The sequence below is a fragment of the Lycium barbarum genome, chromosome 2 (assembly GCF_019175385.1).
Source record: "Lycium barbarum isolate Lr01 chromosome 2, ASM1917538v2, whole genome shotgun sequence".
Lineage (NCBI taxonomy): Eukaryota > Viridiplantae > Streptophyta > Magnoliopsida > Solanales > Solanaceae > Lycium > Lycium barbarum.
In genome coordinates, this window is record NC_083338.1 from 115,140,806 (window position 1) to 115,212,894 (window position 72,089).

At 35.3% G+C, this 72,089-nt stretch overlaps 4 protein-coding genes across 8 annotated transcripts; 3 read left to right on the forward strand and 1 right to left on the reverse strand.

Annotated features, from left to right (window-relative positions):
• The first annotated feature begins 8,701 nt into the window (after window positions 1–8,701).
• LOC132626842 (GTP-binding protein OBGC, chloroplastic) lies at window positions 8,702–14,371 on the forward strand. 4 transcript variants are annotated; one of them, XR_009577654.1, is made up of 7 exons: window positions 8,702–10,029; window positions 10,296–10,569; window positions 11,244–11,532; window positions 12,540–12,699; window positions 13,093–13,201; window positions 13,542–13,762; window positions 13,867–14,371. XR_009577654.1 is itself a non-coding variant. In XM_060341851.1 (6 exons), exons 1-6 carry the CDS (start codon window positions 8,822–8,824, stop codon window positions 13,617–13,619), a joined length of 2,118 nt encoding a protein of 705 aa, XP_060197834.1. In that variant the 5' UTR covers window positions 8,702–8,821; the 3' UTR covers window positions 13,620–14,371. The 4 variants fall into 4 exon arrangements, 1 of the variants encoding a protein (XP_060197834.1); XR_009577655.1 differs by having other exon boundaries at window positions 13,988–14,371; XR_009577653.1 differs by having other exon boundaries at window positions 14,033–14,371.
• A 5,297-nt stretch (window positions 14,372–19,668) lies between these two features.
• Window positions 19,669–25,280, forward strand: LOC132621518 (uncharacterized). Its single transcript, XM_060335820.1, has 4 exons — window positions 19,669–22,016; window positions 22,099–24,168; window positions 24,247–24,524; window positions 24,626–25,280. The coding sequence occupies exons 1-2, from the start codon at window positions 21,175–21,177 to the stop codon at window positions 22,412–22,414; spliced, it is 1,158 nt and encodes a 385-aa protein (XP_060191803.1). The 5' UTR covers window positions 19,669–21,174; the 3' UTR covers window positions 22,415–24,168; window positions 24,247–24,524; window positions 24,626–25,280.
• Window positions 25,281–34,866: 9,586 nt separating this feature from the next.
• LOC132621522 (ethylene-responsive transcription factor ERF086) lies at window positions 34,867–36,402 on the forward strand. The gene has a single exon (XM_060335830.1). The coding sequence runs from the start codon at window positions 35,288–35,290 to the stop codon at window positions 36,320–36,322; it is 1,035 nt and encodes a 344-aa protein (XP_060191813.1). The 5' UTR covers window positions 34,867–35,287; the 3' UTR covers window positions 36,323–36,402.
• Window positions 36,403–37,709: 1,307 nt separating this feature from the next.
• Window positions 37,710–46,809, reverse strand: LOC132626843 (zinc finger CCCH domain-containing protein 58). Of its 2 annotated transcripts, none has more exons than XM_060341853.1 (7): window positions 46,208–46,809; window positions 45,922–46,067; window positions 45,061–45,126; window positions 41,834–41,953; window positions 41,361–41,687; window positions 40,950–41,267; window positions 37,710–38,855 (listed from the first exon to the last, which is right to left on the reverse strand). In XM_060341853.1, exons 1-7 carry the CDS (start codon window positions 46,242–46,244, stop codon window positions 38,445–38,447), a joined length of 1,425 nt encoding a protein of 474 aa, XP_060197836.1. In that variant the 5' UTR covers window positions 46,245–46,809; the 3' UTR covers window positions 37,710–38,444. The 2 variants fall into 2 exon arrangements, with proteins under 2 accessions (XP_060197836.1, XP_060197835.1); XM_060341852.1 differs by having other exon boundaries at window positions 46,148–46,806.
• Window positions 46,810–72,089: the final 25,280 nt, after the last annotated feature.

Genomic DNA, 72,089 nt, shown 5'->3' on the forward strand with positions numbered 1-72,089 from the left:
CACACCACAACTATTTATTCTTTCAGTTAGTTTTACATACGAGTACTATTCCACAATATTCACGTTCCTTGTCCCGGGGCCTGCATTTCACGATGCAGGTACATATATATAGGGTGACATGACTTCTCGATAGGATTCACTTCGTATCAGCTGTTGTTGAGCCCCACTTCCTTTGGGGTGTTATCGTTTACTTCATGTCATGTTAGACAGTTAAGGCATGTCAATTAGTTTTCTTATTCATATCAGAGGCTTCATAGACTAGATTAACAGTTCAGTCGGTGTTTTCAAATATTGTTGTAGTCACGGTGGCTACATTTTAAGACTATTTCAGTATTTCTATTTAAAAGACAGTATTAAGATATTTTCAATAATATTTGTTACACTTATTCAAATTTTCAGTATTCAAACATGTTTTAAATTATATTCTGCACAGTTCAGTTTTCACGTTATTTTGATCGGTAAGGTGGTTCACTCGATCCAGCAGCTCAGGCACCGGGTGCCGTGTTACGTCCAGGCTCAGGTTCGGGACGTGACATAGACATTTGTGTGGATATAAATCATTTTAGAAAGGGTAAACTAAGTATTTTAAAGTTAAATTTTTACTAAAAAAATGTATCATTTTATTTTGTGACTGACTAAAAAGGAAAGAGTATAATATAAATTGGGATGGAGAGAGTAATTATTTTTACTTTAACGAGAGACTAATAATTGGACAAACTCTTACGATTATTTGCCCCGAAAATATGAGAATTGTTATAAATATTATTTATTATTATGGATGTCTATCTTTAGGAGAAATATTAGGGTTAGTGACTTTGGAATCAAGTCACTTTTCCCCTATAAATATAGAGGTTCTCCTTCATTGTAAATTAATTTCATCAAGAGAAATAAGAACTCTTCCCTCTTCTCTCTTTCTCCACAATATTCTTCTTGCTTTCTTTATTATTTTATAACACGTTATCAGCACGAGTCTCTAATTATTTGTTTGGCCACGTTATAGAACCGTTTTCTAAGAGATTGATGGAGCCAAATTGCTTCCTTACTGTAAGTACGTATCACATATATCCATATTGATATATTTATTGAGAAGTTATTTTGTTAACTGTTGTGGCTACAGTGGGAAACAAATAATCCTTTTTGTACGTAGAGGAAAGGTTCTGTTTGTATGCTTTTAGATATATTTACACTTCATGCAGGTGTTGACTTGTTCAATTAACACATAGAAACATGGTACAATCTATTCACTTTGTATAGCCTAAATACGTGTATATCATACAATGTGTATTATCGAAAAAAAAAAAACTCATAAACTCCGATAGAGTTGACAAGAAAATATATAACCACCAGAAGTGGTAATATTTTCATATACTTATTGTGATTATAAAGGAAGATATGTTAGAGAACAATTCTCTATATTTATGCCTCGATTTGCTCCTGAAGTAGCAATATCTTAAGAGAGGTTCTAAACTATCATAATTTGATATGCTTAAGGCGCGATAAGATATGTTTCATTCCTGAAGAATGAGTACTTTCGATAAATGTTACAAATACGGATCCGTTCCCTGAAGTGAATGTGATGATATTTAGTAAAGATTATAAATAAGGACGTGCGATTGGTTGTGAAGTTATCACGAGTCACCTCCAGAAGAGGTAGAATAATTGAAGGAAAAAAAAAATTCTAAATATTCTATGCTTTACTCCCCAAGTAGTAAACTCAGAAATTTACTCATGAAGTAGCGAACTTTGAACTCTATTTCCGAAATAGTAAACTTTGAGCTCTATTCCCGAAATAGTAAGACTCTGAATTCTACTCCCGAAGTAGTAGGACTCTGAAATCTACTTCTAGGATCCTGAAATCTACTCCCGAAGAAGTTTACTCTTGAAGTAGTAAATATTCTGAAATCTACTCGTGAAGTAGTAACTTTGAAATTTACTTCTGATGTAGTAAGACTTTGAAAGCAGAGGACGTTTTTTTTTCCAGACCATTTGAATTATTATGTGTAAACCTCTTTTATGTATTTTGTACTGACCATGTCTGAGGTAAATATTCTACGAGTAAATGCCGTTGGCAATTAATCAAGAAATCACATGTATGTTGTACTGTTAGTTTTATTTGGCAACGAAAAAAAATAAAAAACGTTTAGTGAAAATAATTAAAGTTTCATACAACAATATTATATTGACCATTTTTGAATTCCTTCAGGAGACGTCAAAGCTATGCTCGTTTTTATAGTGCTAAATACATAACCCAAATCATCGTTATCTCATTTATCTTGTAAGTTGCTATTTCATACTGTTTGATATTGACAGGAATATTTGAAAATTTATGGTGTCATCTTGTTTAGGATCTTTATTAGTGAGAAGTCCCTCTTCCTTGTTTGTCTTCTTTGATTATTCAAGCAGAAGAGGATTGGGGCCTGTTACTCCATTTATCAATAGATTAAAGGAATATCTGATATTCAACCTAAAAATGCCTGGGAATCACAATTCTACCTTTACTATGAGTGTAACATTAATGCTTTTTCTTTTTCAGTTTGCTCGGTTCTTACTATAGACTATAACTAGGACCAGATGTAACAGTGTTGTGAGTAGGCAATTAAGAGATGTTAAACCTCATAAATAATCATCAACCTTCTATATTACAGCATTATTCAAAATTGTCGACATCAGTCTCACTCATCATTGTAACACGAGTACTGGAGGTGGTTGAGTTGGATTAGAAGTCAACTATGCTTTTCACCATATATTTTACATTGTTCCGTCATTCATTGGATTCCTACTAAATAGTCCCACTATCCCACATATTTTGTTAAGAGCAAACAACAAAGAAAAATAATCTTATGTGTACGAAAAAGAAAAAAAAATCTCATGTGATTCAGGAATGCTGCATGTCTAATACTTATTTTATGTATCTTACTTGCTTTACAATTTGTAAGTCTTTGTTTTTTTGTAATTAAAGTAAAGCAGATAAGGGTACAGTACTCTGTATGGCAATTGTTTACAGCAGCTCTATAAATGATTTGATACAAAATATTCGGGTATTAATGGGTATTCTCCCTGAAGGAGATATTTACCATAGAAGTTGGATAGAATTATTAAAGACTATATAACTTAATGTTTACTTTTCGTTATGAATTTACAATTATTTTAAATGTTCATTTGATTACTGTTTATTTCATGACACCAGCAGTGTCTGACTAAAATTTCTTTTATGATACCAGCAGTATCTAAGATATGTTTGGTAGTACAAATTAAATTAATAATTAAGAGCTCCAGAAGAGCTAAATATTTATCTAGAAGATCGTGGCACTAGTAGTGTCCAAACAATATGTGATTATGGAAAATAAATTAAAGGCTCCTGAAGAGCTTATATACTTTTTTCGTAATTCGTTCTAGATTGTAATATATGAAGTTGTTATGACCGAAACAGAAGTTGTAGTAAACCCGAAGTTTACTCAAATAAATGGCTATCATATTGAAGTTATAAATGATAGGAGGATCAAGTATCTTCAAAGTCATGGTTGGTAAGAAATATCTATGTGAAAGGTTACACGCCTTATTCTCCAAATTGTACTACAAATATAAGCATGATGAAATCACATGTCACGGTAAACCAGAAGTTTATTGGTACAAAAAAAAAATCATGTCATAGTAAACCAGAAGTTGACTAAAACATATAACACATGGTATGGTAAACCTGAAGTTTACTAGTATAAATAATTTTATTAGTCGGCATGAGCGGTTGGCCATCCCGATTCAAATATGATGTGAAAATTGAGTATTTGGCATATATTGAAGAACTAGAAGATTCTTCAAGAATTTATTGTCGTTACTTGTTCTCATGATAAGTTGATTATACTGGCTAAAGTTGGGATTGAGTTCCCTAAATTTTGAAAAAATATAAAAAGTGAATATGGGCCCGTTCACCTGTTATGTGATGTCTTAAATAGATGCATCGATAAGACGGTCACATGTGCTTTTATTGTCAACCCGCAGTTTGACATATGCAAAGTTACTTGCTCAAAATAATTGAGTTGAGAGCACAATTTTCAGATTATGTAATCAAGATAATTCATCTCGTTAATGCTGGTTTATATCCGAGCTGGTTTGGCGTTAAATGCCTCTACTAAATAGCTAAACCATTGTTTATGAGAACAAAGCTTCATGTGTTGATCTGAAATATGATATATTGCATACAACAACACTTATATGCTTCAGACCAAAGAATTATGATAAATTCTCCCCTCACAATTGGTTCAAGGTCAGGAACCAGATATTTCCATCTAACAATTTTTATGCGTGGTATACGATTAATTAATCTACCGTGATGCACAAAGATGGATTCCCCTAAAGAAGATGGGATATATGTTAGTTTTTCTAAAATAAAGGGGAGAGAAGAAGCAGCTGAGAAATATGTTATGAATTATCATGATCCTCATTCAAAAGATAATTCAACTCAAATGCTAGAAGCATTTGTTGACCCAAAATTAATTTCTAATTTCAGCTGCAAAATGCTCCTATTAAATTCATGTCCCTAAAGGACAGAGTCTACAGCATGCATGAAGCGTGGTAGACTAATCGGTTCCAAACGCAATAATCATTGAAAAGAAAGAGGAGCAAAATGATCAATGATCATTATAAGGAGACAATGATCATTATAAGGAGACAGCGTGCTCTTGAAGAGCCTACGACATAACACTTCATGAAACCTTATGAGAGGTTAGGTACCTAAAAATAATGGAAGTGATGAGATCTCAATAAGTTATGTCCTATTGCAAACCGATACAAGATAATATATCGTCGACGATATCTTTGGTACAATATAGCGCAATATTGTAAAAGATTATGAGGATCTGAATTCTACGTATATAAAGCATGCTAACGTAGACATTATTACCAAGTGAAATGACGCATCTCGGTAAGCATAAAGCTTATTTGACCTGCTGTCCAGACACCAGAAGATGTCATATCATTTAAATAGAAATAGATGTTGTCACATCCTATATGAATTACTTGACAAAATTCCTGAAGAATTTTAAATGCCTGAAGCATATACAAGTTGTAGAAATTTGTTCATAATTCTTATATGAATTAAGTTAAGTAAGGTGAACGCGATTTTATCACCTTAATGAATATTTACTGACTAAGGGCACAAATGACTATATTTATCCTTACGTCTTTGTGAAAATCAAAATATGTCATATTGTTGGTGCAAGTTGATTACTTGAATATTATTGAAACTCTTGAAGAGTTCTCAAAAGCAATTTATTATCTGTTGAAAGAAGTTGAAATGAGAAACTTGCAGAATTTTTTGGTCCTGAAGTGTCATATCTTTATGCAATTGATGTATTTATATATTTTGCTATAACTATGAAGGATTATGGTCATACGATGTTGTTTTACATGACAATCAAATCATATAAAGATAACATCTGTTTATAAAGCAAGTTAGGAATGCACTTGGAGTGATTTCAATAATATTATATGCTGATGCAACTCTATCCGGAGACTGAAGATGCAACAACATACATAGTCCAACTAAAGAGTGGATTCATAAAAGGACAAAGCTCATTTCACCAGAGTTGTTCTTCAAAAACGAGCTCCAAAAGAATGGTGATACCAAGGTGCAACAAATTGTTCGAGTGATAATATGACTGATTTATTCACCAAGTCTATACAACTGCAACTCTCGAGTGAAGATGTGAAGATTCAAATTTTTAGATTGAAGTTCTCATCAGGGGGAGTTAATACGCGTTGTATTCTTTTTCCCTTTCAAGATTTTTGTCCCACTGGGTTTTTCTAGTAAGGTTTTAACGAGGCACGTTATCTATCAAATAGACTTCCAAGGGGGAGTGTTATAAATATTATTTATTATTATGGATGTCTATCTTTAGGAGAAATAGAGTTAGTGATTTTGGGATCAAGTCATTTTTCCCCTATAAATATAGAGGTTCTCCTTCATTGTAAATTAATTTCATCAAGAGAAATAAGAACTCTCCCCTCTTCTCTCTTTCTCCACAATATTCTTCTTGCTTGCTTTATTATTTTATAACAAGAATATTGAATTTATAAAATGATGTTACTTCATATCTCGAATTATGAGTAATGCTGAGATAAGAAAAATAAAAAAGGGTATCCTGCACTACATGCCTGTGCGATATGACTCGATTGTTTAGATACATTTTATGTGATTTAAAATCAAATATATATACCCCTAAAACTATGAAAATATTACGCCAATATATGATGTTATCTCTATTTAAATATCCAATGTAATAAAAATTCTACACAAAGGAATATTCACCTAAGTAAGTGAATTTTAAGATAATTTGAATGAAACAATAAATAAGTAGTTATGAACTAGTTTTTAAGATCAATTTTCAATTTTTAATATAATATCATTAATGATATTATAAGAGTTATGAACTGACGCAATCAAATAATTAATGAGTTAAAGGTTGTCTACTCATTTGTTTGCGCACGTGCATAATGGTTAAGACCTTAAATCATTAAGTACATCTCTTTACATTAAGATTTAAACACTTGTTTGGTCTGAATAAATCTTACTCCCTCGTTCATTTTTACTTGTCAGTATTCTAAAAATAGATTTTCACTTTTACTTGTCACTTGTAGCATATCAAGAAAAGACAATTTATTTTTTCCTGTTTTACTCATAGTATTAATTACTCACTTCAAATCATTTTTCAAATCCAATAAAAATATGCATAGTTAATATGGTACGTTGGTAAATTATGTACTCCATTTATTATTTCTTAAACAGCGTGAAAAGTCCAAAGTGGACAAGTAAAAGTGAATGGAAGGAGTATTCATTATGATATTGAACAAAATCTTAATATCATTAACAGGTACTTTTGTGTCGATAATCTTCACCACTATTCTATCTACAACCACCAGTCATCACTACTAACCACATATGCCATCAAAACTATCGTTATCGTCACTAATCACCAACCACCTTAGCCATCACAATAACCAGTGCCAACCACTGTCAGTCGCTACCACACCTACCACCTCATTCATTATAATTATATCGACTGTTATCACCGCCACCACAACCACCATCACTATCAATCACTGCCACGACTGTGACCGATTTCTACTACCAACCACCTCCACCATCACAACTAGCAACGCTGCTAACTACCATCAACACATCGACAATCACCACACATTCTTCAGCCACCACCACCATGCAAACTACAAATATCAACTAACTCTACCATCACAACCACCACTATCAACCGCCACCATCACGCCAGTAACTGTAACACCAACCACATCCACCATCACAACTATCACCACCGCTAACTACCATCAACACATCATCAATCACCACACATTCTTCAGCCACCACCACCACCACGCCGACTACAAACATCAACCAACTCTACCATCACAACCACCACTATCAACGGCCACCATCACGCCAGTAACTGCAACACCAACCATCTCCACCATCATAACTATCACCACATTCATTACTAGTCACTAACACAAACCATCACAATCACCACCACCACCGCCACCAGTACAAACCATCACTAGAGAATGTACATGTTTCTATTGTTTATTATCAAAGAGCACCTGACTGAACTCAAAAGATTCTTTAATATTTTGAAATCTGAAGTTGAAGTCTGCCAGACGCCCATAAATAAGAGCATTTGGGGAGAAGTAAAGACATCATCAACAACACCTCCCAAGAAAAAAACTCCATATTCCCCTTCTCTTTCATCAAATGCCTCAATCTCTTTCTCAGTCCAAAACCCCCGTAATATAAACTTCTATTGTAAAATAGTATTAAGTTTTCACTACTTCTCTCCTAGTGTGAAGTAGTTTTTGGGGTTCCCCGAAAGGGAAACCTTCCTCCATCTTCAAGTCATGTAAGTTTTATTAACTATGTTTCTGTACTATTCTCCCTATTATGTAAATTATGTCCATGTTTATATAAATACTATATTTTAAGTAATTGCTTGTTATTATGAATCTGTTACTCTTAGTATATGGTTATTCTCTTAACTTCTTAATAAACTCGATGGATTAGCCTGTAAGTTTCTAGGTGCTAAGAGGCCGTTAAAATGTCCAAAAATGATGAAGGACTAACTGTTGGCCATGACCGGGGTGTGGGTAAAGCAGAAGGTTATTAAGAACAACGGTTAAGAGAAAGAGATGAACAGTGAAACAAGATTTATAATTGGACAAAGTCCAGATTATTATTAAAAAAAAAGCGAGATAAACAGAAACTTAGAAATATAACTATATGATAAGAGGACATTTAGGAGTGAGGAAGTACTAAATATGATTGTTTAACAAACCACCTTATTTTCTTTTAAATATATATATATATATATATATATATATATATATATATATATATATATATATTCTAATATCATTATTTTTTATTTGAATTATATATCTATTATGTTTACATGTAAATAAATTGTATATTCAGATATTGAAAAACAAACCATCTTAATCATTCAATGTTCAGATAATAGAGACCACATCTTAATCATTCCGACATATACTTAAATGTCTTAATCTTAATAAAAATAAATGAGGCCTAAAAAGTCCAAACCTTAGGGACAAGAAGAATATAAACATTACTCTTATCATACATTAAATACTATACAAAGCAATGGAAGGAGAAAAACAAAAACTTACTGAAAATAGTTAACATCTCAAATTTAACAATAGAGAACTTCCAATTCCCTATTCACCAATTATTATCTAAAAAAATACTATATCAATTTCTAAAAAACGGATAATTTCTTGAACTCTGGTGGAACCATAGCCATCCATGGCTTTCTCTTTGTTCACAACTACAACTACATCATCAAGCTTGTCTCCTCAATGCCAAGCTCGACTCAATACCAGTCGCAATAGAACCAACCCAAAGCGCGTGTCTACAAACACAAACAGAAGAAAGCAACAAAAACCCAATCCCCCTCAACTCAAATCCGGTGAGTTTAGACCACCACCACCAATTACCACCGCCACTGGTGACACTGCCACTACCTTCACGCGCTTACCCCCAAAAGATGACTTTTTTATTCCAAAACTTCAAGATTCAACTGAAATTACTCTCTTTGAGTCAACTAAACCAACCCCATCTAAGAATCTTGAAAAACAATTGGATTTGTTGGATGATGACAATGTGGAGAATTTAAGGTTTGATTATGGAAAGTTCGAGTTGTACGAGGTTAATGATGATTCTGAGGATGAAAATGATGAAGACGATGGTGCAATGGAAGGTACTAAAAGTAGGGTATTTGAGGGTAGTGGGAAGTTTGAGTTGTACGAGGTTGACGATGATTTTGATGAAAATGATGATGAGGGGGACAGTGAAATGGAAGGTTCTAAAAGTGGGGTTTTTGAGGGTAGTGGAAAATTCAAGTTGTACGAGGTTAACGATGATTTTGAGGATGATGATGATGTGGGGGGCAGTGAAATGGAAGGTTCTAGAATTGGGGTTTTTGAGGGTGGTGATGTGTTTGAAGGGGAAGGTAGTGATATAAAGGAGAAGGAGAAAGGGGTTCCAGCAGTAATGAGGTGTTTCGATAGGGCGAAAATATATGTAAAAGCAGGTGATGGAGGGAATGGGGTGGTGGCATTTAGAAGGGAGAAGTTTGTTCCATTAGGTGGACCATCAGGTGGTGATGGAGGGAGGGGAGGGAATGTGTATTTGGAGGTAGACGGGTCGATGAATTCGTTGTTGCCTTTTAGGCAAAGCGTGCATATTAAAGCTGGAAGAGGAGGGCATGGTCATGGAAAGAAGCAATTCGGGGCAAAAGGCGAAGATGTAGTGGTAAAGGTTCCACCAGGTACTGTCGTTAGGGAGGCTCAGGAGGGTGGAATTCGAGGGAATGTACTTTTCGAGTTGTTGCATCCAGGACAGAGGGCATTGCTGTTGCCTGGTGGAAGAGGTGGGAGAGGGAATGCCTCTTTTAAGACAGGGATGAATAGGGTGCCCAAAATCGCCGAGAATGGAGAAGAAGGTCCGGAGATGTGAGTATCTCTAATGAATATCGTTTATGCTCTTTACACTTCGGAATTTTTCATTGTATCTTTTAGGTACATTCAGCAGCTAACTATATAGCAGTATGATATTAGATTGTCATGAGTTGGAAAAATGAACAAAACCTATCATTTGTGGGTCTATTAAGCTGTCATCCTTAATTTTGAATTCCAATTAAGCTAGGACTATATCCTAGTCAGATTTCTTTCATATTCCATCATTTATGTATCTTGCAAGTAACAGTCCTATTGATCAGGTGGTTAGAGTTGGAGCTTAAGTTGGTTGCTGATGTCGGTATAGTTGGAGCGCCAAATGCTGGGAAAAGTACATTTCTCAGTGTTATAAGTGCTGCTCAGCCAGCTATTGCTAATTATCCCTTTACCACTTTGCTCCCAAATTTGGGCGTAGTTTCATTTGATTATGATGCTACTGTGGTCGTCGCTGATCTGCCTGGTCTACTCGAAGGGGCACACCGAGGTTTTGGTTTAGGCCATGAGTTTCTTCGGCACTCAGAAAGATGTTCAGTCCTGGTACAAGCTTTTCTAAAGTGTTCTTTCTTTGCATAAATAATTCGAATGTGTTCCAATTCTGCATAACTGGAACTATTAGTGAGTTGTTGGATCAGATAAAGATTTTGGCATATTACCATATTCTTATATAGTGTGCATTTTGTAATTTGAATATGCTTGCTATGTTATAGCTAATTCGTGATGAAACTTAATGTGAGAGCTTTTAATCTAGAAATATTTATTTGGAAAGGTTAAATTGATTGCCAACTGTAAAGGGAAGCCCAGCACCAAGCATTCCTCGTTCACACAGGGTTGGGGGAAGGGCTGCACCCCAAAACTTGCAAACTGTATTTTGATTATTCTTTTCTTGTTTCAAGTTTGTAGTAGCTTTGTGGTTTTCTTATTGCAAAGGGAAAAAAACATAGGGCTTCATATTTAGCTACCCTTTCCTTTTCCGCAACATGGAATCACTGTACTATGTCCTTAGGCCCATTGACATGAGCGACAGACAAAATTGAAGAGGTGTTTTCTGGGTAAAGATGTCTTCCCTCCCCCAATTACTCCGTGCATCCGATACATTTCATAGTTTACTTAAAAATTCCAATTATTTCACTAGAGCCTTTCTTTACCCTTTTATTATTCTGATATTGAGCTAATATGTTTGACTAATTGATGGAACTTTTATTTGGAGAAAGGTGCATGTGGTTGATGGTTCATCTCCACAACCGGAATATGAATTTGAAGCTGTTCGTCTTGAACTGGAAATGTTTAGTCCTGAACTTGCTGAAAAGCCTTATTTAGTGGTTTACAACAAAATGGATCTCCCAGATGCATATGAGAACTGGAAGACATTCAGGGACAGTCTGAGATCTCGTGCAATTGAACCCTTTTGCATGAGTGCAGTGAAAAGTGAGGGTACACATGAAGTTATTTGTGCTGCTTATGAGCTTGTTCGTAGAAGAAAAGAAGCTGCTAAAGAAGAAGGTAAGCGTTTCTTATGTCTGTATTGTTACGATTTTACCCGTGGGCATGATTATGCTAAAATGCTTTTCATGTTCAGTTAATTTGTTTTGACAAGTGCAATTAAATTGCACAGGTGTCTGTTCTAGCTAAATAAATATTCCTATAAATTTTTTTCCTACTTTTGGGTTGTCCTAAAATGTTGTCCATTTCATAATTAGCACATTTTAAATACACAGAAGTTTCAAATGCCCCCACTTTACCTTTCTCCTTACTTTATCCTCTCTTCTACCTTTCCACAATGCAAAAGTAAAAAATGGCATCCATGTTTCTCAAGAAATAATGAACAATTCATGTATTCACTATTCTCTTACTACTTGAGCTTAATTAAAAAAGTGGAGTATCAAATTAGGATGGATGGTGAAGTGGGTTAAGAATCATGAGGTCTCAGGTTCAAATCCTAGTAGAGGCAAAAGCACTAGATGATTTCTATCCATTTGTCTATGTCTTGGTGGACAGAGTTACCCTATACCTATGCTGGTGGGAGGAAGCAGGTACCCTTGTGGAATTAGTCGAGATGTGTGCAAGCTGAACGGACAACGTGGTTATAAAGAACATAAAAAATTAGGAACGGATGAAGTAACATATATTAAATTTTGAATGAACACCTTTCTGTATCCTCGTAAAGGGAGTGACCAAGTTGTATGTCAGTCATCGAGAATTGCTCCATAGCAATTGGATTGCTTCGTTCTTTGTGAATGTGACATATGAAATGAGAGTTTTTCTGCCTCCTTCCCCCAGGGTAAACTCCTATAGAGTCTTTTTGGAGGAAATAAAACAAGTGTTTATCAAGAAATAAATAAAAAAATAATAAGAGGAAGAATTTGAGGGTTCCCGTGAGGTTTTTCTGTTCAGTATATTCAGCACTGAGTTTCATCTATTGTTGTTAACTGCATGTCAAAAATTTAAAAGGGGCGGAGGGGGAATAGTGCCCAGTTCTTTGATAGTATTGGTTTTAATTTCTTGTACAGTGAGAACAGACACAGTAAACTTGAACTATGTTGCTGACTTGGTGAAAAAGAAGCGAAATGCTCCCATAAACGAGTTTGAGATCACCCATGATAGTTCTTCCAAAACTTGGTATGTTCAAGGATCAGGCCTGCAACGTTTTGTCCAAATGACAAACTGGAGGTATGGATCTTGCCGTTCTCTGATTGTGTCTTCTTTTACCTTCTTGTTTATTGCCTTTTACCAAGCGCTTTTCCCCCCTATTTCATTTGGATTAGCATCTCTATGGAAATACGTTTTGGTTGTAGCATGCTGGCTCTGAAGTTAATTGCATTTTCTTGTATCATAGCTGAGACTAGTCAACATTTTCAGGTTGAGTTGAACTTTTTCTAGTGGTCTCACATATCATCCTAAATTTAGATGTACGGAGATTTTACATTGGTAGATGATATATAGTCCTGAAGCCCGGTCCCGTCCATTTCCTTGCTTCAAGGCTCCTGTTTTAAATCAAGTTTTATTAAGCTTATCAAAATTACATTGAGTTCCATTAAAAAGGAATCTTGTTCTCTGTGGCAGATATATGGATTCAGACAGAAGATTTCAACACGTTTTGGAGGCATGTGGTGTGAATAAATCTCTGCTCAAGCTTGGTGTGAAAGAGGGTGACACCGTCGTCGTTGGAGATGTATGCCTATGCTACTTTGCTTCCTTATTCCTAGCTCATCTTAGCCACTAGACTGCATAATTGCTTCTTTTACCGTAATTTGCATTGAACTTAATTGCTGATAGCTTCGTATTCTTTAACTTAGGTTCGTATATTCAAGGCTTACCAGTACTTCACATAGCTTTTTTAGCATGTCATGATAAAAAATCGTTGACATCCTCGGTGATATGTTGACTTAACTGAGTGAATAGGATTCTTGCTATGCTTTTTCTCATTTAGCAGCATATTTTCAGTTTTTGCTGATAATATATGTGCAAGTGTTGGGGATAATATGACTGAGTTTTGCGTCATTCTTTCACAGATGGAGTTGGAGTGGCATGATTATGATAATGCAGGCTCTATAAGTAGGAGGAAGTGGGCTGTAGAACCAAGTCGATAATTTCATGGTTGCTCTTTCAAATGTGCTGCTGATCAAAAAATCGTACAAAAGACTAAACATCCTTCATGTGGCATTTCCCAGAACTTAAACCAGAGCTGCTGACAATCTTCTTATATTATACATCTGCACCACGGTCAAGACATGTAAGTACTATAATTTTGTTCAAGACATTGCATAAAAAATCGTTTCCTTTGTGCTAATGTGAATTATAGGGATCGTCATAAGCTTATACTCGCTTTCTGAATAGGTTCATACTCTCAAGTTGTGAATAATCTAATCAAGACATTACATAAAGAAATTCTTCCCTTTGTGCTAATGTGAATTATAAATTTGGGATCGTCATAAACTTATATCCGCTTTCTGCGTAGCTTCACACTCTAGTTTTGAATAATATAATCATGCCTCCAATTTAGCGGAGCATTTTCGATCAAAACACCTTACCGATCTGCAAGAGGAGTGGGGCCAGAAGATATGGGACCACCTCGGAACATCTTCGTCTCATGCCGGAATAATGCAGCTTCTTCTTTCTGGTGCAATGATATGCATCATTATCCTCATTTGTTAATTTATGACAGTGACAGTGGAGTTATGTGATATTATATTTTTTGTCCATTTAGAAACATGATCATGGTCAGTGAGGTCATATAGCCGCCTTACCTATTTAGGACTGAGACATAATTGTAATATCTTAAAGTTTCAAATGACCATATATAAGCAAGTTGATTATAGTTGTAGTAATTGTTTTTGGTGAAGTTCCTCTTCTAATTTTTATTCTTCCAACATTACTAGAGGATTATGAATCTTATAACAATCTTCCATCATTATTCAACACATAAGTATGTGTTATATTCTTGCATAACTAGTTTTTTTTTAAAAAAAAAAATCTATTCTTGCATAACTAGTTTGTGATCCAAACAATACCTTAATGTCTCAGAAGTACTTTGCTCCCCCGCCCTCCAAAATCTTACCACTACCCCTGCCTTTTTTTTCCCTCTGCCCTGTTTCAGGCCTTTTCACAATGTTCCTTCAGTTTTATAATTTGATAGCTTTGGTTTATTAATTACTACAGACGTCTCCTTCGGAACCCAAGATAGTTGAAATGGGAAAATACAAGTTGGTTTTTGCAGTTTGATAGAGGGCCTAGTGCTGGTAAAGTAGTTAAAAAAAAAAAAAAAAGGAAGATTCCCTATAATCATAATTTTTTAAAAACAATTAATATATACCACATTGCAATGCACATGCGGGGATACATATATGAACTACTTTCGTAGGATAAGGCCCAAGGAAGACTAATAACTTACACTAGAAATGTGGAGAAATGAAACATATAAAGTATGTCAGGCTAAGTTTATTGGAGTTGAGACTAAATTTGAAACGAGGACTTGGATGAATCTATTATTATATCTACTGTGAGTCTGTGACCACCGCCATCACATATGATTTGCTTTTTTCTCGAATGATATATGCATGTGTAATTTTGAAGTTTATGAGTTTTTATAATAATCTCAATTTAACGTAAAATACTAATTGGATTCACAATCAACTACTTATAATTTTTTTTTTAAATTTTTTTAATACAAATACAAGGTAGGAACAAAAGTCATTGGGCTCCCTTGAAGCCACGCGTCAAGGACTAGATCCGCCGGTACACTAAAGTCCAACATATTCACGAGATGAATATTGTAGAGATACGAATGCTAAGATGGATATATTATCATAAAAAATTGCATGAGATTAAAAATAATCATATATTCGCGAGGAAGTGCAAATAGCATACTTTGAGCTTTATTTTTAGGGTAAAGGGTCAAAAATGCCCCTCTACTTTGGGAAAGGGCTAAAATTATCTTCCGAACTAATTTTGGGTCAAAAATACCTCTCCCGTTAATAAAGTTTTCAAATATACCCCTGTCTTAACGGAAATCTACAACATAACCCGATTTCATTTTTAAACCCGCTCCATTTAAAACCGATCCAACTAAATAAAAAACGCATATGAGTTGCTCGCTCCTGTGCCTAGTGACTCCAAATGTAAGACTCGGGAACAAGTTGGTCGCATATGGTTTTTTATGTAGTTGAGTCGGTTTTAAATGAAGCGGGTTTGAAAATCGGGTTATGTTGCGGATTTCAGTTAAGACAGGAGTATATTTGAAAACTTTAATGACAGGAGGGGTATTTTTGACCCAAAATTAATTTGAAAGATATTTTTAGCCCTTTTTTAAAGTAAAGGAGCATTTTTTACCCTTTTCCCTTATTCTTATATATAGTATCGATGAAGTGGAAAATCAAAGGTAAACTCATTGTGGAGAGGATCATGCGGATCCAAAGCTTTAGCTACGAGTTCACAGAAACTCAATAGTTTTACTAAGCCCCCGTTTGGCCATAAGAATTATTCACTTTATTGTGGATTTTTTTTTTATTTTTTTTCGGAATCAGCGTTTGGCCATGAGAATTCCGAATACAATTTGAAGTTGTATTCCGAAATACCAAAAACTCAAAAAACTTGTTTTTTAAAAAAAAACCACTTTTTCACTTTTTTCACTTTTTTACAATTACATTTTAAAAACTATGGCCAAACACAACTCCAACTCCAACTCCAAAATTCTAAAAAAAAGTGTTTTTTTTTTTTTTTGGTATCTATGGACTAACGGGGCCTAAATATTTATACCATTTGATTGTAAATGCATGCAATTAGTATTATAAATTAATTTGCAATTACTTTGGAAACCCATAACTTCAAATCCCGGATGGAAATGCTGCTCACGCTTCTATGTCACGGGCCTTTGTTTGCTAGAGCTTTATTTCTCAGTTCCGTCAAGGGTTATTGTCTACCACACTATTCTAAAGTTTTTTTTTTCAAGAAGATATATTTAACATTTATTAATTAGTCGAACTATAATTAATTTGCATTACTAATAAATAGTCTAAATTGTCACAAAGACATTAAACTAAAATAAGAGAGACAAGTAAGTGTATATATATATATATATATATATATATATATATTGCACTTATTTTCATATTTATTTTGCTTTATCATGATGATGACATGAATTGAGTTTAAATGAAAAAATATGATCTGTGCGAATTCAATATACATATAGATAACCTTAACTCATTTGTAGACAGTGGTTTATAATTTATGTAGTTCATAATTTGGGTTAAAAAATATGCCAATTCTATATAAGAATTGTATGTACATGTTAATTGACTTAATTCCCCCTACATAATCTAATATTCACGTGAAGCCCGGCGAGCATCAGAGAAAATGGACACTTTTTCATTCACAAATTTAAAAGTTATATCTGTATCTTTTGACTGCCAAACACACTTCTTCATTCACAAATTTAAAAGTTATATCTGTATCTTTTGACTGCCAAACTGAGTGTTGTTCATTTTCTTTTTACTATTTAAAGTAAGGGAAACCCTTAAGCCTTTTAGGTAAAAGATACTATTACAGCCTATTTCCACACGTACGTACTCATTCAACCTCGTATATAACTTTACTTGTTTTCCTGATGACCCAGAATCTGTTGATGACTTGGTCTTGACACATGCAAAAGAGTACGGGACCCACATGATGACATGGTAATAGTGTCCACGTGTCACTGTTCACTGTACTTCAGCTTACATAGAAAATGCTTGATTACAGGACAGGAAAGCGGGAAGGTCATGGTCGTATTTGGGGAAAAAGCAAACGGAGTTTGGTCACATAATCCGATTTTTGTTTCCTCGGATTGGACCCCCTTTCTATTCCTCATATCTTCCCTAGATCTTCGACTCCCGTTTGGCCATAGATTTTGAGCATATTTTGAAGATTTATTTTTAAATGTTTATTTTATCATAAAATTTTGATAGATTTTGAAAATAAATTTTAAATTGTGGTTCAAACCTGTTTTTGGGCTAAGATTTATGTTTTGATCTTTTCAAAACTTTTAAAAACTATTTACGACCATTGTTTTTTTTTTCTTGCACGGATGGATCTTTGTATTGTAATTTGAATTGTAGTAGTTAGTAAGTGTATTATTAGCAATTATTATTAAAATATCATGTTCTGTTTAATTTGGGATTAATAAGCATGTATGTTTTGTATGATTGGGTATTCTTGATAGTTTTTTAGAACTTATGGGTATAAGTAATGTTTCATGTTTTTTAAAACAAAAAAGTGAAATATGTTTGAAAAATTATGGCTAAACACATTTTCAAAACTTGAAAAACTCCATCCAAATTAAGTTTTTCAAAATATTTTTGGGAATCTATGGCCAAACGCTAGCTCAATTTTTTCTTCCTTTTACCCTTTTAAATCTAACTTCATGCAATAGTTTTCATAACTTTATGAAGTCTTTTAGATAATATTACTAGTAATAGATCCTTCCTTACTAGTAAGAGTAGCACTTTGCTGGTAGCTTATTGCCTTTCGATTTCTGTCACTCTCTGTTGTCTCTTGTGCCTTGATTATCGTTGTAGTTTGCCACTACTAAAAAACTGCAAAAAATCGATGGACAAAAAACCGACGCAGTGACGGAAAACCGACTCACTGCGTCGGTTTTTTGCATTTCTATTTTTTTTTAAATTATTTTAATTAAAAAATCGACGGACGACGTTGGTTTTTTTGGCAGAATTTTGAAAATATATTTCCTCCAACGTCGGTTTTATTAAAAAAATAAATAATAATAATTAATATAAAACCGACGGACGACTTCGGTTTTATTTTTAAAAATATTTTAAATAATTTGCAATTCATTTTGTTTTTTAAAAAAATAATAAACATCTTTTTTTTAAGAAACCGACGGACAGGATCGGTTTTTTTTTTTTTGGGTCAAAATCTGGTCAACAGGCTGAAAAAACCGACGGACAGGGTCGGTTTTGTCCGTCGATTTTTTTTAACAAAATGGGCAGACCGGTTTTATTCCCATTTCTTCTCTTCTTCCCAAATAAAACTCCTCATTCCCCTAAAACCCTACCCCCCTCCCCACAGCCCCGCCACCTGCGCAGCCCGCCCCCACCTACCCCAGACTCGTTTTTAACTTAATAAATTGAGGTTAGTTTCTTTTAAATTAGGGCTTTTAAAATTCTTTCAATTTTAATTTTATTTGTAGATTTTAGGCCTAATGTTAGTCTATTTAGCTTTGTTAAACATCATTTGCAATGTTATTAATGTTGAATTTGTGAAAAAAATGTTAACTTTATTTGACTAGTTTACTTGTCATTTTTTTTTGTGCTTGAGATTGTGCTATATTTCATGTTCTTTGTCAATATATTTGTGTTAGCTTAGTTATCATTCTTTGTAATATTATTGATGTTGAATATGCGAAAAAATGTATACTTTAATTATTTGACTAGTTTGTTGTTTTTTTTTTTTTTTTTTTTTTTTGTTGGATTGTGCTTTTTGTTAGAATCCATAAGTTATTAGAATTGTTATTGATCATTCCAAATTAGAATTGGTTGAGATTGTGTTTTTCAAAGTTAGAATTGTTAAGTTATAGTATTTCTATAACCTCAATACCAAAATGTAGACTTTATTTCTCTGGATTTACTTTTCAATTTTTAGAATTGGTTGGGATTGTGCTTTTCAAAGTTAGAATTATTAAGTTATGTTAGAATTATTAAGTTATAATATTTTTATAACCTCAAAACTAAAATGTAGACTTTATTTGACTGGATTTACTTTTCAATTTTTAGAATTAAAGTTAGAATCCATAAGTTATTAAAGTTAGAATTGTTATTGAAAATTCAAAGTTAGAATTGGTTGGGACTGTGCTTTTCAAAGTTATATTAAAGTTAGAATCCATAAGTTATTAAAGTTAGAATTGTTATTGAGAATTCAAAGTTAGAATTGGTAGGTATTGTGCTTTCTTAAATTATTGATATTCAATTTGTGAAAATATGTAAACTTTATTTGTCTAGTTTACTTTATATATATATGTATATATTTTCCTGTGATTGTGCTATTTTTTATGTTCACTGTCAATGTATTTGTGTTAAAGTTAGAATCCATAAATTATTGGAGTTAGAATTGTTATTGAGAATTCAAAGCTAGAAGTGGTTGGGATTGTGTTTTCTTAAGTTATATTTTAAGTTAGAATTCTTAAGTTATAATATATTTCTATAACCTCAATAATTTGTGGGTATATTTTTGTAGATGGATCGTATGTGGATGTATAATATGAATAATAGTAATCGTGTGGGTGTACATGATGAATTTGTTGAAGGTGTTGATGGGTTTATCACACCTGCAATGTCACTTCACCCTTTTCAAAATGAAGAGGTAATTAGGTGTCCTTGTTCTCATTGCCGGTGTATAAAGTATTTGAAACTGGAAGCGGTTAGGGTTCATTTATATAGTCATGGGTTTAAGCAAAAATATTATGTTTGGACTGATCATGGAGAGACTGATGGGGTCAATGGTATATTTTATAATATGGTTGTCGGTGAAAGTACTGTGTCGCGGGAATATAGTCATGTCCAATATGATAGAGTTAATGATATGGTTAATGATGCTTTTGGCGTACAGTCTGAGTTTGAACCTGAACAAAATTTTGAGGAACCTCCTAATGAAGAAGCAATGCGCTTCTATCAAGAATTAGAAGAGGCTAATCGTCTACTTTGGGTAGGGAGTCAGCATTCTAAGTTGTCTGTTGCAGTTAGAATGATTAACATCAAATCAGTTTGGACTGTTGCTGAAGTTGCTATGGAATCAATGATTAAGCTTGTAGGGGAACTAGTTAGTCCGAAATTCGACATACCTAAGAGTTACTATGAAGCAAAGAGATTGGTTTCCAAATTAGGATTGTCGTATGATAGAATCCATTGTTGTCCAAACGGTTGTATGTTGTTCTATAAGCAAGATGCTGATTTAAATGAATGTAAAATATGTGGACATGCGCGTTATAAGCAGACACCTAGTGGGAAGATTGTTCCAATTAAGACGATGCATTATTTACCTATTATACATAGGTTAAAGAGGTTGTTTGCATCGTCGAGTTCTGCTCCTCACATGAGATGGCACAGCGAAAATAGAAGGCCACCTGGTGTTATGTGTCATCCATCGGATGGAGAAGCGTGAAAATATTTTGATAGAACTTATCCTGATTTTGCTAGTGAACCAAAAAACATTCGTTTGGGTTTGTGTGCGGATGGTTTCACACCATACTCTGTTTCAGTTGCACCCTATTCTTGTTGGCCTGTATTTCTTACTCCATATAATCTATTGCCTGAGATGTGTATGACAAGTCCCTATATATTCCTAAATTGTGTTATCCCTGGTCCTCGTAATCCAAAAATTTTGATTAATGTCTATCTACAACCTTTGATTGATGAGTTAAAACAATTGTGGTATGAAGGTGTAGTGACATATGATATATCAACTAAGAGCAATTTCAATATGCGTGCTTCTTTGATGTGGACTATTAACGATTTTCCTGCATATGGGATGTTGTCTGGTTGGATGACTGCTGGAAAGCTTGCTTGTCCTCATTGCATGGAAAATAGTAAAGTTTTCACTTTAAAATATGGCCACAAAAATTCATGATTTGATTGTCATCGTCAGTTCTTGCCTATGGATCACCAATTTATGAAAATGAAACAAGCATTTAGAAAGAATAAAACTGAAAATGATCCCCCACCTCGAACATTGTCAGGAGAAGAAATTTGGGGGAGGGTTTATCACTTGCCTAAGGTCACAGAAGTTGCCCCTTATAGACTACCTGGTTATGGTGTTGAACATAATTGGACTAAACTGAGCATATTCTGGGAGTTACCGTATTGGAAGGATAATCTTCTACGACATAATCTTGATGTGATGCATATTGAAAAAAATTACTTTGATAATTTGTTCAACACTGTTATGGATGTTAAAGGCAAGACAAAAGATAATCCAAAAGCTAGATTGGACCTAAAGGAATATTGTAGGCGCCCTGAATTGAACTTGCAAGAGTTAGCGAATAATAAAGTGTTCAAGCCCAAGGCTAGTTTTTCATTCACTTTGGAGGAGAAACGAGAGATTTGTCAATGGGTTAAGAATTTGCGGATGCCAGAGGGGCATGCGTCTAATTTTGACAAGCGTGCTGATATGAATGACGGAAAATTGATTGGTATGAAAAGTCATGATTGCTATGTTTTCATGGAAACTTCGATTCCTATTGCATTTAGCCGCCTACCGGAAAGAATATGGAAACCAATCATAGAGATAAGTTTGTTCTTCAAGGATTTATGTTCTAACACTTTGACGGTAGAAAACCTTCAAAGAATGGAACAGAATATACCAATCATTACAACTAAGCTCGAGAAGATCTTTCCATGTGGGTTTTTTGATGTGATGGAACATCTTCCCATTCATCTTGTACAAGAGGCACGCCTTGGAGGCCCGGTTCAAACTAGGTGGATGTATCCTTTCGAGAGGTAAGGAACCAAACTTACTACCTCTTTCTTTAATGTATTTTGTTAACTAATTACTGTTCCTATTGATATTAAACATGTGCAGGACCATTGGCAAATGCAAAAAATTGGCTACGCAGAGATCTAAGATTGAAGGATCTATTTGTGAAGCGTATCTTGCAAAGGAAACAACGCATTTCTGTTCATATTATTTCAGAGAGCAAGTGTCGTGTATGAGAAATAGGCCCAACCGTAATGATGAGGGTGGGGTTGATCCTAACTACCCACCAATGTCCATCTTTAATCAACCAGGAGGCGGTTCTAAAAAGCCTCCAAAACGAACCCGGAGTAGTATGGAGAGGCAATCAGCTGTGACACATGTTTTGCTCAATTACCCTAAAATTCAAGTATATATTCGGTGAGTGTCGAATTATGTTATTGAATTAAATGGGTAACTGATAAGGGTGAAACTAATGAAAATCTTGCATATGTCGAGCAGTTACTTTGTAAAACTTGAGGGCGATGAAGCCATATATTCTAAGTTTTCCCATTGGCTGTACGATTTTGTAAGTGTGGAAATTCATTGCATAATTTCAATTAAATGTAGGCTACATACAAGTTATTGAATTTTAATTTTCCTCCTTATTATATCGGTTTATCATACAGGAGAACATTCCCAATTTGTGAAAGATATAGCTCTTGGACCAGGCAATGAAGTTAAGACAATGAAAAAGTACATTGTTAATGGCTACAAGTTTCAAACCGAAGAAGTTTCTCAATATAAGAAGACGAATAATAGTGGAGTGTGCATTAAAGGCGATGTTGATGGTAGTGGTGTAACTGTTGATTATTATGGTGTGCTGCGGGTGATCATACAACTTAAGTATCCAGGTTACCCTAAGAAGAAGATAACATTATTTCGGTGCAAGTGGTTTGATCCAAGCCAAAGAGGTACAAGGGCGAATCGTCAACATAACGTAATTGAAGTCAAACATACAAGACAATACAATCACTATGATCCCTCTATAATTGCACAAAATGCTAAGCAAGTGTATTATGCTCCATATCCTTCGCGTAGGGATAAGGCTGATTGGTGGGTGGTTATAAAGACTAAGCCTGTGGGGAGGATTGAGGTCGATAATGCATTAGATGTGGCGTATCAAAATGATGTACCAGTTGTTCATTAAACGGTTGACACAGAGTTAGAAAATAGTCTGGAACATCCTCAACACATATTAGAAGAAGTTGATGAAGATGATGTCACTATCATAGAAAATGTTGAGGAAGAATCGACCGATGGACCTGAAACAAGCGATGAGGAAGAATCATCTGATGAAAATTAAACAAGCGAGGATGAGTAGGAGGATAACTAGTTGCATTTTAGTTTATTCTATACTTGATAATAACACAATTTTATACTTGTTAAATTTTTATTCTAATGTTATTAACTTTCTGTATGTAGATGTCATCAGGTGGTAGTGATCAAGGTAGAGGTAGAGGTAGAGCTGGAGGTACTAGTAAGAGAAACGATAAGAGACCTATAGATCCTACAACTACTAGTAGTCAATCCATTCAGTCCGCTCCACATATGCAGTCTACTCCGCCTTTTTTTTTTATGTCTGGCTCTTTTATGCAGGCCCAGTCTGGTCAGTGGGTCTTTCAGCCGACACCACCTCAGCTGGCATCATTTACCATCCTACTTTTATATCTACACCTATGTATTGCCCACCACGTGGCAGATCTCCTAGCACATCGGCCACTTTGTCTCCTTCTACTTCTCCAAGTGGTACACCTCCCAGTGTATCTAATTTGCGCCTTAGAGATAGCAGCTCTGAGCCTGAGTCACTACCATCCAGCCAGTCTCAGACCCATCTTCGTCCTCCTGCACCTGCACCTGCACAGGCACCGATATATCATGGTTTACACCCGGGAGATAGAGATGCGATCGGTCAAATTTTCATCGTGCCTGAGGGAGCTGGGTAAGATTTTCTTTTATTAAGTTTTTGTTCATCTTAATCTTATATGCGTTAAATCTTTTAACTGCAGGTTCTATCCAAATCACGAAACTACAAAAGCCTGGCTGGATATTGTTCGGAGGCTTTATGGCGATCAGTTTTATACTTCATGGGGTGAAATCCCATATGATACTCGACAGGCTATGTTTAGAGAGTTTAACGTATGCAACTTATTATACATTTCATAAATTGAATTTACTTTTATATAAATCATCTAACATTAGCTATTAGATTTGCAGATGTATTGTACATGGGATCCAATGGACAATGATAGGGTTGCTGCAAACTTTGAGAGGAAGGGGAGTGCAAGGTTGTTTGATTGATTTTCGAGGGCTGGAAGGTATATGAGATGCCCCAATGGCTAAACGCTGAACAGTGGGAGAAACTTAAGGCATATTGGCGAACTCCTGAGTTTATCACCAAGTCTGAGCAGGCAAAGGTTGTCTGTGCATCCCAGAAAGGTGGCTCTTTGCACACTGCGGGTGCGAGAAGTCAGGGGCACGTGGCTAGGACAATGGTAAGTAATTTTATACTTTTAAAGTACCTACGATCAATATATCATTATTGAGTTATTAATTTTATCTTTAACTTCTTTTTTTTTTTTTTTTTTTTTTGCAGAAAAAAGCTACGGGACAGATGCCTACTCAGGATTAGGGCTGGGCATAAATACCGAAAACCAAAAAACCGAACCGAACAGAACCGAAACTTTAACAAATCGAACCGAACTAGTTTGGTTCGGTGTTTGGTGTCCACCGTAAAAAAACCAAAACCGAAATAGCCGAACCGAAGTTTGATAAAACCGAACCGAAAAATCGAATGCGCACCGAAATTTAATACATTACCCAAAAAAAAATTAAAATAGTCCAGACCCATTAAGTTTAAAGCAAAAAAAACCCAATTGTAATAAGTCCTCTTTTGCATTTGTATCCCTAATTTTCCACTTCAATTGAGAAAATCAAATATCCTTAACAAAGAAAGGTAACTAGGATGTGTCTTTAGGATTAATGTATGTCCTTTATGTGTTTTCTTAATTATTCTTACGGTATGTATATAACACCTAGTAATCCTATATCATGATTATAGTTTTCTGTTCTTGTGTATCCTGTTTTTATTTGATTTTGATTTCAATTTATCAGTTTTATGTTTTATTGCTTTTGAGAATATGGATTAGTGTCAATGGAATCGCTTCTAATATTATATCAAAAAAACTGAATTGAAAAAATCGAAACCGAACCGAACCGGACTTTAAAAAACCGAAACCGAAAGAACCGAACCGAACCGAACTAGTTCGGTGTTCGGTGTCCACCTTCAAAAAACCAAACCCGAAATAGCCAAACCGAAGTTTGATAAAACCGAACCGAAAAACCGAACGCCCACCCCTACTCAGGATCAGCTATTCCTAAAGACCCACACAAAAAAAAAAAAAAAAAAAAAAAAAAAAAGCAGGAGTCGGATCCGACCGTATGGGTTGAGGGCAGGGCTCGTAATTCCTCTGTAAGTGATAAGTTTATTAAATTTATATATAAGTTTAATTATGATATATTCGTTATATACTAAGTTTCATTTTTTAATATACAGACGCAATTTATGGATGATGTGAACCAGTACAACCAAACTCAGCCTGAGCAGTCGAGCCGTCCTCCACCGGAATTAGAGATAGTTTTTTGGTGTAGAGTAGTTGGGGGAGTACAAAAAGGTAGAGCGTATGGTCTAGGCCCAAGGAACAACTTAAGTCGCCCTCGATCAGGATTGCGAGGTAAAGGGTCTTCTCAACAAGCCGAGGGAGTTGATGGTGTTCAGGTCGCAGCTATGACACAACAAATTGCTGAACTTAATAGGAAATTAACTCCATGAAAGCGAGCCTTGAATCGCTCATGGCACAAGTTAAAAGCCACATTGCATGTGGACACAGTGCGTCGGTTTTTTATAAAATTTATATTGTTTTTTATATAAGATAAAAAATCAGAAATTAAAAAACCCGACTCAGTCCGTCGATTTTTTTAAATTATTGGATAAAACCCGAAGGACCACGTAACCGACGCAGTCCGTCGCAAAAAACCGACGTGGTCCGTCGGTTTCCAAAAAGCGAGGATATGTAAACCGACGGACCGTCAAGGGTCGGTTTCCCGCCGGTTTTCGTCATCGGTTTTTGCCAGTTTTTTAGTGGTGTGCTGTCTTAATTGTTTCTTTTTGAAATTATGCTATGTTATGTTTTTTATTGTATTTTGCGATGATTTCTTTACTTTGTTAATTCTTATCTAATCTTTTTTTAAATACCTTTTTTTCGCCGAGGGTCTACTGGAAACAACCTCCCTACCTCTCAAGATAGGGGTAAGGTCTGCGTACACTCTACCCTCTCATACCCCACTTTGTGAAAATATATTGGGTCTGTTATTGTTGTTGTTTTAGATAATATTACAAAGCATATTGTGTAGTTTACGCATATTTTTAAAAGAATGTTTGGATGTAGGGTGCGTATAGAAGAACATTATTAGCTGATGTCGGACGATATCATCTAAAATAGTTACTATTATAGGAATTGTAGTCCTATTAGAATAGGATTACTTTACAATTATGGTAATATATTTATAAGTATGGTAATATAAAAATTGTATTCCTATTAGAATAGGGTTGAACTTGTATATAAGGAGGTCATATTGTGAACGAACATGCAGAGAAAATTCTCCCAAAAATATTATTTTCTCTTTAGATTTTAGCATGATATCAGAGCCAATTCCAGACCCGATCCAATGCGGGACCCTGAAAAAGAAAGGGGCAAAATGCCCTCGGACCAATTGAACGGTCCCGGACCGAGGGGGGGGGGGGGGGGGTAAATGCCCCCGATTCATGAATGTGCACGCTCCAGACCGAATGTTCGGATCTAGGTGTGAGGAGGTGAAGAGAATATACTACATCGGTGACAGCGAGAATCCTGAGCTTATAAGGTTTGGGCAATCCTCCTACCATTGAGCTAGATTTTGGGGTAAAGCCCCAATGCCTAATGTGATAGTTACTTAAAGTAATTTTCAATACAACAAAACAACTTAAAAGACATGGAATTAATATCATCATAATTAATTGTACATACTCCTTAAATTGTCGAGGAAGATCAGTCCCTATATTACATTTGAGTCAGTTGACTTAAGATCTTTCAGCCAGTTTGTAATTTGATAAATAATGCTATTCGATTAAGATAACATCTACTGATAAAAAAGTTAATTAGGTCTGAAAAGAAGTTACAAATTTCAGTATAATTGGATTCAATTGTGAAAAATTTCCTCTCATTTACGACTGAAAGTGATTGTTAACCTAATTAGGTCTCTCAAAAAAGTAGTATTTTGAAATGAAAACAATGCGTGTAATTAAAGAGAGGTGATGTTATGTATTTCTTGCTTGATTTCTTGTATTAATAGTTATTGTTAATAACTTTATAGGCTACCAAGTAAATCAGGAAGTACGTAAATATATTAGAGCTTCTGCAGACATGGACTTGACAGTGAGCTACTTAGCAAACTTTCTAGGAATTCTACTTGCTTCCATTCCTTGAGACAAAACCAGCAAATACTTATGTCGAATTAATTCACAAAATCTTACCTAATTTAAATTTTTAAACTTCATGTCAAAGCCTTATTGTCTTTGAAATTCTAAAAATCTCTTCCATTACAACTCAACCTCTTATTTTGAGTATTTACGAAATTAATATTTTCAAATTCTAAAACCCATTACAACCAAAAACAACAACAACAACAACCCAGTGAAATCCCACACCGTGGAGTCTGGGGAGGGTAGAGTGTACGCAGACCTTACTCCTACCAAGATAGGACGGCTATTTTCGAAAGAACCTCGGCTCAATAACATCTTATTTTCAGTAATTACGAAATTAATATTTTGAAATTCTACACAAGTTATTTTTACCATGTAGAACTTGTGGGGATGGTCGAGTTGAGGCTTGAGAAGCTAGGATAAGTTTAGGACCATTCTTAACAAGCATAGAAGCTGGTTGGGATTACACAATTTCTTACTTTGAAATGGGTTAGGTGCTATTGCCATGATATTTATAAAATGTGAAGTGTAAGTTCTTGAAATAACACTTGGTAAAATTTTAAAATAACTCTCATTTGTTAATTGCTTTTACATGAATTTAGAAAGGATTTTCATTTGATTTTGTTTAAATGGTTGGTTATGAACACAATGATTTGATAAAATATATTCTTTGAGGCTCTTGGGCTATGAATCTATTATGGAAACATCAAATGTTTTGGGAGTTACTAGTGAAGACCACCGAGATTGGTTTCTTATTTTTCTTTTCATTACCATGGACTACACGTGCCAGTGTAGAGACACATGGCAAGACTAAGCCTACAAAGTCCCTCATTGAGAGGACAAATGATCATTATTTGAGGTAATGAGGTTAAGTCGACCCGTACAACACTATAAGAAGTTGCATGTTGCATGGACAAGTAGGATCAAACAGTTGTAACTAAGTTGTTGGTGTTATTCCCATTTATGTTAGCCAATCTTGAAAGGGTTGACTACAATTAGGGGTCGAAGGTACTAAGTTTATAGTCTCTTTGGTTATTCGTTTGTAACCTAAAACTGCTGAGTCCGTGAAGTTTTTAAGGTAAATCCTACGAGGCTAGGTTGTGATTTTTTTTACTTCCTTAAACAAAGAGTTTTCTATGGTAAGATTCCTTGTGTTATGATATTATGCAATTTACTCTTGTTTGTTGTCTACATAACCCGGTTCTTCAACACAGTAGGTGGTAGCTAAAATAACAAACAAACAAACACACACACACACACATATATATATATATATATATATATATATATGACCTATATATACAGTATAATTTTTTGAAAAAGTATGTTCAATTGATCATTCTTTGACATACGTAGCTCCACGCCTAAATGACTTGATTAATTTAGGTTAGCGCGAAATAGATCCATTGAAAGAGGTAAAGTGCTTCCCACACAAAGAGATTTATCTCTATTTAATATTTGAGGACAGAAATTTCATCACAGCATTAAGTTGTATATTGTACTAGTAATTGGAGCCATGTTCATGTAAAGCTCTTTGGACAGGAAGGTTGGTCAAAGAAACCAAAAAATCGTTTTCTTACAATGAGAATCCCGTCAAAGTCCAAGGTCTCATGTTCTCCAAATCCTTGGCTTAGAATGTGTCATAATCTTTATCCCCAAATTCCGGATGACCCTAATTTTATTTATTTTATATTATATTCCTAGACCAAAAGTGCGTGCAATTTTTTGGAGAATGTGCAAAATTCTAATCTGACCTCTACACATGTAAGTTTCCCTTGTCAGTATAGAAGCTTAATTAAAATTTCAAAGGGAGGCCCCCACTTCACCTCCTTATTATCATTTTTTTGTTTCAAGAATATCCGAAAACACAAACCCCTCAATTTAAGAAATTCCAACTTATGATCACTGTTTTATTATCTAATTAAATCCCAAGTGGTTCACATCTTTTCATATGTCCCTTGACCAACTGTTCATCCTTTTCAAATGCTAAACATGAATTCGTTGATTTTTTGAAGTATCTCTCCCTCCACGAAAAAAAAACAAAACTTGATGTTTATATAATTCCAAAGTTAAATAAGAAATAATATTCTATCTAGACACTATAAAAAGTAAGAATTTGATATTTATTTAGTGACATTTGAAATATATATTACAAAAAAGAACTCAGACATTTATAAAAATAAATGTTGTAAAAACAAAGAGATTTGTACAAAATGTCAAAATTATGATGGGATACCATAAGGGCGCAATTATCTCAAGAGCACATTTATCTAAATTTTTGTGGTTCAACAAGTATGAATCATTTCGTCATGTCAAAGTTTAAGAGATTCTAGTTATAGTGTAGTATTTTGGTAATGGGTGCGGCTACATCGAGTCTTCTCAGTTTGAACTTTATATATGTAATGTGTGTAGTAAATACTCACCTATTAATACAAAATAAAATAATAATGGATACAGTAGTATGCTACATTTGCTGATTGTGTGTAGTAAATACTCACCTATTAATACAAAATAAAATAATAATGGATACAGTAGTATGCTACATTTGCTGATTTAAGATCTCGAATCTGCATTTGAATAGTTTCACAAGCACAATTTTTTTTTTTAGAGTTTAACGTGCACTGCTAAAAAATAAAAATTAGCAACAAATAAATTTTATAGCTAACAGTAAATTCATTGCTAATTCTATTTAGCAACAAATTATAAGCTGCAAATTATTGTTTGTATATATTCAAGTTATGAATTAATTTAGGGGGGAAAGAAACATATAGCGGATGAGTCAACTAGTCAAGGGTCATAGATTTTGTCCATGTCACGCAAGAAAGATGACAGATGATTAGTATTTTAATCCAACCTCAATTATATAATGTCGTGTCTTTTTTAAATCATATCCCAATTCTCACATTTGTCCCACTCCTTAACTTATAATAGTAGTTCAATAATTTTATGAAATAAAGCCACTACAGAGACCGGAAGGGTGGTGGCAAAGCATTATATATTTTAGAAATCATAGTAACAAAAAGACATAAAAAGGGGTTGACCAAATTTTTTTGATTTTATGACTATGTAGGGTTTTTCTTTCTTTTTGTGTTGGGGGTGGGGGTTTATGTTGTTCCCAATGCCATTTAGGCATGTGAGTCAAGAAAAGTTAAAAGTGTCTTGTTAAAACTGCTTAGGCAATGGACTAATTAATTAGTGCCCCCCACTAATTATACTAATTTCTTTTTGCTTAATATGAGTAGTTTTGATACTTGTTGCTTTCCATGTGTTCCTAACGCCTTTTCTTTGCACTTTTGACTATAGCCTTTTATAACTCACTTTTGGACAAGACAGAGATCCATAAATTGCTTAGAGAATTTCTCTCTTTTTGAACGCACAAAAATTAATTTCCCACTTTTCCACCTCTATATTTGTTTTTCTCATTGATTAGATTTTTCTTCTGCGATTCTTCCGAAATTCAGTAACCTTGACCATGCTACTTTTTCTTAATTGATCTTTTACCACAAAGTTATAACTTACAACAATGAAGTTATAGTCTGAAATATCGATGCAATTCAACCCGTTGCAACTTATTACGGAGTACTACTTTATTTTTCATATAACTGTATTAGACTTACGATGAAGAGTTATTAGTTTTTTTGTGGTGAAAATTGTCCCCAGAGATAAAATGTAACGTGAAAAAATTTACTCAAATTAGGTGCTTGCACCAAATCGGTTTTTTTTTTTTACAACAGAAACCTTACTTTCTTAATGTATAATCGGTCTCAAAGAGTCAAAAAATGCAGCAGCACATCTTGTAACAGTTAGTAATAAATGAAATTACATATGTTTAAGCAAAATAATAATAATAATAATAAATTTGAGTTTAATTAAGTTGTATATGTTAGTGTAAAAAATATTTCTATACGATTAGGTCATCCACAAAATATTTACATGTAAGACTCATTAAAATGTGAGACTTGTAATCTTGAAAATAAGACAGGCTATCTGCTACAACACGTAAAGATGACATGATGCCGTAAATATTTCTTAAAGGCTTAGTTCATACCAGCCTCATAAACTTTCCAAGATATTCCATTTAGGTAATTGAATTAAGCGCTATTCCAATTGGACACCTCAACTTCTAATAAAGTGTTCCAGTTAGACACTTTCGAATCAAATTTTGATTTTGATTTTTTTTTTTTTTTTTTGCGCGGGTTTCATGTGTATTAGATAATTAAGTTAACCACATAAATATATCATCTCCTTTAATTTTGCGCGTCAACGACTCAAGTAGAAAATGCATGGCGGTTTTGGGCTTATTTAGGCGAATGCACATAATTAAAGGAGATTATATTTTATGTGTTTAACTTACCTACATAATAGACGAATGAAAACAAACACAAATTTTTTTCCAAAAGTTGAACCGGAAGTGTCTAATTGGAACACTTTATTAGGAGTCGAGATGAATTGAAATAGGGCTTAGTTTGAGTGTCTAAGTGGAATATCCGATAAGTTTAAGGGGCTACCTATTTTATTAAGTATTTGCTACAAACATATAAAGATGACATGATAGCATAAATATTTCTTACACCGACAATATATACATATAACTTAAATTTTTTACCACTTAACGATGATTACAAAGTGATTATTATCCCACTTTAGTCTGTGACTCTTAAGGTTAAATTATTTAATTTTATGTGAACACTAAATTAATGGAGGTAACTACTTTCCAATTAGCCGTTCTAATAAGCAATGAGATACCATTCTATCCTCAAAGTTTGCACAATTTGAAACAGTATCTTGTTGAAATAGGAGTTTTATTTTCAGCCTAAAGATGCATGTTACTCCTTGAATAAATTGTAATTGCATTAAAAATCTCTTTGATCATCTTTATATCACAATCATTGCATAGAAATGTAAACCCTGACAAAAATTTAGCATAAAACAAGATAAACTAACCAAATAAAATGATAAGTTGTTATATTCTATTTATTTGTTAAAATGTTGAGTTTCTATAACCATTTACCCATCAAGATTAAAGGGAAAAAGAAAAGAGTTTAAAAAGAAAAGAGTTTAACTTTAGTACATTAACAATATAATCTTTTTTATACTGATAATTTAAAAGGTAACTGTAGATAAGTAATTATATTTATAATTATTTTTAACCTAAAATTTTGGAATAATATTAAATTGCATTGATAATAGAAAATAGTTTACTGTATCCACAGGTTAGATTTAAAAATAAAATAAAAAAGACACTAATCCTGTTGAAACAATGATGATTAAGTTAGTGCGTGAAGCCTATAGAAATGACAAATTATAGAAAAGATAGAGTTAGCTTTGACTTGTGTGCTTTTTCTCGAAATCCCCTTTGCCTGTGTAACATGCATGGCATACTTATCTTTCTATTGTTGGTATCTTATGATCTTAAATCCCTTAATTAATTGGAGTTACAATACCTTTTAACTGCTCCTTTGAAAAAACATATGAGAAGACAAAAGTGTAGAAGAATTTATTTTGATATTTTTCTTGCATATAACGCGGACATACATGTGCTTGAGAGTATAATCCAAAGTGAATAAGTACAATAACTTTTATTTCCAAAATTCAAATGTTTGAGATTATCAAGGACTATGTGGACAAATTTTTCGTACGCGCTTTTAACCCTTCTTTTATACATTTTCTTTTCGGAGGAGGCTCCAAGTAATTGAGAGGGAGAAATGATTAACAATGACCGAATCTTCAACTTTTAAGGCAGTACTTTTACTGGTTTAAGTTCTATGCATTGATAAAATTTTAACATATTTATGCAATCAGGTCATTTATTATTTTTCTCGGTCCATTTTACTTGTCATGTTTTTTTTACGCATCTTAGGAAAAATATTAACTAAAAGGTAATTTGACAAAATTATGCTACTTATTCTTCGATCTCAAATTAATAATACTCTCTTTTTCACCATATTAATCTCTCTCTATATTTATTGAGCAACGATGAATGTGGAAGCTAACAGTACTTCCTCCATCCATGTTTACTAGTACATGTTTGACTTGGCACATTATTAAGAAATAATAAATAAAATGGCAATTTAGTATATTACCCTAGTTATTATAAGTCATCCCACCCCTATTTTACTATTCCAAACTAAATAAGTAAAAGTGGATATTTATTTTTTGTATAGTGGACAAGTAAAAATTGGACGGAGGAAATAGTTAGTTATATCTCGATTTTCTAAAATGACAACCATTTATACCATCTATTTTTAGTAAGGACGACAATTAAAATAAACCGGAGAGAGTAGGTAATTACAAATAAATTTACTTATGTGCATTAATTGGTTAATTTGAATAACAATGATAACTAACATGCTGTCAGCATGTTAAAATTCACCAATAGTAAAAAACAAATATACTAAAAATATCTATAACTTAGATCCTAATTCCACCACTATATTACAATTAACTTTGTCTTTATGCCTGCTAATGACTGTTCTTTATTTATTTATTCATCCGATACGATAAAGAGATAATCCCCATTAAAAGACACTTAACAATCTGATTTTCAATTTAACATTCTTTAGTGTGATATGAACACGTACACATCTGTATTTTAAAAAATCTATTGTTTTTCAGATTCTTTTTAGCAGTAAAAGCTGTGGCACTTCATTTACAAATGTATGTTCAAGGAAATTATATCTTTGGAAGAATTTGAACTAGACGAGTCCAGAATCCCGTTTAACCACAGAAAGATTAAACAATGTTTAGGTAAATATTTTCAGATGAGGTCAAACACTTTTTCTTTTTTGGATAAAAAAAGAAGTGCACTATATGCTAGTAATAGGTTCCAACATTCTTCCGTGGCTTCTATAGTCTATACTGCAATTATCAAAAGGTATATAATCGAGATAAATTGAAAGGATATTTCTAAGCAAGTGCATGAAAACTTCAAACAACCCTTTGCTTTTCATTTTCGTTTTCCCCCATACATTTATTACATATTAGAACTAAAAAAGTGTTATGTAATTTTTTTTTCATCGGTCTAAGCTAGCTTTTGGTGATCATAAGGCAGTCCGGTACACTAAGCTCTCGCTATGCACAGGGTTTAGGGAAGGACCGGACCACAAGGTTCTATTATTTGGTGATCCTAATAAATAAAATTATTTGAGAGTAATAGAGATAAAAATCAGCAAATATCTAATATAATTATCAAAATTTGCTCAAGCTAGGGTGAACACCATCATTATTAAAACAATTAAGTACAGACCTAAAGGAAAAGCATGTACACGTACTACTCTGCTTTCATGTATGAGGGGGGTCAAGGAGGTAAAAAATTACTCAACATTCGATGTTTATTTTTAGATTCATAATTTAGAATGAGAATGTGTATAAATTGATTTAATTTTTAAGAATAAAAGTGTATGTAAAGATATGTCTCGTGTATTCATAAAATTAGTATAAATATGAATACATTTTTACCGGTTGAAGGATATGTGTAGGCTGGGATACAGGGGTTCATAAACTAAAAGGTACTGTACCAAATACAGTGCAACAGATACTAGTTACAAGAAAGAAATCTAAAAGTTGTTAGAAAGGAAAACAAAATCAAAATCTTTAAACAGTAAATTACGTGCATACTGTCCTTTTCCCTCTCCCCATAATCATTCCAACACTCTTTAAAAAGAGCTACCTCCTCTTCCCATATTCATTCCAAACTTCACTACTTGTCTCATCATAAAAAATAAAAAAATAAAAAAAATGTCTTCTTCTTCTTCCACACCATTGTCATCAGATAATCATAATAACAACCACCAATTACCATTTGGTATGTTCGAACCAATCCGCACACCAACAGGCTATTCTTGGTTACAACGTAACACAGCCATATGTCAGCCTAGTGAGAAGCGGGGCCGCCGTAAGCAGGCTGAGCCGGGGCGGTTCCTCGGGGTTAGACGGAGGCCATGGGGTCGTTACGCAGCGGAAATACGTGACCCCACAACGAAAGAAAGGCATTGGCTTGGCACATTTGACACTGCTCAAGAAGCTGCTCTGGCTTATGATAGAGCTGCACTTTCTATGAAAGGCACTCAAGCAAGAACTAATTTTATTTACACAACTGATACTGCTAATACTAATTTCCCTTCACTTATTTCTACTCCTTTTGATGTCCAAAACTTGTTGCATCCTAATTCATCACACTTCAACTTCAATACTACTACTCAAAGTAACAACAATATCATCAAGAACAAGAATATTGTGACTACCACTACCACCACTACTTCTGATAGTAATGAGTCATCTTCATATGGTTCATCACCAAATGAGAACAATAGCTTCTTTTCTAGTGATTTTAATAATAATAATAATAATAATAACACTAATTCAGGTTACTTGTTAGATTGCATAGTTCCTGATAGCTGCTTGAAACCACCACCTTCTTCTACTACTAAAACTTGCCAGGAAAACAATGATCATGAAAACATGATGACTAGTTTCAATTCCATTGATGGTATGGTATCTGAGAAATTTTCATTCGACGGTGGATTTTTGGATGAAGAGAAGTACATGTCATCGTCATGGGAGAATTCATGTGATGAGTTGTCAGCCATGATGAACAACAATCAAATGCTGGATGTGGGAAATTGCTATTATCCAAGCATGGAGAATGCAGCCTCTGATAATAATAATAATAATGATCAGTTGATGATGATGCCTACTGAAACTCCTACTACTTCCTCTACTGTTTTTCAACCTTTTGGTGATGTGGAGTTTGGATACACTACTCTCTTTTGATATATTTGCAGCTTCATTCAATGTAATACCATCTATGTACTTTTTTGCCTCCCTAATTAATTCTCCTTTGCCACCCTAATTAATTCCTCCTCTTCTTTTTTTTTTCGTGTTGCTACGAGTTTTTCAGTGTCATCTTAATTAATAGGGTTTCTCAAGTTCTTTTCTTTTTGCTGTACAAGACTTGTTCTCAGCATATCGAAGCAACGGATAATTAAGTTATAATGTAACAACGAGTGTAATATTTTAGTGTACGTTCTATATATGGATTTTGTCAAGTATATATTCCGACATTATTTTACGCGTTAGTCAACCTTCCAATTACTGGAACGGGATTGGAAGCTCAAGAGATTATTTCAAATCCATGCATTATTCCGGTAGGTCTTGAAACACCAGTGCTTCCAGAAACAAACATCATGCTCATTAACAAGCTTATTGTTACAGTTGATCATATTGTAAAACTATGTATGTATGCGTAATATATCATACTGAAAATTAATTGAAGGAGAAATTAATCAGGACACTGGTAAATTAAGATCATAGTGACAAGTAAGTCGTACTAAGCATAATGACATCAGTACGACGTAAGTTCTAGACTTACATGCAATCTCCACTTAGATACGTACAGTAGTTTACTAGTCTTGTCTAGGAAACAGCGACTTCTTCAGTATAACAGGGAAAGTGAAATTAAAAGGAAGAAAGAGAGCAGAAAATAGACCTTAGTACCTTACAACACCTTGTAAGACACTAGGGAGAATGGCGTCGTACATATGGTTCGTACTTGCAGCTAGGGTGGCAACCTAAAAGCACAGTGCTCTGAAAGGATTAATAACATCACATTTCATGGTTTCATAAGTTTGGTATCTGATTTTTGTTTTAGGTAGTTGTAAGTTTCTCTTCCTCAAAACATTGGGTGGTATACCTTTAGGTATTTTGGATGATAATTCCAGGTTACCAAAATAAGACACTTTTAAGTAAAAAAAGAAATTAGATTGCCAGAACAAGTCACTTGAAATGACAAAAAAACTCAAATAGAAAAGCAAGATACTTTTAAATATTTTTACTAGTTTCTTCCAAAGTAAACGTGCTAAATTAGGAGTAATTGCCACTTTGGATAATGTACGCACACCACCCACCAAACTCTAAACTCATCAATAATGACCTGAGTTAGGAGACTTAGTGGATTTAGGAGATAAATTCAAGAAACAGATAAAATTTTGACCATGAGTCATTTTGATGAACTAATGACTTATTATGCTTCCTCCTTTAATTTGCTCTAGATATAGTAAGACCATTTACTAAGAAGGGGGAGTAAATAACAGCAGCTAAAAGGGGAAACCATAACCTATAATAGCAATAAAGACTCACTGATGAGACTAGATTGGAGAGAGAGAGAGAGAGAGAATGAAAAAGAAAAAAGTAGCAATTCTTACACAGTCAAAGTTGTCCACTTGGTATTTTTAACTGTACTTGATAAATTCGAGCAATTCCCCCATATTACAACATAAGTATCGATCAAATACCATAAAAGACAATGAAACATTGTCTTGCTCAGAATCTGTAAGTTCGTCAACTGTTTCTTCACAATAAAGCCTTGAGAAAGCAGGGGAAAAGAAGACCTTGGTATTCATTCGGAAGTCCAAGTTTGGAGCTTTAAGGACTAAAAGGATAGGTGAAGACAGCCAAATTTCGAAGGGCAATGGTGTTGGAGGGATGTTTTTGTGTGCTAAAAGACTACTACATAAATAGCCACAACAAGGTCCAAAAATTGGGGTATGGTTGCAGATTGATCTAAAATGGAAGGTGGTGTCCCTTTCTCGTTATTCAGAAACTAGCTACAAACCTCTACTGAGGGTAATTGGACCTTTCAAGGATGGATGGATATCACTTATTCAAAATGAAAAAAGGTGGCTTTATAGTGACTTTATGAACAACAGATGGACCAGAACCAGAGTGTACTAGATCTGAATTGAAAGAACCAAGATGGCTAATAAGATAAAATCCTCCTAAAAGGGACTAGCACCAAAAGAAAAATCCTCCTAAAAGGGACTAGCACCAAAAAAATAGATTGCTCGTTATGCGATCATTGAGCAACATAAAAAATGTGATCACTCAATCTTTTATCTCAACTTGACGTGCGAGCCTCACTTCCATGGCCTGCGCTGCTGCTACTGCTGCCACCACTGGAAGAAGGATTAGAACCCTGTACAACAGATTGCTGAACACCGGAATGAGAAGCAGGTGCACCCATTGAAAACATTGAACCAACTGAAGCGCTTGAAGTGTTCATGGAAGATGTTTGAGTTAAGAAGGCATCCCTGCCAGATCCAGAAATGAGTTCAGGCTGCAAGTCTGAGGATGAGGGCAACGGAGCCAACATACCCATAGAAGACCCCACAGGGTAAGGAGCAACAGCCATATCAGCAAGAACAGAAGCAGATGCAGTATAACTCATTCCCATTGGATGGTCAAACTTGCAAGAAGGCCCAAACTTGCAGACTCCATTTTGTGCATAGTGAGAGCAAATTGGTGCACCCTGAAAAAATCATTCAGATGAAAAAAAAAAAATGAATCTTCCAAATCCCCGAAGCAGTGAATAAACTCAAACTTCACTTATTTCAAATACTAACAGAGTTCAGCAAGAAATAACGGTGTTTAAGGAAGAGTAACAGTTTGTATATATAACAGCACCAAAACTTAAATTACAACAGTATGCCACTAGTACTTCATGGAAGGGGCGACTAATAGCTGATGGCTTTGTATATGAAGGCTGGGATGCATCTCAGTTCAAGAATACACATATTTATGGTATCACTTGTTGAGCACCAAGAATCTTGCCAAAAGGCCAATAGAATTGCTTCCTACAACTAAAACCAGACTGTTATATCAACTTATCATACAGATCTAATGGAAACATAAGTAGCAAAAATAATGGAAGGAAAGGCATTAGTCTTTTTTTGAGCAATTGATTGTACGGCCCGCCCACTACCCTTTTCCACTTAAATAACAGGTTTACTTGGTTTGCCAGAAGGCTCGAATTCGTGATGTGCGCCTAGCCCACACACCACATGTTGCGGTCATACAAGAATATATGTTTTTTTCAATGATAAGCACCAATCTGAAGATAGTTTAAATCCAAGTAAACTTGCCACTTGGATAAGCTATTTGACTCTTAAATAACATGCACTAAAGTTCAGTAATTGTTCCTTTTTGTTTTTGTTTTAGACAAGTTAAGTTCGGCAATACCCCGAAGAGTGGGTAAGATTTCACCATCTGCAAGCATCAGGCGCAAAAGCCTGAACTTTTATAATATTTGTACCTCAAACAATTTGAAATTTCATAGTGTTTACCGAGCCACTGAAACTTCATATGATGTCACCCATTTACATACCCCAAGTTGATATGGAAAGAACAGCAGAAAAATGCTTAGGGAGCATGTACAGTATCTAACAGATCGTTCACATTGTAAATCAACAATTTCTACTTGGACATTCTAACTCAATTTCAGATATGATCAGCAGCAGTTGCGGCACACCTTAATTGAAACATAAGAGACATGGGCAAACTTGTCAGAAAGGATGTACGCCAAATTCTATGTGACATAGGAGCGAGCACTAAGAGAGGTCCTACTGCTGCAACAACCACAGAGATCTGGGTAAAACAGGCACAGCAAGATAGTATGCCTAACTGCTGATTCATTAAGGTGTCATAAGTTTGAAATCAGTATGATGGTTTTCTTTTAAACATCAATTAGTTGTCAATAGACCCAAAAGCTGTCCAGAAAGAAATGTGAGCATGAGCTATTTTTTGCTAGGGATATGAGCATGAGCTATTTTTTGCTAAGGATGTGAGCATGAGCTACTAAGACCAGCATTTCATCATCAGAATTAATCTGTATTTTCAACAAGTATCTAGTGTCTTCAGCCCATGTATCCTTCAACACTCTTCAATTTACTATTTGTCCTAAGAGAATAATTCAATGAATCTGATATCCAAAAGATTTGTCCATTTTTTAAAGAAAGCAAACGTTCTACCTAATTCTTTTACGAGGTAGAAACCCAAGAATCTCAAAAGCACTTACCTTTTTGCTTGAAAAGTATTTTTCCTCAAGTATGAGAAGAAGAGAAGTAATCATTATATCAATTATTACTGCACCACAGATGACAAACTAATGATACCATATTCAATCATGACAATCGTCTCTTTTGAAACAAAAGGCAAATTCAACTTATTCCATCAGTGTCATATAGCTATTTCCCAAATTTAGTATTTGTCCTTCCAAAAAGCAGCCCTGCCCACTCTTAGAGCAATAATGTCAACAAATGCAGATAACCTCCTTGTGAAACTTGTCTGACGCAATAATTCAAAAAGCGGATCTCCGTGATACTTCACTTCATGCAATTTATCACCACAATCAGTGCACTGCTTCATCCTAAATATCCTAGGCAACATAATGTCTTCTTTTCAATTACATGCATTTGTAGGAGTCTGTCTCTCAAATAGTAATGTAATTTTAGATTGAAGATTAGAGAAAGAAAGGTCAGATTTAACATGGAGAATGCTTTACCAACAAATTTAGACATTGATGTGCTGACCATCATATGTAGAATTTCAATCTAAAGATTCTCACCGGACGAATAGGGAGGCCCATAGCACTGAGGATAAAACTTGATTTACGTCCACTCCACTCAGGTGGATGATGGTATCTACAAGACGATCCATATTTACAGTCCCCATACTTCATGTAATACTGACATTCCGGTTGTCCAGGCCTTTCTGGAAATGCTTGCTCCTTTTGGCTGCTGCTTGAAGGACCAGCAGAAGAAGGAACAGATCCATATGGTCCTGTGTAGGCAGGTGCCGAAGGAGATAGTTGAGAAAGCCCATACATTGGGCCTGCTGCAGCAGCAGGCTGAGTACTTGGGGACGGAACCGGACTAACAGGTGCCTATACCGCATAATTTAAACTCAGCAGATCATCAGTGCATCCAGAAAAATTGTATACATCAAAAGGTGAAAGAAGCATCTATGGTGTACCTACCGGATAAGGAGTCCAACCTGGTAGAGGAACCATCCCCTGGGGAAGAAGCATAGAACCATAAGCCCCTGGGATATATGAACCAGGAAGTAGAGTTGGCCTTGCACCTGGCCAGTTGCCAGAAACTACCCCGTATTGTTGTGCTGATTGAACAGAAGGAGACTGCACCGTTGGATAAAAGTGTGGTGCAGGAACAGCTGCTGGTGCAGTCAGAGGTCCAGGTCCAGCTGCTGGCACCTGTGCTCCAGCAGGGTGTGGATGATTAAATTTACAAGTGACGCCAAATTTACACTCCCCAGTTTTGACATAATACGAACAATCCTTTTCACCCTGTGACAGGAACTCTATGAGCCAACTCAGAAGGATTCAATAATACTGAAACTTTTTTAAGGAGTAAAACAAAAAAGAAAACACAAGGAATGGGACCAAACAAAATAAGCAGATGATGACTGATTGAAAATAAAAAGAAGGCAGACCGGACGCAGCGGGTATCCATGGATGTTAACTGTCACCGGTGCTGGAGATCCACCTCCCTGCCTTGGATGATGGTATTTGCATGAGGCACCAAATTTACACATCCCTGTCCTCATATAGTACTGCAAACCAGAATCAGAAACAACTAGTATTATTGCAGTGAAAACTGCAGTTTAATATATAAGCATATACAAAAAGAAGTCGCCAGAGAAACAGGACACATAACCAGTCACTTTTGGCTGAGCAAATAGGTATATCATATTTTTAAGTAATCAGTGGTTTGTCATTTGACAACATATAAGTACAGAAGAAATATCATAAGGATAAAGGCAAGCAGAGATAACATTCGATTTTTTTCTTTTGATAATTTACTAAAAAGTAGGAAAATGAGCTACTTTAACATTGGACACAAATCATAGGAAGCTAATTCCATCAAAATGGAGTTGACTAAGCAAAATTGGGAGAAAATACTGCATGTTTGGTGTTCAATTGCAAAGCTATCTAATCAACATACAGGTAGGAGCCTTTTCCAAGATATATTTAACAAATTAGCAGAAAAAAAACATCTTCAGCATGAAACTGAAGTGGTAATAATGTTTAGTACATAAAGGAGACAACAAATTCATGATATACCACACAAGAGCTCCAAAGTGGACGGCAAACAAATGAGCTTCTTTTAATAAACCAAACAACAGACAAAGGCAGAACTTTATACATAATCAAGAGATGAAAATAGGAAACACAGACGGAAAATGTATATGACATAGAATGATAGAATCAAAGGAGGATTACCTAACAAAAGTTTCAAATAAAGAGGATTTTCATGACAAGGGTAGAAAAGCATCACTCCTCAGACTAAACCAACATATGAATCATGGGGAGCTGGTATATAGGGGAAGCACATTTTCCAACAGAAGAATTATTAACATTACAATGATGAGAAGTGAACTAAACCCAGTAACTCAAACTAAGCCACTGAATCAAAAATTGAATTCCAAAATACAAAATAGACAAAAAATAGAAGCATGATTTAGTAACACAAATAAGCAATCCAGAATGCAATTCTTAAAATTAAAGCTTATAACATTAGCAGAAGTAGAAAAAAAAAAAAGGTCAGCAAGAAAACAGGCTCCTGCTACAGAGACAACAAAGCAGTTCATAATACAGATAATTCAACCACGCATGCTTTTCCAATATCAGGAAATGTTTATTTAAAATATACTATTATCATGAACAATAAAACACATCATGGACAAAAGACATTATCAATAAAATGATAACAGAAGGGATGAAACAGTGGGCTAAAATTGAAATTTACATGGACAATTGAGGATAGTACACAATTGCCGGCCCTTGCATGATTTTTTTTTTTTTAAATCAGATATGGAATTTTTATTTTTATTTTAATTTCAGAGTTGAATTCATAAACATGGTAATGGAAAATTTCCAGATCAGGGAACAAAAGGACGAATTCATGTCTAACAGGAAAAGAAGTTCATGCACTTATCACTTATCAGACAGCAAAATGACGAATATTATCACAGATAAATTTAGCAAATTGAATCTTTCCAGAATGCATCTGAAGATAACATGGAAAGTCTAGGAGGATTATAAATACTACGCCACATTGAAGAGCAACATAAGGTGCCATTTAGCACATCAGAAATCCAAAAGAAGGAAAAGGATGAATCATGACCAACAAAATGGGAGCTCAACTTGCACAGAATAAACAGCAAGCAGACGAAGTGATTGTACTAACCAGATGGGAGCTCATAAACATAGTAATGGAAAATTTCCAGATCAAGGAACAAAAGGAGGAATCATGTCTAACAGGAAAAGAAGTTCATGCACTTATCACTTATCAGACAGCAAAATGACGAATATTATCACAGATAAGTTTATCAAATTGAATCTTTCCAGTATGCATCTGAAAGATAACATGGAAAGTCTAGGAGGATTATAAATGCCACACCAGATTGAAGAGCCACATAAGCTGCCATTAGCACATCAGAGATCCAAAAGAAGGAAAAGGACGAATCATGATCAACAAAATGGGAGCCCAAATTGTACAGCAAGCAGACGAAGTGATTGTACTAACCAGATGGGAGCTCATAAACATGGTAATGGAAAATTTCCAGATCAAGGAACAAAAGGACGAATCATGTCTAACAGGAAAAGAAGTTCATGCACTTATCACTTATCAGACAGCAAAATGACGAATATCATCACAGGTAAATTTAGCAAATTGAATCTTTCAAGAATGCATCTGAAAGATAACATGGAAAGTCTAGGAGGATTATAAATGCTACACCAGATTGAAGAGCAACATAAGCTGCCATTTAGCACATCAGAGATCCACAAGAAGGAAAAGGACGAATCATGATCAACAAAATGGGAGCCCAAATTGTACAGCAAGCAGACGAAGCGATTGTACTAACCAGATGGGAGCTCATACACATGGTAATGGAAAATTTCCAGATCAAGGAACAAAAGGACAAATTCATGTCTAAGAGGATAAGAAGTTCATGCACTTATCACTTATTAGACAGCAAAATGACGAATATTATCACAGACAAATCTAGCAAATTGAATGAAAGATAACATGGCAAGTCTAGGAGGATTATAAATACTACACCAGATTGAAGAGCAACATAAGCTGCCATTTAGCACATCAGAGATCCAAAAAAAGGAAAAGGACGAATCATGTCTAACAGGAGAAGAAGTTAATGCACTTATCAGAGAGCAAAATGATGAATGTTATCACAGACAGATCTAGCAAGTTGAATCTTTCTAGTATGCATTTTATAAATACTATACCAGATTTAAGAGAAACATAAGCTGCCATTTAGCACATCAGAGATCCAAAAAAAGGAAAAGGACGAATCTTGATCAACAAAATGGGAGCTCAAACTATACAGAATCAACAGCAAGCAGACGAATTGATTGTACTAACAAGACAGGAGCTTATCTAGTACATAATCAACAGCAAGCAGACGAATTGATTGCACTAACAAGATGGGAGCTTATCTAGTACATAATCAACAGCAAGCAGACGAATTGATTGTACTAAAAAGATGGGAGCTTATATAGCACAGAATCAACAGCAAGCAGACGAATTGATTAACAAATGAGAGCCAAATCCAGAAACCACATTTTCTCCTAAATTTGATCATTGAATAAACCACCCAACATTCTAAAACTGATAGCATTGTATGTAACGAAAACCTACCTGACAAACAGGTTGACCCACTCTTTCAGGGTATTCTCCGCTAGTAGCTCTCATCGCTCCCAAAACCTGTCGGTCAGTTCATAAAATCCGATACAATCAATGCATGTTAATTCTTTCCTTTTTTTTCTTTCTTTTTTTTTTTTTTTTTTTTGTTAAGGCCGATACAATCAGTGCACGTTAATTTTTTTTTACAACAGAATTCAAAATGTCCAACACAAATAAAAAAGATCAAAACTTTACCCACCAAGAATCAACAATCTGGGATACCCACTAGAGAAAACCCAACAAATCATAAAGATCAATCCCAATTGAACACATAAAAATCAGTGATCAATCAAAATTACCATAAAATGAGCCCTAAAATTCAATGCATGTTAATTCTATTTTTTTTTTTTTTTTGTTAAGGCCATTACAATCAATGCACGTTTTTTTTTTTTTATTAAGTCCGATACATTCGATGCAAGTTAAGCCCCAGTCTTGCCCACAGATTAAACTAAAAAACAACACCGCCGAAAGCTGAACCAAAAAAATGATCTTTTAAACTCCAATCACCAGAGGCGGATCCAGGATTTTAACTACACCAACTACTCAGTGAAAACATATACTTTCTAAAAAAAATTTAACTCGGGCCAATGCTTATCAAGATTTTCACAACAGAATTCAAAAATGTCCAACACAAATAAAAAAGATCAAAACTTTACACACCTAAAATCAACAATCAGGAGAAAAACCCAACAAATCATACGATCAAACCCCAATTGAAGACATAATAACCAGTGATCAAGCAAAATTACCACAAAAAGACCCCTAAAAATTCAATCTTTTTTTTTACCCCCAAATTAAAATTAACAAAATTTTTACCGAAGTCCGGTCCCGTGGATGATTAAACCGACACCTCGCACCATAACCACAGAAACCCGTACGCAAGTAATAAATACAATCGGGCTCGTTATCCCGTTCAGGGTAAGGTCCTTGGCCCGTACCAACTGATAATTGCCACATAGGCTCTGCATTAAACACAAAAAACAGTTGTTAAAAAACCCACATTACACAAATTCAGTGAAATTGAAATGAGATTGAAATGTACCTTCAAGTCCGGTTTGCCGAACGGGAACAGACCATTCAGAAACCGGATCCACCGGTTCACCTTCGGTGGTGCTTGTCCCACTGTACCGTTTCTCCATTTTTGCCTTCTTTCTTTCTCTTTTCCTCTCGGTTGTTGTTGTTGTAATTACCACCGATAAACAAGATGTGTATATATATGTACAAGGGACTCTACGTGTAGAGAGATAGATATATGAGGTTTGTTTTGTATCTATATGTAAATATCTATAAACAGAGTGAAGAAGAAGAGTGTCTGTATGTGAAAGTGAGTGAGTGAGTGAGTGTATGTGTGAAAAGAAGGTTTGAAGGTTGTTTTGATCAAACTCTAAGGTAGCGTGGGGTGGGTTGGTAAGAGTTGTGTGTGGGGGTGAGGGGGTTTGGGAGGGGGTGGGGCGTGGGGGGTTTGGTGGTTTTTAGTGAGAGAGAAAGTTAAGGAGTTCGTTTCTTTTAAGTGTTCTTTTTAGTGCTTAAAGCCCTTTCTTTCTTTCTTTCTCTCTCTATATCTCACATTCTTCACTCTGTGTGATTTCAGTTTCTGGTTTTTTGGATTTCTCTTGCCAAATAGTCTTTTTGCGTATGTATTCTATTTTCTGTGTGATTTTTCTTACGCTTAAGAGGGGTAGGGTAAGCGTGGTGGTGGGGATAGGTGAAAGGGGCTGTTAAAGTCTTTGGCGATCTTTCTCTCTGTTAGTGTGTGTGTGTGGGGGGGGGGGGGGGGGGGGTCGAGGAGTTGGAAGTTGGAATCAATGGCAAAGAAAAAGAAAGGAACATAGTTTATAAAAGGTTTAATGCATATGCGGCCTTCTAAATTTTGACTATTTTTTCTATTTTTGACATTTTAATTAAGTGTTGTTTCTATTAAAGCACTGAACTCATCTTCAAGTGTGTCTATCAAACTCCCTGAATCTAATTTTTATTAGAAGCAGTAATTAAATTTGGAAAATGAAAGTCGAGTAATATTTTAGATAATGGTAAGCTATTCTTTAGGTCATGAATGTGTCTGTTTCTACTTGTTCTGTTCTTCCACTGCTAGCTTAATTAAGAGCTATTCTTTTTTCTCCTCTCAATTGCTACTAATCTTAGCTAAAAGATGACATAATTAAATTAGAATATATATTAGCATGTTGCTACATTGAAGATGGAATACTATGCAAGTCGGATTGTGTTTGATAGACATACTTGAGGACGAATTCAGGGATTCAATAGGAACAACACTTTGTTGAGGTGCCAAAATGAAAAAAGGGGGCAACTTTAGGAGGCCGCATATGCATTAAGCCTTTATAAAAAGAGGGGAAAATCTAACAAACTGTAACACTACATGACACCATAACATCATTAATACCGGTTTGGCCATGAGAAGTATTCACTTTTTCGGATTTTTTTTAAAATTTATTTAAAATTAGCGTTTGGCCGTGAAAACTTCATATACAACTTGAACATATATTTGGAATTTAGAAAATACCTAAAACTCAGTTGTCACGTTATTTCACTTTCAATACATTCAAACAACCAGATATTCTTTACAAAAACTATAACCAAATACAATTCCAACTTCAAAAATTCCAAATAAAGTGAAAATTACATTGTCGTCTCTTCACCATTGAACGGTTACTCAGCGTACTTTTATGATTCTAGTACATGTATAATAATTTTTTGAACATATATTTATCACGTGCATATACGTCTAAAACATTCTTCATCTTACATGTTTATATTTATATCGAACTTATTATCAAGAAAATTAATTGTAAGTGTAGGAATGCAATAGTACATTGTAGTCATATTTACTAAATAAAATCTTAGATTCAATCTTTAGAGCATGGTTGAGTAGTTGAATTATGAAGTATAGTAATTTTTGTTTATTCTATTTGATGTGTTTTTTCAATTTTTGAGATTACTGGTAATGTTTGTTTTATGTTTTGTTTTTCTCGGGGTTGTTTGTTTGTTTAAGTACGAGTCAAATATACATCTAACATGTAAATTGCTCACCTCAAATATGGTTGTTTCACGGTTAATGAACAGTTCAGGTTAAATAACGATTTTGCCTTTCATCTCCAGACATATGTGAGGATACAACAAAACGTGTCAAATCATCTCACAGGATAAAATCATGACGTTTTTTTTTTTCTTTCTTTATTTCTTTTGTCTTTTTTCCTCCCTCCTACTTTTCTCTAATAGCAATTTGTTCAAAAAATTACATTTGATTGTTAGTTTTATTTTTCTTGCATCATGAATTGTAATTGATGAGCTTCCATGATTTTAAGGTTTCAAATGGAATGATTTATACACATTTTTCTATGCCAGCTTGCCGACCAGGGACTTTATTGGTATTCCACAATTTTTGTGCTTTAAGGTTATCGTACTTGGTGCTGTTATATAGATACTTTTCCCTTGGTTGACAAAAAAGCTATGCCAGACTTTTTTTTATCCTCTTTCGTATATCTAAAGAGGTGTAATATTAACTTTTCAGAGCGTGGGGCCCTGGACTTTTAACCCCTCTTTGTGCACCTTATTACCTCAAGCCCACCCGTGCATTTTTGTAAATCTTTCAAAGTTTGAGTCATTTTTAATGCCTGGAAAAGGTATTGAATGTGCTGATGTCGTGTGATGGTGAAATATTATTGACTTCGTGAAACAAAAAATTTCAGTTTGGAATTTCATCTCCTCTAAAGAAATTTGTTTTTACTTTCTCACTTCTACTTATTCAGTTGTTTCCTAATCTAATATTGATATTTTAACGATGGGACAACAAAGAAATACAAAAATGCAGAGCTGCTTCTATGAGCACTTCAATTGCTCTAGGATTAAAAGATAGGAATAGTACAGTACAATAATTAAAGTGGTGATTTTGTTAAGTATGGACAGCAGCATTCAGAACATCAATTATTATGTATTCGCCATCTCCTTATTCGTAACCTCTTCCATTTAATAACTTAACAACATTTTATTATTTTGAATTTTCTGGAAAATTAATTCCTCACTTTTGTTTATCCGATTTTTTCTAATATTATCGTATTATTCTAACAAGTGGATAATATTAAAATATATTATGTCTATGAGACAATGATCTTCAATCACCACTTACAATTTTGAATAGAAAAAGAATGATCTTTTTCAGATTTGTGAAAGACTAGATTATCAATTGATATTCCCAAGTTCACTTTGTATTGCTATAGGACAAAAAGATACATGATAAAAGGATGAAGTTTAAGTTCCTAATGAGTGCAAGCAACACAAGAAGTTTGCCGAAAATGAAATGAGACTAAAAAGTAGAAGCTAAATGAACTTCGACATCTAAGTTGTTGGATCCGTGCAAAGCATGTGCAGAGTACGGGCTAGTATAAGAGATGTGATCTAAAAAGCCTTCAACTAAATCAAGTCAATTTATTTATTTATTTATTTTAACATTTCAGTAGTTGTAAAGTATTCTTCAAAAATACATTTGAATGAACTTTTAAAAAAATAAATTGCTACTTTGGAAAGAATAAACTTTTTCCCTCCAAAAGTCTGTCTTTATACCAAACTACAATTTTGTACTTTGTCACTTTTATACTTCATGTATACAAAAGATATTCTGGACTTGTTGGAGATAATGCCATTCCTTCTTTTGTTTTCTAGCTTAAATTTCTTTTCAATTATAACTTTTTGTTGATGTCATCTCTCATTGTTGCTTCCAGTTAATCTTCATTGATAAGTTTTAAAAATTCTAAATCAACAAAACAAAACCGCCTTGTAAGAGCAACTTGATTGTTAAAAGTATTTTTAAATTGAAATCTAATAGATTATTCGATTTATTCCTTATTAACCAAGTAAAAATAAAAAGTCAATATAAAAGCATTTAAAATTCCTTGACTTTTTACTCCAAGTAGTTATATACTTACTAGTGTAGATATTGTTTAAATTTTTTCTGTTCTAGCTTTTCTGTTGTTGTAATATTAGTTTGACACTTTCTAAAGAGTTCTAAAATATTAAAGTACAAAAAGATATTTGAAAGTTAAAAGGAAAATAATTTTCTTATTTTATATATAGACATTTAAAAAAAAAAATGAAAGCTTTTCTAATTTCTATTTTACTGAATTTTTTTGATATTATAGTCTTCGATGATCCAAGTTGAGCTTTACATATGTTAAATTAATTTTATTTATTTCTCTGAATTGAACTCATATTAGCTAATTTATTTTTTGCAAAAAGATATTAAAATATTCAATTAATGTCAACAATATTAATGTTACAATAATGTTATATGATGAAATCAATAAAGTTAACTTATAAATCATTCTAAATAACGGGTCGTTATAGTCTTTTCGGCATTTTCTTTTTCCGAGCATTGACTAGCGCATTTTGACCCGAAGTTGACTTCTGGGTAAACAGACTTTTTTCGAAAATCCGTCGATTCCGAGAGGTCCAGATGGTTACTTATGACTTGTGTGTATATTTGGTTCGGTTCCCAATGCACTTGGATGCATTTTGGGACTTGGGTTGGAAATTAGAACTAAGGCGTCAGGGGTTGACTTGGTCAACGAGGCCTTCGTTGGAAATTCCGAGGCCACGAGCGTGTTCGTGGCCTCGGAATTTGGTACCTGGTGCCCGCTATGGCGGCACCGCTGTTGCGGTGAGTTGGCTGCTGGGTCAGCCACGTGTATTGCTGGCCAGACCGCTGTGGCGGCCTTAAGGGCGCTGTAGCGGCCCCGCTACCGTCGTGGCGATGACGAGTTAGGTAATTTCATTAAGTGTGATTTAAAATAAGCCTAAGACCCTCATTATTTTCCATTCGAAATTAGAGCTTTGGGGAACAGTTCTTGGAGATATTTTGGAGACATTCTTGGAGGTAAATCTTGCCTATTCCTTTGCTCTTCCTTAATCACAATCCTCCTAGATTTCCCCCTTCCCTTTAATAATCCCTTAGTGATGGAAGTTGAAGGAGGGTTTTGATGAACTTTTCCTTAGGCTCGTGTATGAGTTAATTGATGATGTTTAGGTTAGATCTTTTACTAATCTAAGCTTATTAATCGTATATCTTCCGCTTCTAGTGTTGAATTTCGGAATCAAAGACTTAGGATTTATACCCAAAATGGGGGTTTTGCTTGAAATCAGAAATTAGGCTAATCCTTAAGTTAAATCAGCAATTAGTAGTTGGGGCTTTTGCTTGAAATTAGAAATTAGGCTAATCCTTGAGTTAAATCAGCAATTAGTAGTTGAATTATGATCACCTAGTGCTTAATTTGATATTTTGCTCCCAAATTTCCCGATTTTCCTTGTGGGCCCGTTTCCCCAATTTCTAGGGTTGGAATTGACCTAATGAAATCGTAGCAATATTAGTATCATTCTTCATGATTTCTAATCTAGATTTCCATTATGCTTAGACGACTTTGGTTCTGAGGTTCAGCGGAAAGGAAAGGCAAATGAGTGAGTTGTTGGTGCTGCGGTTCGGCCATTCAGGTAGGTTATGTCTTACCTTTGGTGAGACTTAGTATAGTGAAGCATATATTTAGATTATATTATCGAAGACAGCATGTGACCCTTCGGGTATGAAGTTGGGTTGGATATTGCCTTAGGTTGGGCCCTGTTGTGTGTTGGGGCTACCTCACCCCGTTATGTGTGATTTGATTGTTCTATTGTGCCGGCTTGATACCATGAGTCATTGGTAGATATTGAATTATGTTTTATCACCTTGATTTGATATAGTTGGCATACCCATTGTTGGTATTTTTACTTGGATATATTGTTGGCGTACCCACTGTTGGTACTTGTGATTCTGTCATATTATTGGCATACCCATTCATTGGTACTGGTGATTTGGTTATATTATTGGCATAACCAATGTTGGTATTTGTGATTCGGATGTATTGTGGCTTACCCATTGTTGGTACTTGTGATATGGGGCATGATTATCAATTGTTAAACCATGCATTGCATGCACTCTCATTTTAATGATACATTACTGCATGGCCGGTATCTGAGGTTCATCCCGGAATCGTTGTTGAGTGAAACTGATACTTGATAAAACTCTTTTACTTGAGAGACGTGAGGTGGCCGATATCCGATGTTCATCCTGGAATCGTTGATTGTGTGAAACTGATACTTGATGAAACTCTTTTACTTGAGTGATGTGAGAGGCCGATGTTCGATGATCAATTCTAGAATCATTGTTGCATGGCCGATATCCGATGTTAGTTCCGGAATCGTTGTTAGTGCATGGACTCCGCGGGTCCCCAGGGTGGTGCTGGTGAGAACCCCCTGTGGCAAAGATCCGGGGTCTCGTCTGTTTGTTGGGCAAAGATCCGGGACGGGTAGCACTTAGACTTCCCGAGTCACGATGGGTTGTGCTACCGAGACGTCGATATTTCCGTCCGGAGTACATATGTACACTGCATCTGCATGGCATCGCATTGCATTCATCCCATCATTGCATTGCATTGCATTATGACTTGATTGACATATTTGGTGTTGTATTGTGATGCTGGATTGGATTGGATATATTCAGATTTGACACATTTGGGATTAGATGTTTTATATAGGTGATGACGGATAATTGGAATTGATTGTACTGTCTTATACTTATTGGTTTATTTCCATACCTGCCTTATTATCTGAATTGTGTTAGTTATGCGTAGTCGGCCGATGATGCCTACCAGTACTGTTGTTTGTACTGACCTGCACTTGCTGCATTCTTTTATGAATGCAGAGTATCAGGTCAGATCCACTTCCGTGACACGTGGCTGATCGTCGCTTCAGCCTTCTCTTGAGTTTCCAGGGTGGGCATGGCCGTCCGCTGCCTTGAAGACTTTTCTATCTTATGTCCTATTTTATTCAGAGACATAGACACTTTATGTATTAGTGTTCCAGATCGTATTATTTTCCTTTAGATGCTCTTGTATTATTCGGACTAGACCCTGGGGGTGTTGTTATTATTCCGCACTATTCTACAACTTCTATATATATATATATATATATATATATCGTGAGACTTACGTATTTATTCTATTCCGTTGCTTAATTTCATTATTTTATGTATTTATTCATGTGTATGGTTGAGAGTTCGCTTACCGAGGTGAGAAGGTAAGTGCCCGCACAACCTAGGCAAAATAGGATACTGAAAGAACAATGAGATTAAGTGGTTCTTATTTTAAGCTTTCTTTTTTCTTCCAAAAAATGTATGTTAAGAAATAGCATATTTTTCCTTTTCCTTATTTAATAAACTTTTTTATGAAATCTACATTGTAATAACTTTTTCATGTTAAACTTAACTATTTATCCTAAATTATATAAGATAACTATCAAATATTTTGCAAAATATTTTAATAATATAATAGTGAAGAATAAGTTTTTTTTTGCAATTGTTTAGTATTATTATTGTTTGGGGATTAAATTGTATTTTTCTAACTACAGTCTTTTTCAAAGATTTTTAGATATATATGAAAACATTGTGTTATAGTTCCTCTTTAAATATAGTCTTATTAGATAAATTTTATGGTAAAAGTGTGTGCATGTAAAATTAGATTACTTAACGTACTTCAGAATTCATTTTTTGATTGAGATGGAAGGACTATAATTTACATTTTTTATACATTATAAAAATGCTTAACAATGATACACGTTATTTTTGTTTACTCTTAAGTGAGATTTTTGTTAATTATGTATGTTTGCAAGCACGTACTATGCAACATTATAGGAGAAAATAAAGCAAAATAAACTTCACGTTTAATCAGATGAATAAAAATTTACAATAGCAAATAATAAATTGTAAATAACATCAACAAATAATAAATAATATTATAAGAAAAAATATTTAATTCAATAATTAAGAATATTTGAAACAAGTTTTATAAATATTTTCACATAAAAGAAAGACTCTAATATGTATGATTAGTGTGCTTTGTGGGGGCCACAATCACCTTTTTCATGACATCATCATTTTTAGTGGTACGGTAAAAGTCCTTAAAGTGCATAAAATTTACCAAAATGTGTGAGGACTTTCGAAGTTATTGAACCTTTAATTAGGGGTAAAAAGAAACAAGGAAGTTCAGGTGAGGACTAAAAAAATGAGTATTCCCTCTTATATATAGCACTAATATCTAACATAGCAATTTTATACATTAAACATTCATACATGCATTATACCATGTGCTTTAATGTATGCACTTTCCTTTGCATGATGAAAAATGTTATTTTTTCTCCTTTAATATATAAATATAATTAATAAGTGTTATTAAAATATAAAACTATTGATGAGAGAATATGTCTTTTTTTTTTTTAACGAGGTATCTTTGTTTAATGTAGAAAAGACTACATGTAGAAAGTCTCAATATACTTGTTTGAATCAAAATTCGTATTTTACCCAAATAGTTGAATTTGTTCTAAGGCTAACCACAGTTGGTAGTAATTTGATACAGATGTAAGAATTAACACAAGCAAGTTATTAATTATCGATAAAGAATAAGTAAATAAGAGGAAGAAGTAGACTTATGCCAATTGTGATGAAAAATAGTAATGGATTTCCTCGTTCCCAAGAATGAGTAAGAACTTAATGATCAAAGAATAATGATGATGAGAATAAGCAAAATAATAATCAGTAATAGTATATTTTTCCAGTCATTATTGGATGCCTAGGTATACAAGTCGAAATCCTATTTATAGGTATATGATCCTATTTGGTGACCTTCCCGTTGTATGTAAGTAACGACAATAATTAATTATTGAATTAATGATTTTTATTTAATTCCTTGATTCTAGCCGTTATGAACTGTTTTGTCGTTACTGCATTAACTCCATTTAATGCGTAGTAAAGAGGGTCTTGTATGTTGCTTCCGTTGATGTTCTCTTTGTTGTCCAAGCCTTAGGTATCAACCGACTCTCCGTAAATGCTATGCTCAGCATTACCATCTGATTTCTCTACGTCATTGTATAAATTGACACGAGTTGACTACATGTTGGTCCACATGTTAGATGCATTTTTTACCTATGCAGATAGTCCCTCAATTTTTCGGGTTCATCACAAAGATGTTCCCGAGGAATTGTCTTGCCTATTTTCATCAGTCTTCTCTTGATTAGACATTTGAATCTTCTTTTCGTGGAATAGGAACATTGTAACTGATAGCAGATCGTGGCCCACTGACGTGATGAGTACGTGACACTATCACAGAAGTTGAAAAGACTCGCATTAAATGATAAATTCAGACGTGGGGCATGTGGCCACTACCGTGCCCGTCATTTTCTCGCTGTTTCCCAAGGTAAAGATGGCGGTTTTACCTTCTCTACAAAAGTTTAAATTTTACCTTTTTATTATTTCATCTCAAATTTTCCGCTCCAAAACTCTCAATTTCAAATTCCTTTGCTTCTTTTTCTTCATCTGCTTTGATTTCTTCAATTTTTAATCATGTCTTCTCCTTCATCTTCTCAAAATATTTCATCAGAAAAGACCGTTATTATTGACACTTTTCCTCCACATATGGGCGCTGAAAAACCTAAGAATAGAATGCCTCATAAAAAATTTATGGATGATGCTATTGCTACCGCTGCTATTCCCAGGCCTTCATGTTCATTAACTTTTGATGTTGGTGATAATGAAACTGATATGGTTAATGTGAATTTGCCTTCTGTTTACAGTGTAATTCCGAAGAATCCTTCCCATACTACAGATCTAAAGATTGCTCTTCCAAAAGGCGATAATCGTGATATTTCAGAGCTGGACGCGGAAAGAATGGTTTTAGTTTCTTCAATTACTTCTCAGATTAAGAGTCTCTTGATTCTGTCCGGGAAAGATGTCACTGGACAAATCCCAATCTCGATATCGTAGTCCCAGGAAAGGATATGTCCGCAACTGCTCATCTTCCCGGATATTCGGCGGTGTACATCTACCCTTTTACCATTGGCTTTACTTTGCCTCTTCCACCGTTGATAGAAGAATTTTATCGTCGCTTGAATATTTGTGTGGCACAAATTACTTCCGGGGTCTGGCGACTGTTTCAATTACTAGAGCATGTTTCTTGTCTGACTGGAGTGAATATCACTCTTGATCATATTTTATGTTTGAATCCGATTCATTTTATATGGGGCTCTATGATTATTTTAGAGCTCGGAGATCTAGTAAATTGTTCGACGATCCCGAAGATGGTCAAGATCGGCATTGGTTTGACGAGTTCATATTTATCTCCACTGCTCAGCTGGTGAACGGGAATGTTGGTACCTTCCCGGAGAAATGGAACGTGAGAGGTAATATTATTTTTCTTAATTTTCTTTATTGCCTTAATTCTTCTCTTTAAACTCCTCCTTTGTTCCACAACTTTTAATCCTGGATTGGTTAAACCTTTAAACATAAGGGAGTTTACTGAAGCTGTGATTCGAGCTTCGATGAGTGTTCATGCATGGGGGGTGTATGCCGTTTCGAAGGGTATTCGTACTCTCAAAGAGACGAAATCGGACGGAGCCTCTACGAAAGGCATAGGTAAGGATATTTGAAGAAATATCTTACTTTGCAATGGCGAAAGAGTTTATCTATATTCATTTTATTTTTCTCAGGTCCTTCGAAAAAGGTGATTATAAAGAAATGACTAATTCTTCTGAGTGACGATGAGTCGGTATTGGAAAAATAAGATCTCTCACAGGTAAGAGATCTAATGCCGAATTTAAGGATTCCAAGGCTGTTGGCGAGCCTACCTTGAAGAAGAAAAAATTGAAAAAATAACTTCTTGTGGAGTCGTTAGATACTGTTGCCAAGAAGATGGGAGGTATTCTTAGTAAGTTCAGGTTGATTGATGAGAGTACTGATTCTGAGGAAGATCCTCCTTTAGTTTTACATCGTAACAGGTGGGTTGAGTTTCCCACCTCTTCTGATATTGTTGTCACTTCAGATGAATCTCCGGTGAAGGAGATGGAAAAACTAACAGTTGTTACCGAGTGCCACAATAAAGGTGACACCGCGGTTCCTGAGGTGGATACTACTGATAATATTATTGTCGATAAAACTGAGACCCGTCTTCCTGGTACTGTTGATGAAGCTGAGGTTGAAGTTCCTTTTCGCGAAACTGCTGTAGCTGATGTTGAGGATTTGGTCGATACTGAAAACATTGATGCTAGTGCCGCTGATACCCCTATTGGTACTTCTACTTCCCCTTTTCAACGGTGAGGAACAAGTACCCCTACTATTCCTCATAATACAACTCAACCCGTTTCCCGCTTTAATGTTGTCGATAAAGGGAAAAGCATTTGGAAAGAAGGCAACACTTTGCACGAGGTTGATTCTCGAGCACAACTTCTTCAAGCAAATGATCCTGCCACTATGTGGGTGAGGACTTTCATTCCACTCACCGTCAATTGTAGTTGTTCATTTGAATTGTCAGATGAAGACAATATTTTTGCCAATCCTCACGTGATGAGCCGTTTTGCTCATAACTATATTGGTCCCAAAGAGAATATGATTTTAAAAGATATGCCCACTCATCAAATGGACATGGTTGCTCTCAGCTTATGATTTAGGCTCAAACATATTTATGTGGGAGTCTTGAACGTTCTGAAGGTAAGGCTAAGCTTATTCGAAAGCTTCGTGAGGAGAACGCCGTACTTGCTCAGGAAGTGGAAATTTTCAAAGCGGAACGCAACTCTTCTGTTGCGGAGTTGGACAGGGCCAAAGATGAGATTGTGGCGCATCGAGCTGAAGAAAGGAATTTTCGGAAAGAAATTGAGGATCTTAAAAAAGAAAAAGCTGAAGCTTTTCGCATAGCAAAGCAGGAAGAGTTGGTTATCGGTGATCTGAAGCAAATATTAGTGGAATCGAATCAGCTTCAAATTGATCTCCAAAACAAATTGTGGGATCAAAGTACCAAATTCAGCAAACTTGAATCTAATTTTCATGCTTTGGAATTGAAGAATGTCAAAGATTCTGGAGAACTTGCACAGGCTTTGATTGATCTAGATCAAGGCAAACATGATATCCATGCTCTCCGGAAAGAGTTGCCAGATAAAGATCGGGATCTCAATAAGAAAAGTGTTATGTTGGCGGAAAATTGTTACACCTCGAATTTTTTCACATCATGAGTAAACTAACATAAATTCGGAGAGGTCATGAAACCCTTATAAGATTAAGGAATACTCTTAACAAGTGTTAAGAAAGTGTCTAAATGTTCTGGGGATCAAGCAAATCGAAGAAAATAAGTTTGTCGAAAATTTGGCAGAATTTTGGACAGAAATTTTGGTTCAATTTTAGACAAGTATATCTTTTAGTATATGAAGATTTTTGAAGTAAAGTAAAAGCCTAAAATGAAGTTCATTGAGTCTAGTTTGTAACGCAACAAACCACTCGTCGATATGACATCAGAGTAGAGAGTTATGGACGTTACAAGTTAGGCCAGTAGAGCAGAGGCGTGCCAAGCTACAGTGCGCGAACGGGCAGCTACAGTGCGCAAAATTTTAGGTCGGTGGAACCAACCTTGGCAAGTATAAAAGGACTGTTTTGGTCATTTTTCCAACTCTAGACCATCCCACAACATACGTGCATGTTCCTACACGTCCATATGCAAATTTTGGTCATAAAGTGTTAAAGTTAGCCATCAACGAGGCTCGGGAAATGTATAGGATTTTGTCGCTCTTATTCTAGACATCAAATATTGACGGGACAAGGAATCTATTGAAGATAAATAAGATTTCAAGTTCTTCCAACTTTGATTGAGGTGAGGATACTCTCTATTTTTGATATTATGAATGGTATTATGGAGATTTAGTTGTTAAGGCTTCGTAAAGGCTAGTGATTGGTTGAGACATTGGGAAAACATCGTGTGAGATGTTTTATGGAGTATTTTGGCATTGATGATGATGTTGTTGATGTTAGTGTTGTTGTTATTGTTGTTGGTTGTTGGTATTGTGATTTCGGGCTAGGGGTATAAATAGGGGAGATGCTGCCCAAATTTCGACAGATCTAAAAGGGGTTTAATTTGAAGGCTTCAGATAAGCATATGACGATAAGCCTAACAATAGTATGAATTCTCTTGAATGTAGATTTAGGAGCTTGGGAGGATAAACGTTAAGTAGTTAAGGAGACCCAAAAGGTATGTTAAGGATGTCCCTTTCTTTCTAAAGACATGATTCTCTTCTCTATGAAACCATACATGTTTTCCATAACATCCTTATTCCAAGAAAGCTAGAGGTTCATGATTCTCAAAGTTCTTATGATGCTAAAATAGATGTTTTCTATGATGATAATGATGATAATGATGATCCCATTCTAGAGATTCCAAAGCTTATGGATTTGATGCTATTATGAGATTATTGAGTTTATTTCATGATTTTCTTTATTTCATTCATTATTGTTGATCTCCCTCATGATAATTGTTCCTTCAAGGTGAGATATAGCGATGATGATTGTTCCATAATATAAATCGGAGGTCATCGACCTTACGTCATTCCGATAAAATAGTAACTTTTAATTGGGCTCTCATGCATGCTATTTATATTATATATGTATACAGGATATGAGAAAATGATAGCATTATATACACGTATATTATATGTATATGGGGTATGGGCAAAGGGTGACGGCGTTATATACGCATAACCACCTGATCAGTTGGTATACTATGATATCGTCCCGGACGTGGGATATATGGGTATATAATGATGATATAATATATTTATGGATCGGGCTGCACGTTTCGTAGCACTATTATGTTACATATATGTATGAGAAATGTTTTTGTGAAAAGGGTAAGCATGCATGGTATCCGCCTAAGAGGCATTCATATGTACAGGTTATCTCTTTATTCCATGTTATGTTCCCTATCTCTTGTTATGTTTCCATTCATGCCTTACATACTCAGTACATTGCTCGTACTGACGTCATTTCTTGTGGACGCTGCGTTCATGCCCGCAGGAAAGCAGGGTGACGGATCTAATCCTTAGGAGCTTCATCAGCGGAGTCTCAGGAGCGCTCCATTTTCTTCAGAGCAACAGTCTATTGGTATTACTCTTTTGTATATATACTTGGGCATGGCGGAGTCCTACTCGTCTTTATGGATTCCTGTACTCTATATAGAGACTCGTAGACAGATGTACGTGGCTAGATGTCCCCTAACCTTATCAGTCCATATTGTTGTATAATATTTTGGCAGCCTTGTCGGCTTGTGATGATGGGCATAGTTGTTGATGATTATAGAGAGATGTGTCGTTATCTTGTGACATATGCCCTTACAGATCATGATACCCATAAGCTATATTTGTGGTCCACCTAGAAATAAGTATGAGATGTGTGTTCAGTGGTGCTCGGTAGGTTAGCTCCGGGTATCCGTCATGGCCCTCCGGTTAGGGTCGTGACAAAAATCATAAAAAAAATCTCAGAGTTTATGGATCGTTCTAAAAAAATGCGTGCTTACTCAAAGAAACTCCTGGAACGGAAAGACATGTACAAGCAAAAAATTGAAAATATGGAGAAGGATTTTGAGGATGAAAAACAAAAGATTCTTAGTTGGGCTGTTATCAAAGCTCGCCGTTGCTGAGCGAAACATGAAAGAAGCCAGAGAATTCCTCGGATATGATGCAGAGGATGAATTTATGGCTGAAGAAGAAATGAGTGAAGAGGAAGATGATTCCGGTACCTCAGATGAAGTGGATATGTTATCTGGAGATGCAACAATTCTTGCTTCTAAGGATACCGTAATCGGGGAGGATCCAAACGTTGATTCAAATGTCGGGGATGTTCCCGAGAGTACTCCTGTGCAAATTTCCAAATATGCCTTTCTTCCCTCTTCTTCGACAGTTTCTTCTTATCATGTTTGAATGTTTCGTATTTCGTGTCCTTCTCTTGCAAGGCTTTGTTTTTTTAATGAATAAAATTTCTTTTATTCATGTTTTTCCTTTATTATAAACAATCTCTTGGAAGTTTTCTTCAATTAAAACCTTTCGCGGGTGATCAATCCGATTAAGAATTTTAATATCAGAATCCTTCTAAGTAGACTTGTAATTTTGATGTTGCTTTTTTGGGAAGTTAGACTTATTGGATTATAAAGAAGTCGTATGTCAAATTCCATTGTTATTAACTAATGGAATCAGAAACTTCCGACATTATGAATGCATTATTAGAATGTATGATCGGAATCATGAATATAACTAACTAAAAATAGTAATATGTATGTATGATCGGAATCATGAATACAATCAATTGAAAATAGTAATATGTGTGTATGATTGGAATCATGAATACACCATACAAACTTACAAAGATCATGTAATAATCAACTTTATTGCTAACATGCTTATAAGTTTATAAGTCGAGCCCGGAGGCCTTTCCTGTACAATTTTTGGAGCGATAGCCTCTATTTTCAGTCCTTGGTGATAGTCCCCCATTGTTTTGTTGTGAAGTACGAAGAACTAAACAATGATGCTCGAAGTCCATTTCCCGTACATTCTACTTACTGCCTTATTAAAAACCTCCCCGGTAAAACCCAAGCGGGATAAAAACCCGGTAAGAAAAAAAGAGTACAGTTTGTCGAATGCAACTAAATGTTAGGAATGAAAGAGCTTTAAGTTGCTTATGTTGTAGTTGTTAGAGACAATCTTCCCGTCCATAGTTTCTAACTGAAATGTTCCTTTCCCTGCATCAGCTACAACCCTATAAGGTCCTTCCCAATTTGCTCCTAGTTTTCCCTCGTTGGGTATCTTGGTGGCTGGGGTTACCATTCGCATGACCAAGTCTCCAATTTTCATTTGACGTAATTTGGTCTTATTGTTGTAGTATCATTCCACTTGTTGTTTCTATGCTGTTAACTTGATCAGAGCCAATTCTCGGTGTTTTTCTAGCAGATCAAGTCCATCCTTCATTGCTTTCATGTTTTTTGCATCTGTTGCTTGTGCATATCTTATGCTTGGCTCCATTACTTCAATTGGTGCTAATGTCTCTGCTCCACAGATTAATGAAAAAGGTGTTTCTCCAGTACTAGTTTTGTGCGCAACTCGATAAGGCCAAAGAACTTTGGGAAGGACATCAGGCTAACTTCCTTTTGCATTTTCTAGTCGTCTTTGCAATACTCTGAGGATCTTTTGGTTTATTGATTTTGCCTGTCCATTGCTAGATGGATAATATGTTGAAGACGTTAGAATTGTTTTGTTTATTAATTCTGCCTGTCCATTGCTAGATGGATGATATGGTGAAGACGTTATTCGTTTGATCCCGAGATTTTGGAGAAAATTTGTTATCTCCGCTCCAATAAATTGCTTCCTGTTATCATAGCTTATTTCCTTTGGAATTCCGAATCGGCATATGATGTCTTTTCGGAGGACATTAATAACTTGCTCCTGTACAACATTTGTGTATGCCCCTGCTTTAACCCACTTAGAAAATTAGTCAGTTGCAACAAGTAAAACTTTATCTTTACCTTTAGCTTGGGGGAATGGTCCCATGATGTCGAGTCCCCATTTCATGAACGGCTAAGGGGTAATGACAGAATGAAGTGGTTCTGCAAGTTGATGTATTGCAGATGCATATGCTTGACATTCTTTGCATCGTCGTACAAAGTTTTGTGAATCTTTTACCCATTGTGTTCCAATAATACCCTGCACGCAGCAAACACCGGGCTAATAATCTCCCACTGGAGTGATTTCCACAATATCCACTATGCACTTGTTGCATAATGGGTCCTGTGTCTATTGGGCCGAAACACTTGGCGAGTGGCCTTCCAAAGGTCCTCCGATATAGTTCTCCATAAACCAAGAAATATCTAGCTATTTTTCCTCGTAATTTTCATGTTTCTTTCTCATCTGTGGGTAGAGTCCCTTGTTGCAAATAATCAAGTATCTCATTTCTCCAATCATATGTTGATCCCGTTGTACGTACTTCAATTTCGCAACCAATTGGATGCAATAAATGGATGACACTTCTACTTCCTGGGTCTACGGGATTAGCGGTTGATGCTAATTTTGCTAAACCGTCGGCCTCGGCGTTGCTTTCCCGTGGAACTTGCTCTAATTCCCAGTTTTTGAATTTTGCGAAGAGGTCTGATAACTGTGTTTGATACTTCTGTGTTCTTGGTTCTTTTATATTGAAAGTTTCATTCACCTGGTTAATTACCATTTGCGAATCACAATGTACCTTGATGCTTTCTGCTCCATATTCCAAAGCAAGGTTTAAACTTGCAACAACAGCCTCATACTCAGCTTCATTGTTAGTAATTTTTGGGCATTTAATGGCTTGGAGGACAATTTCTCCAGTGGGTACTTTAAGCACTAAGCCTAATCCCAACCCACTTTCATTAGATGCCCCATCCGTGTATAGGGTCCATATCTAGAGGATGACCCTGAAGTTGCGTTGGTTTCTTTTTCCACTTCTTGAACTTAGTCTGCTACAAAGTTGGCAAGAATTTGCGATTTTATAGCATTTCTAGGTTGATAAGTAATATCAAATTCACTAAGTTCAATAGCCCATTTAGCCAATCTGCCTAACAATTCTATCCTATGGAGAATACTCCGTAGAGGGAACCTCGTGATCACGACAATTGGATGGCTTTGAAAATAATATCTTAATTTTGCTAGCAGCATGTATTAAAGCTAAAGCCAATTTTTCTAAATGCGGATATCTTGTTTTGGCATGTAAAAGTGTTTTACTAACATAATAAATTGGAGATTGTTTACCTTCTTCTTCCCGTACCAGAACTGTGCTTATTGATACCTCTGAAACGGAAAGGTATAGAAACAGCTTCTCCTTGGGGTTAGGTTTTGATAGCAACGGTGGACTTGAAAGATACCTTTTGAGTTCTTGCAATGCTTGTTCACATTCTGGCGTCCACCCAAAATCTTGCTGCTTTTTCAGTATAGTGAAGAATTTATGGCAGCTCTCCGATGATCTTGAAATAGATCGAGATAACGTTGCTACCCGACAAGTCAAACTTTACACCTCCTTTTTGCTGTTGAGATCATCGGGAATGTTTTCTATCGCCTTTATCTGGTTTGGGTTTATCTCTATTCCTCCCTTTGAAACCATGAATCCCAAGAACTTTCCAGAAGACACGCCAAATGTGCATTTTTCGAGGTTCAGCTTCATGTTGAATTGCCTTAGCATTGCAAAGGCTTCTTTTAAATGAATCAAGTGATCTTCAACTCTTTCTGACTTTACAACCATATAATCAATGCACACCTCCATCGTTTCTCCCAGTTGATCTTTGAGCATCGTTGTCACTAATCGTTTAGATGTTGCACCGACGTTTTCGAGTCCAAATGGCATGGCATTATAACAATGCAAACCTCTTGGTGTTATAAATGTTTTTTTTGCTTGATCTGCAGGGTTGATCTTGATTTGATTGTATCCCAAATATGCATCAAGAACACTCAACAATTCATGGCCAGCTATTGTGTCTATCATTTGATCTATATGAGGAAGTGGAAACGGATCCTTTGGACATGCTTTGTTTAGATCTGTGAAATCTACACACATTTGCATCTTTCCATTCTTCTTTGGTACCACTACTACATTCGATACCCATTCTGTATGCTCTACTGATCTTATGGATCCGACATCTAATAATCTTTGATCCTCTTCCTCTATGAATTTACTTCTATCATCGGGGAATCTCCTTCGGGGTTGTTTTACAGGTCTGTGATAAGGGTCAATGTGCAGTTTGTGCGTTGCTACCTCCGGTGCTATTCCTGTCATGTCAGCGTGGTGAAAGGTAAAAATATCTATATTGTCACATAAAATTTAAATATACTTACTCAGTTGGTGCAGTTTGCATACGATGAATGCACGCTTTTTTGGAGATGTATCATCAAACGGCATTGGGTCGCGATCCTCAACTGCCGCCGTTGATTGCTCATCTGTTAAAGAATCTTGTATAGTTTCTCTTTCAGCATTGTTGATGCTTGATTTCGTTTGTTGCAGTATTTGGTAGACTTATTTATCTTTTTTACCTTCTCTTTCCGGTTCGAAATGTTCTATCTTTGGTACACCTTTCTTTATCGCCATGGCGTAACAATCTCTCGAAATCCTTTGCTCACCACGACTTCTCCTGCGCCCCACGGCGTTGGAAATTTGATCACTTAGTGATATGTTGATGGTACTACTTTCATGGCGTGAATCCAGAGACGTCCAACTATCATGTTGTAAGCCAATGCGGAGGACGTGATTGAAAAGACAGTTTGTAGTTCCACTCCACCTGCTACGACTGGTAAAATGATTTCACCCAGAGTTCTTTCTGCTGAATTATTGAACCCAGTGAGCTTGATGGATTTGTGGATTATTTTGCTCGTCAATTTCATCTTATCTCTGACCCTGATGTTTATGATGTTGGCGGCACTTCCCTGATCAACAAAAACATGTTTAATATCAGTATCTAAGATGCGCAAAGTAATTACAAACCCATTATTATGCGGAAATTGCATATCATCGGCGTCAGCTTCATCGAAGGTGATACAATCTTCGACGAGAGCCAGCCTATCCCTTTTTTCACTTCTGGTTGTTATTCTTTTGAACTTCACGCCTGAGGTGTAAGTGACTTTGTTGACGCCCATCCCTCTTGTAATGTTGATATCTGCACCACCTGTAATAAAATTTATTACTCGCTTTGGCTCGGGAAGTGGTGGCGGTGCTCCTTGCTCCCTATTCCGATAATATGCTTACTTGCCTTTCTCCGAAAGCAACTCCGTCAAATGTCTTTGCTCTAAGAGCTCGGCAACTGCCAATCGCAATGCATGGAAATCCTCAGTCTTGTGACCATGTTCTTTGTGAAATTCACAGAAATGTTATGGATTTCTTTTACTTGGATTTGATTTAATTTTCCTGGGCCATTTGACCCTATTACCCAACTTATCCAATGCTGCAACGACTTCTGATATCGAAACACAGAAATTATAGTCCGTGAGTTTTGGAGCTCCGGTGTTATAGTTTCCTCCGGAAGTCCCTGCTGCTGGTGGTGATCTATGCCGATATTGATTATTTCTTCGTGTACCTTCGCGGTTCCTTGTGGATAATATGGATCATAACGTTCTCTTCTATGCGTTCTATCTCCATCGCTTTTTCTGGAATTGCCTCTACTTGACGTATCCCTAGTTGATGGTGTTGACTTCCTCATGATCGGATTGATGATATCCTTCCCTATCCGAATTTTTGAACAGTATTGATAATATCTATCGTCCCATGTCTTTGCCGGGTACTCAATTAACTGTTTGGGGAGATCTTTTATTGTCGGTGTTCCATCGGGATGCAATGTATGTCGAAATGCAATTCCAGCCCATTTGTCTTCAATTTACGGCAAAGTGTTGTGGTGTTTCTGGAAGGGATGAACAAATTCTTGTAGGGTTTCATCTCTCCTTTGTTTGATGTTGAATATATCTTCCATTCTTTTCTCTGCTTTCCTTGCTCCAGTGTGTGCCTTTTTGAATATATCTACTTAATCCGCAAAGGATTCAAGTGAATTTGGGGGCAATTTTGCATACCAATCTAGCGCTCCTCCTGTCAATACTTGCCCAAACCGTTTAATCATAATAGACCGAGTCAGTTTTGGCCCAAGATCATAGGCCCGAACTGCGGATGTATAGGCAGTGATGTGATCTTGAGGGTCGGTGGTTCCGTCATATTTTACGATTTTTGGTAATTTGAAACTTTCTGGAACATGTTCCAAATCTGCAGAATCTTTCTAGGGATGATATATGTAGTCACTATCGTCCTCTTTTTTTATAGCGGGTGGTGTCCCGGGTATTCTACTGATTCTTTCCTCATGTTCTTTGAATTTTTTCATATGCTCCTCAAACCGCTGCAGTATTGGAACAATATGATTGGGTTGATATCAGCATCGCCATGACCTGTTGCCTCTGCTGTCACGCCAAGATCATCAGCATTGTTTGGCTCTCCGTTTAAGTTTCTTTGCTCAAGGGGTATTGATCGACTTGAACCAGCAATCCCGTTCAATGGCGGTGGTCGCGTGGGATTTTGTCGTATTTCAACCATCATTTGTTTTATCACCTCTGCCATCTCTCCTTTCAGGAACTCCTGCAAATTCCCTATTGAGGTTGAAGCTTGATTTGGGTTCGCTACTAATGTGTTTCCTGTTGTCCCGTTAGTTGGGTCAACCAGTACCTCTTCATTGACGTTTTTGTTTCCATCAATGGGTGGTGTAGGTGTAACTCCTGTCATATCTGAATGCAAAAACAGAAGAAAATACCAAAGTAATAACGCTTGCATAATCAGAGATAAAGCAGAAATCAAACTACAAAGCCAATTGTATAATTCCCACAGACAGGGCCAAACTGTTTGAGTCAAAATTTGTATTTTACCCAAATAGTTGAATTTGTTCTAAGGTTAACCACAATTGGTAGTAATTTGATACAGATGTAAGAATTAACACAAGAAAGTTATTAATTATCGATAAAGAAAAAGTAAATAAGAGGAAGAAGTAGACGTATGCCAATTGTGATGAACAATAGTAATGGATTTCCTCGTTCCCCAGAATGAGTAAGAACTTAATGATCAAAGAATAATGATGATGAGAATAAGCAAAATAATAATCAGTAATAGTGTATTTTTATAGTCATTATTGGATGCCTAGGTATATAAGTCGAAATCCTATTTATAGGTATATGATCCTATTTGGCGTCCTTCCCGTTGTATGTAAGTAACGGCAATAATTAATTATTGAATTAATGATTGTCATTTAATTCCTTGATTCTAGCCGTTATGAACTGTTTTGTCGTTACTGCATTAACTTCATTTAATGCGTAGTAAAGAGGGTCTTGTATGTTGCTTCCATTGATGTTCTCTTTGTTGTCCAAGCCTTCGGTATCAGCTGACTCTCCGTAAATGCTATGCTCGGCATTACCATCTGATTTCTCTACGTCATTGTATAAATTGACACGTGTCGACTACATGTTGGTCCACGTGTTAGATGCATTTTTTACCCATACAATACTCATATTGTTTATTTCTCAAATCCATTAACTGTTATTGCTTTTGGTCATGCGTGTCCTTTTTTGCCATAAGGAATATATGTATTCTGTTACAATTTTTGGTTGTCAAGTGTCTTTTTTGTCATTTATATTATCATTATTTTTTTTTTGCATGTAACTTTTTTTTATTTTATCAAACAACCTCGAAACGACAATTTAACGTTGTAAAATAAAATGAAATAAAATAAAATAAAACTAATATAGTATTGCGTCAATATACTAATAAATAACTTTCTCGGTCATGCCATTTCCCATTTACATGAGAGACTGAAATTTGAAAATCTTAATTTCTTTGATTTCATTGATTTTATGGGTAAAGTTAACACGTCTAAAATAGCTTATTTTTCCTAAATTATTTTTTTAGAGCCTGTTTGGATTGACTTGTTTTAGGTGCTTTTCAGGTGAAATAGCTTGTAAGCATTTTTGTAGTATTTGGGTAAAAAGTGCTATTAAGCCAAAACAACAAAAATAAGCAAAAAGCCACAAGCTAGAATTCCTAACTTTTAGCTTTTGACTTTGTCACATCCAATTCGGGGAACGTGCGGGCACCTACCATTTCCCACCCCGTAGGCGAACCATCCCTTATTCACACACCAATCATCAATAAAATAAACCCAAGCACCCGAAATTTATGATAAGTCTAAAATAAATAAATAGATAAATAAAGTAAGTGCAGAATAATACATCAATCCCCAAGAATCTAGTCTAGGCCATACAAGAGCCACTACAATAATTCCATAATTCCATAAGTTTAAAATACAAATACATGTCCTAAAATCCGAATACTGTCTCAGAATAACAAGTAAGACAAGTAGAAGAGAAGAGACATCAGGGCTGCGGATCTTTAGAAGTGCTCACCCAAAAATGCTCGTCAACCAGCCTCGGGACTCAATCGTGAAGGAGGAAATCGAACCAGTCACGAACTCTGCACTCAGAAAAAAATGCAAAAAATGCAGCAACATAGAATCAGTACAACTATACGTACTGAGTAGGCATCATAGGCCGACAACAGTTAGATAATATATGCAAAGAAAGAGAATGAAAGATAGACATGCTCACAATAAGATATAACTCAACACAGTCAAACAATAATATATCCAGTACCAAACTACCAAGTCTAGCATATCTCCTCAAAATCAACTATAAGTCTGAAGTACAATCTCAAGAATCACTATCAAGTCCACGTATCATCAAAGGTCAACCATTAAGTCTAATTACAACACCATATGTAAATATGAGATGAATGCAATGCAAATGCAGTGATACACACACACTTGGGGCGGAATATCTCATCGCCTCGACAGTCATGATCCATGGGGGACCGCTAAGTCCATATACTTGCTATGGCGCACAGCCTGATCCAATAGTTAATGTTGCGGAATGTGCAACCCGATCCCAGTCAGTGTTGCGGTACCTGCAACCCGATCTAAGTAAGTGTTGCGGCGTGCAACCCGATCCTAATATATGTATAAATGAGTGTATGCATGATAACAATGCCAACAAGAATATAAGAATCAATCGTGCCACACATGGACACATATCTCAATCACAATTACAATATCATAACCTTACTTTCCTTTCCAACAACCTCAACAATGATAAATATGCTCTCCGAATCATAAGGTAATCACTAAGCATCAACTCTAGAATCAATCACGTGGCGACAAGCCAACAATTCACAATAAGGCAACAACTCAATAGGACACAATCAGATGACAAGCCATAGTCAACAACAATACTAACCTGAGTATTCCATCCCAAACTCCATACCCGAAGGCTTATATGCTTTCTCGCACAATCACTAACTCTACATATGATTCGCTAACCGAAGGCTAACCAAAAAGGTAAGTCGTAACCTACCTGAAAACTCGAACAAGAGCCACGAACCATCAAACCTTAGGCTTGCCCTTTCTTTGTGCCTCCAAATACTCAAAGTCTAATCATATTCGAGTTGTACATTAGAAATAAAGAAAAATAATACCCATATTTATATACTTCTAGTCTAGGTCAAATTCTAACTCATGGAATTAGGGAAACAGACCCACAAGGGAAAAATGAGAAATTGGAAGGTGGAATATGCAATTCATGCTCTAGATGATCAAACCCACTAATCAATTGTTAAAACAACTCAAGATTAAGCTTAATTCGGATTTAAAGTGAAACCGCCAATTTTGGGTAAGAACCCTAACTTTTCAATCCTCAAATTAGTCCTCAATAATGGAAGAAATAAGCTTAACAAAAATGAATTCATCAAATTCTATGGTTATATTAGTCAATTTCCTTTTAGGAAGTCTAAAACTCATTTCAAGAAATTTATCATGAGACTTATCTTCTCTACTTTGATTCTAGTGATTCTAAGCATGAATTAAGGATTTAGTAAGGTAAATGATGAAGTCTAGGGTCAAAGATCTTACCTCCAAGAAGATTCAGTCCAAAAGCTATCAATTCGCCCAAAGTGTGCTTAGAGAGTGATGAAGGAAAATGATAGGATTCAAGGGTTTTAACTTAAGAAAGAAGGAAATAATCTTCCCTTCCGCTATAGGGAGTACACCACAACGGATATATGTCCGCTGGGGCGACTCGAGATGATTTCATCCCACAGGCTATAGCGGTCGGCCCCTCGCTACAACAGGATCGCTACCGCGAGCCTGGTGCCGCTGCAACGGATACCAGACACCAGAAAAATCTTGATTTTTGACAAGTTCCAACCCGAAATCCGACTATCACCTGAGGCCCCACAGATATAAAATAAACATGCAAACACACATAAAAATGCGCTACGAACTCATCCGTGGCCTCGAAATTTCTAACAGAGGTCTATTTGACCAAGTCAACCCCCAATGGCCTAAATCTAAGTTTCCAACCCAAGTCCCAAAACGCTCCTAAGTGCTTTGGGAACCGGACCGAACATCCCACCAAGTCATAAACGGTCATCCGAACCTCTCGAAATCGATGAAATTCCTTAAAAGGTTTGTTTACCCAAAAGTCAACTTTGAGTCAAACATATCTCACTTTAAGGCTCAAACTTTCAAAAGTCACAGTAAAACTCGCCCGATGACCTCAGGAAAGGGTCGATAGGGGTAAAAGGGTCAATAGTACTATAACGACCAATCGGTCATTACAGACTTATAAGTTAAAAGCCATAAACCCATCCAAACGGGTTCTTAATCTCTTGGTTAACTTTTTTTTTTTTTTGCTATGCAACACTCTTTACAAAGATGATTTCAGAATTTAAAATTAATGAATATCACAAGGGATATTAGCGTGATGAAGCCAAACGTGAGGGGAAGTCTTTAAAATTATTTCTTTTTCTAATATATTAGTTTCTTGGCACGTGCGTTGCACATGAATGCCAAACCACATACTATATGAGTTTATAAAATAATATTAATATTTTCAAATAAAGCATAGAAAAGTAATTATACATGAAAGAATAAAGTACATTATTTTGTGATTATCGATGTGGATTATTGTATGATGACTTGTTTTGTCGAGGTCAAGATGATTAGATATTATTTTAAACTATGAAGATAAATAAAAAAATTTAATACATTTAATTTATTTATTTATTTTAATTTTATGAGTGACTAACATCCAAATCCACTCCTCAAAAAGAAAGTGTACATGGTCGTATGCAATATAATTTACCCAATTATGAGTCGGGATCGAATTCCACAGGGAACAATATACTAGGTGATCAAGCAAGTAAGGAATTATCACCAACTACGCTAAGCCAGACATTTTTCAATATTGATTTTTGATTTAAAATCTAACAAAGATAAAACTAACCTATAAAGCAAGTAAAATGACTAATGGACACAAGCATGGATATAAGGGAAATTATTCTCAAGTAACGATCCAATGTAATTTACAATTTTACAACTAAGAGCGAGTTTATGTTAACAGATTATGATTTCTAAAATCTCATTGAAAGTCTTCCAACCAAATCATTGAATTTCACTCTAAACTTTTCCAAGCTTTAGAGTGTGATATTAATCGCTACCAATTGAATC

Bases quoted from the DNA above. Each gene is read 5' to 3' on its own strand.
- LOC132626842 (XM_060341851.1), top strand. From the start codon at position 8,822: ATGGCTTTCTCTTTGTTCACAACTACAACTACATCATCAAGCTTGTCT. The intron at 11,533-12,539 runs GTAAGCGTTTCT...TTTCTTGTACAG, and splicing joins AGAAGCTGCTAAAGAAGAAG to TGAGAACAGACACAGTAAAC. The intron at 13,202-13,541 runs GTATGCCTATGC...ATTCTTTCACAG, and splicing joins ACACCGTCGTCGTTGGAGAT to ATGGAGTTGGAGTGGCATGA.
- LOC132626843 (XM_060341852.1), bottom strand. From the start codon at position 46,244: ATGGAGAAACGGTACAGTGGGACAAGCACCACCGAAGGTGAACCGGTG. The intron at 45,127-45,921 runs GTAAAAATTTTG...ACTGACCGACAG, and splicing joins ATCCACGGGACCGGACTTCG to GTTTTGGGAGCGATGAGAGC. The intron at 38,856-40,949 runs GTGAGAATCTTT...TGATTTTTTCAG, and splicing joins TGGGCCTCCCTATTCGTCCG to GGTGCACCAATTTGCTCTCA.
- LOC132621518 (XM_060335820.1), top strand. From the start codon at position 21,175: ATGGATCACCAATTTATGAAAATGAAACAAGCATTTAGAAAGAATAAA. The intron at 22,017-22,098 runs GTAAGGAACCAA...AAACATGTGCAG, and splicing joins TGGATGTATCCTTTCGAGAG to GACCATTGGCAAATGCAAAA.
- LOC132621522 (XM_060335830.1), top strand. From the start codon at position 35,288: ATGTCTTCTTCTTCTTCCACACCATTGTCATCAGATAATCATAATAAC.